The sequence below is a fragment of the Saccopteryx leptura genome, chromosome X (assembly GCF_036850995.1).
Source record: "Saccopteryx leptura isolate mSacLep1 chromosome X, mSacLep1_pri_phased_curated, whole genome shotgun sequence".
Lineage (NCBI taxonomy): Eukaryota > Metazoa > Chordata > Mammalia > Chiroptera > Emballonuridae > Saccopteryx > Saccopteryx leptura.
In genome coordinates, this window is record NC_089516.1 from 138,558,714 (window position 1) to 138,630,500 (window position 71,787).

At 49.4% G+C, this 71,787-nt stretch overlaps 2 pseudogenes; both read left to right on the forward strand.

The window, feature by feature from the left end:
* The first annotated feature begins 7,397 nt into the window (after positions 1 to 7,397).
* LOC136386503 (serine/threonine-protein phosphatase 2A regulatory subunit B'' subunit beta-like) lies at positions 7,398 to 14,468 on the forward strand (annotated as a pseudogene).
* Positions 14,469 to 25,447: 10,979 nt separating this feature from the next.
* On the forward strand, positions 25,448 to 30,121 carry LOC136385888 (putative GTP-binding protein 6; annotated as a pseudogene).
* The last annotated feature ends 41,666 nt before the right edge of the window (positions 30,122 to 71,787 follow it).

Here is a 71,787-nt window from a genome sequence, read left to right on the forward strand (position 1 = left end):
AGCAGAACAGCCCAGATTGAAGATAGGATTAGTGAAATAGAAGACAAACAACTTGAGGCACAACAGAGAGAAGAAAGAGACTCAAAAATAATAAAAAACGAGAAAGCCCTACAGGAATTGCCTGACTCCATCAGAAAGAATAACATAAGAATAATAGGTATATCAGAGGGAGAAGAGAAAGAAAATGGAATGGAGAATATACTCAAACAAATAATAGATGAGGACTTCCCAAGCCTGTGGAAAGAACTAAAGCCTCAAATTCAAGAAGCAAACAGAACACCGAGTTTTCTTAACCCCAACAAACCCACTCCAAGGCATATCATAATAAAGATGACACAAACGAATGACAAAGAAAAAATTCTCAAGGCAGCCAGGGAAAAGAAGAGTACAACATATAAAGGAAGGCCTATTAGATTATCATCAGATTTCTCAGCAGAAACTCTACAAGCTAGAAGAGAGTGGACCCCAATATTTAAAGCCCTGAAAGAGAGGAACTTTCAGCCATGAATACTATACACATCAAAGCTATCCTTCAAGTATGAAGGAGATATAAAAACATTCACAAATTCAGAAAAGATGAGAGAATTTATCAACAGAAAGCCCCCACTCCAGGAAATACTAAAGGGGTTTTCCAACCAGATTCAAAGAACAAAATAAAACAACACCACAAGTAACAGCTCCACCAAGAACACAATAAAACCAAACTTAAACTGTGACAACAAAGGAAAAAAAGGGGGGAGAGGATGGAGATTAACAGTAGCAAAGGACGATGAAGTGCAGAAATACTTATAAGATAGGGTACTACAATGAATATGGTAGGTACCCTTTTCATTACTTAATGGTAACCACCCTAGAAAAAACCACCACAAAAACACTTGACTTAAAAAGGTAGCAACAGAGGAAAGAAGTATGGAACACAAACAAACAAAAACAAATGATAGAAAAACAAAAGAGAAGAATCAAACTAGATACAAAACTAACAGAAAGCAATTTATAAAATGGCAGTAGGGAACCCACAAGTGTCAATAATTACACTAAATGTAAATGGATTAAACTTACCAATAAAAAGACACAGAGTAGCAGAATGGATTAAAAAAGAAAATCCAACTATATGCTGCCTACAAGAAACACATCTAAGCAACAAGGATAAAAACAAATTCAAAGTGAAAGGCTGGAAAACAATACTCCAAACAAACAACACCCAAAAAAAAGCAGGTGTAGCAATACTTATATCTGATAATGCTGACTACAAGACAGAAAAAGTACTCAGAGACTAAAATGGTCATTTCATAATGATTAAGGGGACACTGAATCAAGAAGACATAACAATCCTTAATATATATGCACCAAACCAAGGAGCACCAAAATATATAAGACAGCTACATATTGACCTTAAAACAAAAACTAACAAAAATACAATCATACTTGGAGACCTCAATACACCGCTGACGGCTCTAGATCGGTCATCCAAACAGAGAATCAATAAAGAGATAGTGGCCTTAAACGAAATACTACAACACCTGGATATGATAGACATCTACAGGACACTTCATCACAAAGCGACAGAGTATACATTTTTCTCTAGTGTACATGGAACATTCTCAAGAATTGACCATATGTTGGGCCACAAAGACAATATCAGCAAATTTAGAAAAATTGAAATTGTACCAAGCATATTTTCTGATCATAAAGCCTTGAAACTAGAATTCAACTGCAAAAAAGAGGGGGAAAAAACCAAAAAAATGTGGAAACTAAACAACATAATTCTAAAAAATGAATGGGTCAAAGAAGAAATAAGCGCAGAGATCAAAAGATATATACAGAAAAATGAAAATGAAAATACGACATATCAGAATCTCTGGGATGCAGCAAAAGCAGTAATAAGAGAAAAGTTCATATCACTTCAGGCCTATATGAACAAACAAGAGAGAGCCGAAGTAAACCACTTAACTTCACACCTTAAGGAACTAGAAAAAGAAGAAAAAAGACAACCCAAAACCAGCCGAAGAAAGGAGATAATAAAAATCAGAGCAGAAATAAATGAAATAGAGAACAGAAAAACTATAGAAAAAATCAATAAAACAAGGAGCTGGTTCTTTGAAAAGATCAACAAAATTGACAAACCCTTGGCAAGACTCACCAAGGAAAAAAGGCACAGGACTCAAATAAATAAAATCCAAAATGAAAGAGGAGAGATCACCACAGACATCATAAATATACAAAGAATTATTGTAGAATACTATGAAAAATTATATGCCACCAAATACAACAATCTAGAAGAAATGGATAAATTCCTAGAACAATACAACCTTCCTAGACTGAGTCATGAAGAAGCAGAAAGCCTAAACAGACCAATCAGCAGGGAGGAAATAGTAAAAACTATTAAAAACCTCCCCAAAAATAAAAGTCCAGGCCCAGACGGTTATACTAGTGAATTCTATCAAACATTCAAAGAAGACTTGGTTCCTATTCTACTCAAAGTCTTCAAAAAAATTGAAGAAGAAGCAATAATTCCAAACACATTTTATGAGGCCAACATAACCCTCATACCAAAACCTGGCAAGGATGGCACAAAGAAAGAAAACTACAGACCAATATCTCTAATGAATACAGATGCTAAAATTCTAAACAAAATACTGGCAAACCGAATACAACAACATATTAAAAAAATAATACATCATGATCAAGTGGGATTCATCCCAGAATCTCAAGGATGGTTCAACATACGCAAAACGGTTAACGTAATACACCATATCAACAAAACAAAAAACAAAAACCACATGATCTTATCAATAGATGCAGAAAAGGCTTTTGATAAAATACAACACAATTTTATGTTTAAGACTCTCAACAAAATGGGTATAGAAGGAAAATATCTCAACATGATAAAGGCCATATATGATAAACCATCAGCCAACATCATTTTAAACGGCATAAAACTGAGGACTTTCTACCTTAAATCAGGAACAAGACAGGGTTGTCCACTCTCTCCACTCTTATTTAACGTGGTGCTAGAAGTTCTGGCCAGAGAAATCAGACAAGACAAAGAAATAAAAGGCATCCATATCGGAAAAGAAGAAGTAAAGGTATCACTTTTTGCTGATGATATGATCCTATACATCGAAAACCCAAAGGACTCCACAAAAAGATTATTAGAAACAATAAACCAATACAGTAAGGTCGCAGGATACATAATTAACATACAGAAGTCCATAGCCTTTCTCTATGCCAACAATGAAATATTAGAAAACGAACTCAAAAAAATAATCCCCTTCACGATTGCAACAAAAAAAATAAAATACCTAGGAATAAACATAACAAAGAATGTAAAGGACCTATATAATGAAAATTACAAAGCATTGTTAAGGGAAATCGAAAAAGATACAATGAGATGGAAAAATATTCCTTGTTCTTGGATAGGAAGAATAAATATAATCAAAATGGCCATATTACCCAAAGCAATATACAAATTTAATGCAATTCCCATCAAAATCCCTATGAGATTTTTTAAAGAAATGGAACAAAAAATCATCAGATTTATATGGAACTATAAAAAACCCCGAATAGCCAAAACAATCCTAAGGAAAAAGAATGAAGCTGGGGGCATTACAATACCTGACTTTAAACTATATTATAGGGCCATGATAATCAAAACAGCATGGTATTGGCAGAAAAATAGACACTCAGACCAATGGAACAGAATATAAAGCCCAGAAATAAAACCACATATATATGGTCAAATAATCTTTGATAAAGGGGCCAACAACACACAATGGAGAAAAGAAAGCCTCTTCAACAAATGGTGTTGGGAAAACTGGAAAGCCACATGCAAAAGAATGAAACTCGACTACAGCCTGTCCCCGTGTACTAAAATTAATTCAAAATGGATCAAAGACCTAAATATAAGACCTGAAACAATAAAGTACACAGAAGAAGACATAGGTACTAAACTCATGGACCTGGGTTTTAAAGAACATTTTATGAACTTGACTCCAATGGCAAGAGAAGTGAAGGCAAAGATAAATGAATGGGACTATATCAGAATAAAAAGGTTTTGCTCAGCAAGAGAAACTGATATAAAAATAAACAGACAGCCAACTAAATGGTAAATGATATTTTCAAACAACAGCTCAGATAAGGGCCTAATATCCAAAATTTACAAAGAACTCATAAAACTCAACAACAAACAAACAAACAATCCAATAAAAAATGGGAAGAGGACATGAATAGACACTTCTCCCAGGAAGAGATACAAATGGCCAACAGATATATGAAAAGATGCTCAGCTTCATTAGTTATTAGGGAAATGCAAATCAAAACTACAATGAGATACCACCTCACCCCTGTTAGATTAGCTATTATCAACAAGACGGGTAATAGCAAATGTTGGAGAGGCTGTGGAGAAAAAGGAACCCTCATTCACTGTTGGTGGGACTGTAAAGTAGTACAACCATTATGGAGGAAAGTATGGTGGTTCCTCAAAAAACTGCAAATAGAACTACCTTATGACCCAGCAATCCCTCTACTGGGTATATACCCGAAAACCTCAGAAACATTGATACGTGAAGACACATGTAGCCCCATGTTCATTGCAGCACTGTTCACAGTGGCCAAGACATGGAAACAACCAAAAAGCCCTTCAATAGAAGACTGGATAAAGAAGATGTGGCACATATACACTATGGAATACTACTGAGCCATAAGAAATGATGACATCAGATCATTTACAGCAAAATGGTGGGATCTTGATAACATTATAAGGAGTGAAATAAGTAAATCAGAAAAAAACAAGAACTACATGATTCCATACATTGGTGGAACATAAAAATGAGACTAAGAGACATGAACAAGAGTGTGGTGGTTACCAGGGGTTGGGGGAGGGAGGACAGGGGGAGAGTTAGGGGGAGGGGGAGGGGCACAGAGAACTAGATAGAGGATGGCGAAGGTCAATCTGACTTTGGGCGAGGGGTATGCAACATAATCTAATGACAAAATAACCTAGACATGTTTTCTTTGAATATATGTACCCTGATTTATTAATGTCATCCCATTACCATTAATAAAGATTCATTTAAAAAAAATAGCACAGAGGGAGAGTGCTGGTCACATAGTTGGCAGGAGCTAATGAGCACCACTTTCCTGAATCCTCACAGCCACCTGAGTGGGAGTGGTTCTCCCATTTGACAGAGGAGGAGACTGAGTTTTCATTTCTTTGCTTGTAGATGTTGGAGCCAGAAGTCAGCTCTTGAGTTAATTCTGAGCCTGTAGGAAGCTTCTGTCAAGTGAAGCCTCATGAAGCCTCAAAGGAAGGACACAAGGGTAGAAGCAGACCAGTGCTCTGGACTGAAGAACAGATTTTAAAATGCCATCAGACAGGGAGGTGGTAGAAGTGGGGAGGGCACTCTTAAAGGGATCTGTTGTTGGTTGAGCACCTGGGAAGGGCCAGGCCACCTCCTCCCTCCTCCCCTCCTATCCTATCCTATCCTATCCTATCCCATTTCCTGCCCAATTTCCACCCCAACTCCACCTTGCTTGAGTGCTTGACAAGCTGGACCATTAGCTTATGTGCAGGTGTTCTTTAAAAAAAAACCAGTATGCAAAAATTGCAGGGACTACTTTGATGACTGTATGTGTCCAGGATACCGTGTGTGCACACTCTTCTGGACCATTTGGACCATCGGTTCTGGGTTTTGAATTAGGTTAGAATTGGTCTTTAGTTCAAATACCTGTGAAATGCAGATAACAATCTTCCCTGTCTCATTTGGCAAACGGGAACATTAAGTGAGGTGAGTCATGTGAGGGTCTTAAAATAGGAATGAACAGCATGTCTGGATTCTCAGTGAATGCTGTGGGCAGGAAAAATGTTCTCTGTTGCCTCTTTTTTTTGTCTTTATTTTTTCTGTTTTTTTTAATCTTTTATTTTTATTGAATCCAGAGAGAAGAAGGGGGGTAAGGAGCAGACAGAAGCACCAATCTGTTTCTGTATGTGCCCCAGCCAAGGACCAAACCAGACACCTCTGTGTTGCAAGACAATGCTCCAGCCAAGCGAGCCATCCAGCCAGGGTGATTGCTGGTGCGTTTTGCACACATTTGGATTTACACGGCCATGGGCATTTCTAGAAAAAAACAAACGAACTTTTCTGCTGCCATCTAATGGACGTCTTGAAAATAACAGCTAGGTAAATGTCACCAGAAAAATGTCTTCCTCTTGCATCACCGATGTGTCTTTTCCTATTTTTCACTTTGCATCTCGTTGCATGCTTATGTTTTAGGGAACTCCGTGTTTTATATTAGTCATGAGTAGTTATTCAAATACAGAGGAACAGTTTGGTCAAGGGGATGATATAGGATTCTAATAATTTTTTGTATTTGCTTTTCTCACAGTATTTATTCTATAATGCATCTTCTTTTCATGCCACTAAAAAGCCATCTTTATTAGAGAAACTTATCAAATGGATATGCATGTGTTACTGGACAATTTTTTTCTGTGTCATCATTTTTTCGAATCACGTGTCATCATCCCACTGTTTTATTTGTTGTACCTTCATAAAGGATTGCAAATTTCTATATCTAGCTGTGCAAATTTCTATGTTTTATTTTCTTTTTCAGGATTGTTCTGTGCATTGTTGGTGCTTATCAGCCTCCAGTCACTGCATTCACTGCCTGCCAGTAAGACCTTCTTCTCAGCTCAGGCTCTGGACAACCCAAAGTGTCTGCACACATTGCGGATGTCCCTGGTGTTATCATTACCCTGGTGGAGAATCGCTGATCTTGGGCGCCCAGATTATTTCTGGAACCTGAATGATAGGGCTTGTCCATCTGCCAATCATGTCCAGGGACAGAGCAGAGAACAGAGGCCCAGGGAGCAGAGTGCTGGGGTGAGCTGCCCTCTGGGACCCAGCTTGGGGGCCATGAGCTGCACCCCATGCCAGCACCACAGCCTGCTAAACTCCCCCACTCACAGCCCGGGCCACCCTGGGGGACTCAGGTGGGGGCCTTCCTCTCCACACCCCACAGGGACCCCACCTCCCCTAAAACCTCCAATTCAAACAGGCAGGAGGGGCTGTGGGTGACAACGTCGTGGCCTGTACTGTGTTACACAGGATAGACTTAACCATCTGTGCAGAAAACACAGGACAGGGCACCCCTTGCTCCCCTATCAGAGCTCTCCCCTGACAAAATGTGTAAGGCTGGAATCGTTCCTTTTCCCTGTGTCTGCATGCGTGCCTGTGGGCTTGTGTGCGAGCTTTCATTTTTAGGTGCTTACGTGAGTTTATATGTCATTGTGTGTGCATTTGTGTGCATTTCTGAGTATGTGCGTGCTTCCATCCTTGTGTGCGTGTACTTGTGTGCATTTGTGCATGCGTGCTTTCATATGTGTGTGTGTCTGTGCATGGATGCCTGAGATCCTGCAGAACTGTCATGACGATGCTGCCAAGTTCGTCCACCTTCTCATGAACTCCCAGTGCAACTACCTCCTGCAGGAGGACTTCGTCCCCTTCCTGCAGGTAAGCTCTGTCCGCCCCGCCCTCTGTCTGCCCCATGCACACCCTGTCCCCCACCCACACTACATGGCCCCGTTGCTATTGGTCGTGGAGTCTGTGCCACAGCGGACAGTGGCGGCGGTGAGCGTGGGCCTTCCTTCCTGAAGTGGGGTGTGGACACACGGCATGGTTTTGCAAAATCCACTCTGGTTTCTTGACACCATTTCCTGCGACAGTCCCTCAGTGGGGCAGACGTGGAAGACGTCCGAGTTAGCATTCTGGGCTGTGTGTGTCGTCACTCTGAGTGACTGTGGGGACCATGGCAGACCCGGCAGAAGGGACTCAGAGGGTCCTGTGACTGCAGCTCATGAAACAAGGACCTATTGGCAGGACGTCCGCGCTGTCCCATGTGTCCAGTAAACTGCGTGGGCCGGGAGCATGGTGTGATTCCTGTCCTTTCTGGGTGGGGGGATGACGTGGTTTTACACAGTCCCACGTCTGGCTTTGTACAAGCAGCGTGCAGCATGTGTGTGCAAACAGGACCCAGCTGAAGGTGCAGGGATGGGGCGGGAGGGAGTATGTGCAGCCCTTTGTGGCCACCGTGCGCAGAGCTGTCTTGTCCCGTCTGCATCTGCAGGACGTGGTAAACACCCACACTGGCCTGGTGTTCCTGAAGGAGGCATCGGAGTTCCATTCTCGCTACATCACCACCGTGAGTACTGGGCACCAGTGCCCGTCCCCCATAATGTGAGCGAGGACCCCTGTCCATGGGCCCTGTCCTTCCCAGGCCCTCTTCCCAGCTGTAGAAGAGCTGCCAGCGGTTCGCACGCAGCAGGCCTCGTGTGAGCCCTGAGTCAGGTGCACAGCTCAACCCTGGGCACCAAGCACAGCAAGTCCTGAGGGCCTGGCGGTCCTGCCGCGTGTCCAGCAGTCACACTAGCCCTGCCTGCCCTGGGGCGAGCACACGGCACAGGTCCAGCCTCCTGTGGGAGCCCAGCCCAGTCAGAGCACGGCCTGGGAGGATAGGCTTCCCACACAGCCCCTCCCATGGCACTCCCCACCCAGCCCCACCTGAGCTGTAGCAGATCAGCCTCTGTTGTGAGCTCTGGTGGGAGCATATATCCTGTGGAGCACACATGCAAGGAGCCCGTGTGCCGTGATTCCAGACTCCATGTGCTCCCCACCACTGTCATTGGGGCGTCACTGTCCTGAGAACGTGGAGCACAGAGCATAAGCAAGGCTTATGCTCCATCTGTTCTGTACTCACTGTACAGGGACAGGTGGAGGTCATCCTGGGTGAGGACATGCCCCTCCAGGACCGCTGCTGAGCCCTGAGCGCAAGTGTCCTCACCGTTGGATGGGACGTGTCCCAGTCTAGCCTTAAAGTCATGCTTTTCACCCGGTGCTCACGTGTGTTTGTGGACGTGCTGGGAGTACTCTTTTTTCCACCACATGTGGTTGTGAGGACTTGCAGCCTGTCAGGACAGCTGCCCATGGCCCCATCGCAGCTCAGGTATGTCATCTGGGGCATGGGCGCACCTGAGAGTGGCAGACGGCTGCCCCTTCAGCCACATGGACACCTCGGTGCTGCCCCGAGGCAGGACCTGGTCCCTGGCCCAGTTGTCTCTGCGTGTGGAGCAGGCGCCCTCTGCCAGAGACGTGGGGAACTGCTCCCGTGTTGTCTGCTGACCGCCGCCTCCTGCAGGTCATCCAAAAGATCTTCTAAGGTCAACAGGTCCTGGTCTGGGCGGATCACGTGAGCAGAGCTGCGGAGGAGCACCTTCCTGCAAGTGGGCAGCCAGTGGTGGGCACCGGGCCTGACACCACCCCCACATTGAGGGTGTGGACGGTGTGGATGGATGAGGACGTTGCGGCCCTGCATGTGGGGCCCAGCCCTGACCACATCTGCATTCTGGAGCTGTCCCGCTGACGGGGGCAGCCCTGAACCAGGTGCTGAGCCCCAAACCGCAAGCATGGCCCGTGCCGCCCAGCTGGCAGCTCGTAGTGCGACCTCGGAGAGACGCGGCTTCTCTTTCTGGCAGAACGTGGCACTCCTGGAAGAGGAGGCGGACATCAACCAGCTCACAGAGTACTCCTACGATCACTTCCATGTCATATACTGCAAGTTCTGGGAGCTGGACAGAGACCACGACCTGCTCATCGACCCGCAGGATCTGGTCGGGCACAACGACCTTGGTGCCCGCGGACAGGCAGACGGACGCACATATGGGTCATGCATGGAAGGGGTCCATGGAAGGGGTCCATGGGGGGGTACGCACAGGTGAGCCGTGCACACAGGGGACATGCACGGGGAGTGGGGCTCCTCTCCCATGAGCTGGCTGTGCCCCGTTTCACCACAGGTCTCCTCAGTTTGTCCCTGGGTGTCTGGGGACACTCCTGCTCATTGCATCATGCCTGGTATGCTATCCCTGCGTGGCCGGGTCCCACATGTGTCCCTTCTCTGGGTGCTGCCTCCAAAGCCCAGCAGGGTTCCTGCACTGGCAGCAGCAGGCCTCTCCCCTCCTGGAAAGGCTGAAGACGTTGGTCATAGGTGATGCCATCCTGTGCAGCCACAGATTAGTTTCCTCACTTGTTCCATGTGGTTTAGTTGACCTGGCTCCCGGGACCATCGTGACATGGGCACAGATGGGCCTAAGTCAACAGACAGTGGCCCTCTTGGTTCTGGAGGCTTGAAGTCAGAGTTCAGGGGAGTGAAGCATCGTCACTGAGGAGGGTATGGGGAGTTTGCAGACGATGCTGAACAAGACTGCAGATGGGGCTTCATGTTCACCATCCCCATCCCACAGAACAGATGTCTGAGATCCAGGGGACCCAGGGCCATGCTCTCTCCAGAAGCTCCAGGGAGGGTCCCCCCTGCCTATCCCAGCTCCTGGGGCTCCAGGCATCCCCAGGCTGGTGGCCATCTCCCTTCCATCTCTGCTTCCATTCTCACGTGGCTTCTCTGTGTCTGTGTGTCCTCCTCTGTCTCTTCAAAGGTCCCTGTCACTGGGTGCAGGGCCCCCCTGACCCAGGGTGACTCGTCCCAGATCTTTCACTAATTACATCTTTCAGGATCTTAGTTCACATGGGACCTTGTTCACAGGTGTTGAGGGTCAGGACATGAACATGGGCATGCATTTTTTTGCAAAATAGTCTCCAGCGTCTGGCACTGCCCACTCCCTTCCCACAGGAGTGGCCATCCTGCAGCAGGGTGAGCCATGAGGGGAGTGACTGTTTCCTGTTTTGTGAGCATAGTGCTTGCTACGGACTGAACTGTGCTCCTCAAAATTCTCGCGTTTAAGTCTTACCCACAGGACCTCAGAATGGGGCTGTATGTGGAGATGGGTCTTGACAGAGCAAGGTAGAATAAGGTCACTAGACTGGGCTTGATGCCACAGGATGGGGTCCTAAGAAGAGGTGAGGATACAGACACACACAGAGGGATGACTGTGTGAGGACCCAGGCAGGTCACGGCCATCTGCACACCCAGGAGAGAGGCCTCAGAAGGACCCATCCCTGTGACAATTGGATCTCAGACTTCAGCTCTCAGGACTGAGGGAGAAAAACATTTCTTATCCGACCCCCCATCTGGGTCCTTGCTATAAGAACCAGCAAGCATACCTGCTTCCCCTCTTGCTGGTTCCTCACCTTGTAGCTGAGATGCATTTGTGCTCTAGGCACAGCCGGCTGATGGTGTTGGGCAGCCGGGCCCCGAGGCTGTGGCTGCAACCTGTACCCTCTGTGCCTCTGCTCCATCATGGGACTCCAGGTCAGCATCTCAGCCCTGGTACTGGAGACTGGGGCATGTGGGAGGCACATCCTGGTCCACAGGGTTCCACCCTGACCTGCCTCCCAGCTCCCTGAGGGGTGGCCCCACACTCACAGCAGTCTCTCTTGAAGCCATATCCTCCAGGAAGATCAAGAGGATCTTCTCCAGGGCCATGATGCGGTACGTCTCCACAGGCTGTGTCCCAGGTGGGCCGAGGGTCTGTCCACACGTCCCATTGCCTGCTCCACACCCTGACACAGGACACAGCTGTCACTGAGGTGACAAGCACACACTTTTGTCACGAGGACTTAAAGGGGACACTTCTTTGTTTTGTGAGGTCCTTAGTAAGGGGCACCCCAGTGGCCCTTGCTGGGCCCTGGTGTCTGAGTGATGCTGCAGTTGGGACAGCTGAGGGCTGTGAGGTGCCATCAGACAGGCCCCAGCCACTGTCCTCCCCACCCGGGTCAGGGGGCCTCCTGTGTAGATGCAGGTCTCAGCCCCACCCCAGCAAGGACTGAGCAGCCCTGGAAAGAGGCAGGGTCCACTGACCCAGTGAGTGGATGGGGGTCCCAACTGAAGCTGCTCCTCCCCACACGGTGCTGTCTAACCCTACCCTGAACCCAGAGACAGAAAGGTGCAGAAGGATGGGAAGATCAGCTACGCTGACTTCGTCTGGTTTCCGATCTCTGAGGAGGACAAGACAACCCTGACCAGGTGGGTGTCTGCTGCCCCAGGCTCCTGGTCATGCGGGGGCAGCCCAGGTTGGGGCATCAATGAACGAGAAGGCCACCTGGTCCTTCCCCAGGGACGGCTCAGTACCAGGCGGGGTCCATCCAAGGAGGAGGGGGTCCTGGGGTCGGGGGCTGTTCTGAGGGACCAAAGCCGACCAACCCTGCTAGCCCACATTCACAGCATCGAGTACTGGGTCTGCTGCATGGACCTGGACAGAGACGGGGTGCTGTCTATGTTCGAGCTGGAGTACTTCTACGAGGAGCAGTGCCGCCGGCTGGAATGCATGGCCATCGAGGCCCTGCCCTTCAAGGACTGCCTGTGCCAGATGCTGGGCCTGGTGAAGCCCCAGAGCACAGGTGCCACCTGGGCTGCAGTGCCATGGGACTGTGGCCCCCATGGGGGGCGGGCATCCCTGTATGTGGAGTCTGTCAGAGAAGGCGGTGCCCTCTCTGTTGGTGACTAGGCTGAGCGGAGCATCAGGCTGGCAGGTACAGACCATGTCCTGAAGACAGCACCCAAGGCAGCACTGGACTCACCAGCACCCTTGTTTGCTGGACAGCCCCTGTGTCTGACCCAGCTCAGGGGCTCCCAGTCCTTCCTGTCCTGAGACCTGTCTTGTGAGGGGTCCTGTCCTAGTAGGTGACCACAGAGGATTAGGAAGCTGGGTGTTGCCAACGTCTGCCCATGCCCCTCGGTTTCCAAACTCAGGATGCATAGCTGGGACCCCTGCTGTGGGCAGTACTGTGAGTCACCTGCCGCTGGGCTCTCCCCAAATCCATCCATTAGCAGCTGGAGTCCGGGCCCTGAACTGGTTTCCCCAAGTCAGCTCAGGATGTCCTGACTGCCCTCCTCTGGAAAGCCTCCTTCACGGGTGGCTGACAGAGCACCATGTGGGACCCAGGAGTGCAGAGGTCAGAGACGGGGAGGTGGTATCTGAACTAGCACATCTCCGTGTGTGTGGCCTCCATGTGCTGAGTGCAGGACATTGCAGCTGTCATCCCAAGACCCTGCTTCCCCTGCCCTGGGATTCCTGCCCTGTCCCCATGTCCCTGCACCTCAGATGAGTGTGTGCTGTCCCTGGTGGATGCACGCACATCATCTGTTCTGCCTGCCCCTAGTCCAGGCTCTGTCCTCACCTGCGACGGCCTCCTGGGCCCTTTTCACGTTCCAAGCGCATGTCAGACACATAGTGCTGTGCCACGGTTCTTAGGGCACATCCCCCATGCAAGCACCCCTTGGCTGTGCTCCAGGTGACCGTCCCCCTGCATCCCCACAGGGAAGATTTTGCTGCAGGACCTCAAGCACTGCAGGCTGGCCCACGTCTTCTTCAACGCCTTCTTCAACATCGAGAAGTACCTGGACCACGAGCAGAAGGAGCAGGTGTTGCTGCTCAGGGTGAGTGTGGCCGGGAGCCCGGGACATGCTGGGTGCCAGGCACGTGCAGCCTGTGACATGTGTGTCCCGTCCAGGAGACCGAGACCGAAGGGCCCGAGCTGTCGGACTGGGAGAAGTACGCAGCTGAAGAGTATGAAATACTGGTAGCTGAGGAGGCTGCAGGGGAGCCCTGGGAGGATGGGTGAGTGGTGGGTAGGAGCGGGACAGGGACACAGGGACAGCAGGAGCCAGTCATAGCTATGGAGCTCCTGATACAGGGGCCGCAGCTATCTGTGTGGGAGGCCAGAGCTTGTGTGTGGCGTTCATACTGGTCTGAGTGTGAGCCTTCACCTTGGCACAGTGCCTGGGCCCCAGGGTGGGGATGGGCTCCCCTCTAAGTGGCCACCCATGGGCTTGGGCAACAGGTCCACTCACACTGCTGCTGGCACCGTGCTCCTGAGTAGTTTCCTCTAACCGCATGGACGTGCGCCATCCTGGTGCAGTTCCATCCCTGTTGTCCTGTGGGGGTGCTCGTCATGCAGCCTTAGGCTTCCCTGACTGCACGCGTGTCCCTCATGGGGTGCAGGATCTGTTCCAGTGTGTTTGTCGGGGTCGTTCTCTGCACACGGGTCTTGTTCGGATGCAGAGGCCCTGGGTGGTGAGCTGAGCTGTGGGTGACAGTGGGGACATTCAGCCAGCAGAGCCAGCCTCTCCCCAGTGGGAGGCTTTTCCTCGGAGACTGCAATGGTTTTCACAGCATTGTCCTGATGTGAGGGTCACCTTGTGGGTGTCCAGTAGGTCTCCATGACACGCGAAGGCTAGGCTTGTTTCCTGATCACTGGCCTGCTGTGCACGGTCTCACCATGGCCCCCACATGGCCTCACGAGCCCCCTTGTCCCCATCATGGAATCCCCCCATGTTTGCAGCGGTCTGTGCTCTCACCACAACTCTCCTGCAGGTTCGAGGCAGAGCTAAGCTCCATGGACCAGAAGCTGAGTGCCCTGCGTATGCCGCTGGCCCAGAGGCCCTTCTTTGAGACGCCATCCTTTGTGGGTGCGGTGGACCTGTATGACTACGAGTGCAAGGAGGATGAGCTGCAGCTCTCGTGATATCCTGCAGCCTGCAACAAAGCCATTTGCTGTATCGTGGTTGAGCTCTTGTACAGAGAACAAGGTGCGTTTGGGTGGAGCGAGGTGTTCTATTTATTCTCCATAGATACCGGTTGGGTGTGTCGTCAGCTGGCCTGGTGGGCAGAGGACACATGACCCAGGACACAGCCAGCTCCCCACATGTCAGACCTCCCTCGGCCCTCTGTCTGTCTTCCAAGCCGAGGTTGGGAGACGGACTGCGTCCTGGCCAATGGGCCACACCGGTGAGGACCCACCTCTGCCTGGGCCGACCTGCCTGGACTGGGGCTTTGGAGCCATGGGCACGTCCTGCAGCCTTGCGTCTCCCTTCTGCATGCACCCCGGGGACAGGGCTGCCCCACGTGGGTGCTCATGGGAACATTTCCTCTTAAGTGTACAAAATATGTAAAGTTAATTTTTACTTGCTGTGTAGAGCGATTTAAAAATGTCTTATGAAATCCCATTTGTATTTTCAAATAAATAAGTGTTCTCTGTAAGGACCAAGAGAAGATCAGAAAATAAGCAGGGCACTAATGGAACAGGGAACTTAAGGGTTACAGGCAGGTCCTGCTCCTGTTCTGTTAGGAATAACATGCCCAAGGTCGTTCAAGAAGCAGAGACAGATAGGGACTCTGGGAGGCTGAGAGAGAAGAAAAATAAGAGAGAAAAAGAGACAAACATTTGCATTCTATTGGTTAAAAGACCCTTATCAGAAGTTTAGGTTTGGAATTCGCCAATGAGCTAGACCCCAGCCCCTGTTGCTATGCTATGTGCAGCCCCCTTAGCAAATAGGTTACCGCCACATCTGCTTCTGTATTAGGCTTGCTTGCTTAGCTTATAAAAAGATTTAGCTGTGAGCGCTAGGTGCGATTCCCATCTGCAGCTCCTTGTGAGCACAGTGTCTCTGGACACCTCGGGAATTTGCCCCTGTGCAGGTAAAACTGGCCAATAAAGTTACATCTATACTCCTGAAAGTCTCCGATGTTTGTTCTTGTACCCGGTGGATGTTACATCTCTGGGGGCTCATCCGGGATTTCCCTTGGTGGAGTTTTTGGTCGGAGACCAGAGGGACATCTATAGCTGAGTAAGTACTCTTTGAGGATCCTCATTTGGTTTTGGTTTTGAGCTCCGGAGCATATAAACCTGAGGTAGTAGGTGGGACGCCGCTGGTAACCTACCCAGGGCTTTCAGAACGGAACACCATTTTCTGAAAGGAATTGTTAACTCTAGGAGTTAACTCTAGAAGTGACCGGTCACATTAGGAATTTCTGCGCCACGCTGCGCTGCGTTTTGTCTGTGTGCGAATACCTGAATTGAGTGTGAGATAATCTTTTACTCTAGCCTTTTTTTTTGCTTATTGGTTGGGGTATTTTGATAATTGTTTTGTTAATTCTTGAAGGTTTAGAAGCAGACAAAGCAGGATACAGAAGAATGGGACAACAAGAGTCTGTACCCGGTTCTCCACTTGAGTGCCTGCTAAACAACTTTTCTGATTTTCATAAAAGAGCCCAGGGGTACAGAGGGCCAACTCTGGACTGAGAGACCCTCGGACCTTGAGTCAGTTAGAATGGCCCGCCTTCAACGTAGGGTGGCCCACTGAGGGAACTTTTGATCTTCCTATTGTGTTTGCTGTCCGAGCTATTATCTACCAGGTGCCCCATCCAGACCAATATTTGTATATAAATGTGTAGGTTGATATTGCCACAGATAAGCTAGGGTATATCAGAAAGTACATAAAGAATGGCAAGAGAGAGAGAAGGGCAGTATGTGTTACTGCAAGTAACCAGAGGGCAGGGAAAGGCAATAAGAAGGAAAAGGAAAAGACCAATTCCCCAGTACGGTCCACTGTACCGTAATCTAGAATTTACCCTGTCTTGCCTGAACCGCTGGAGGATCCCTTAGACCCAGTAAATTTCCCTCCTCCCTATCGGTGGCAGGGAGAACCTGATTCCACGCAGCAGGATGTAAGTGGATTTTTGAGTCCACCACACACCCGAGGAGGGGCGATATATTCGCCTTCTCCTTCGGTAGGAGACGCCGCCATCTTGCCTTTGTCTCCTGCAAGAGGCGCCACCATTTTGCCTCCTTCTGCAGGAGGCGCTGCCATCTTGCCTTTGTCTCCTGCAGGAGGTGTCGAGGGGAGCGTGGCCATTTTACCGCTCCAGGAAGTGCCGCGGGCACCAGATGCTGGTCCACGAGCGCCCCCTCACTTCATCTATGTGCCTTTTTCCACCAGTGACTTGTACAATTGGAAGCGGGAAAATCCTCCTTTTTCTGAGAAACCGCAGGGACTAATATCCTTGCTTGAGACAGTTTTTAGGACCCACCAGCCAACGTGGGATGACTGCCAACAGGTCTTACAAACTCTTTTTACTACAGAAGAAAGAAATAGAATAATAAGAGAAGCAGCAAAGGCAGTTTTAGAGGACGGGGGAATGGATGGGGAAGTCAAGAATGTCCTTCCCAAACAGCCCCCGACCTGGGACCCGAATACCTCAGGGTGAAGGGAAGCACTCTTCCAGTATCGCCGGGCTCTGTTGCGGGGTTTAAAAGCAGCAGCCAGGAGACCCACTAATTTCAGTAAGGTAAGTGAGGTTATCCAGGGAAGGGAAGAATCCCCCGCTGCGTTTTTAGAGCGGCTAATGGAGGCCTACTTGGTTTATACCCCTATAAATCCAGAAGCTGAGGAGAGTCACAGGCTAGTACATATAGCTTTTGTGACACAAGCTACATCAGAAATTAGAAGAATTTGAAGGGAAAAATAGAAGTAAGCTAATTGAAATAGCTCAAAAAGTATATATAAATAGAAATGACTCAAAACTAGGGAGAGCAGCTGTCAAGATCCTCATTGCAGCTCATAAGTCAGAGAAGAAGGGAAAAGGAGAACAGCAAACAGGCAAAGAGAAAGGTCAACCATGGAAGCAAATAGGCAAGGACCAGTGTGCCTATTGCAAGGAGAAAGGACACTGGAGGAGAGATTGCCCAAAGTTATGGGTTAACATTCAGAAGTTAAAACAAGATCCAGAGGTCTTGCTCCAAACCTTGGACTGATGGGGCCAGGGCTCCATTTCCGTCGGCTCCCAGGAGCCCATGGTCACCCTAACAGTCGAAGGAAAACCAATAGACATCCTGGTTGACATGGGAGACACCTATTCAGTTTTAAAGAAGCCACAAGGACACATACAAAAAGAAACTACAAAAATAATAGGGGTAACGGAAAAAGCAGTAGCTTATCCATGGACCATTGCAAGAATCACAAATTTAGGTAGAGGCACTATTACTCACTCATTTCTAGTCATTCCAGATTGTCCTTATCCTCTCATGGGCCGAGATCTCTTGCAGAAACTTTAAGCCACAATAACCTTTAAGCAAGCGGACAGCAGTTCCCAGGAGGGAAAGGAAAAAGTCAGTCTCGAGATAACGATGCCCATATCTGAAGAATACTTGATGGCAGTCCTACAGGAAGGTAAGGACGAAGTCATCGGGGTCCCAGAGGAAATACGGAAAAAGGTGCCAGGGGTGTAGGCAGAAACCAACCCACCAGGCTTAGCCGCTCATCAGCCACCTGTCATAGTGCAGTTGCTGAGGACTGCTAGCCCCGTGCGGGTAAGGCAATATCCCATACCAGCACGAGCTAAGCAGGGCATAGCACAGCATCTGAAGCACTTACTAGCGGCGGGTATCCTCCGGGAATGCCAGTCAGCCTGGAACACACCTTTGCTCCCAGTCCAGAAGCCTGGGACCCAGGACTATCACCCAGTGCAAGATCTGCGAGAAGTAAACGCCCGGGTAGAGACTATTCACCCAACGGTGCCAAATCCCTACACTTTGCTAAGTTCATTACCCCCTACTTGTACATATTATTCAGTACTGGATTTGAAGGATGCTTTCTTTTGCATTCCATTGGCCCCCAAGAGCCAGGAAATATTTGCTTTTGAATGGAATAATCCGGAAAATGGACTAGTGGGACAGTATACATGGACCAGGCTTTCTCAAGGCTTTAAGAATTCTCCCACTATCTTTAATAAAGCTTTGTGTAAGGACTTGCAGGTGTTTTGAGCTGCCCACCCTTTAACTGTGTTGCTCCAATATGTGGATGACCTCCTCATCGCTGCAGCCGAAGAAAAGCAATGTAAGACAGCCACCTTAGACCTACTCCAGGATCTCCAGCAGATGGGGTATCGAGTCTCTGCCAAGAAGGCCCAGATTGTCACCCAAACTGTAAGTTACTTGGGATATAACTTACAAGGGAGACAAAGGACATTATCCAGTCAAAGGATTCAAACTGTTGCAGATCCCAGAACCCACTAACAAAAGGCAAGTGAGAGAATTTCTGGGAGCAGTAGGATATTGCAGATTCTGGATATTAGGATTTGCAGAGCTGGCCAGGCCCCTCCACGAATTGACGCGGGGCAAAGAAGAACAGTTTATTTGGACAGACAAGGAAAGGAAGGCTTTCCAGGCACTGAAGGAGGCCCTAGTAGCTGCCCCAGCATTGGCCCTACCAGATATGGCCAAACCTTTCCAGTTGTACATTGCTGAGAAGGGAGAGGTAGCCTTGGGAATCCTCAGCCAAGAGCTTGGGCCATGGAAGAGGCCTGTAGCATACCTATCCAGGAAGCTAGACCCCGTAGCGTCTGGCTGGCCAACCTGTTTAAGGGCACTGGCTGCTGCCTCAATCCTAGTTAAGGAGGCCAACATACTGACATTGGGTCAGGACATCTAGGTTATTGAAGAACACTATCTAGAACAAGTGCTGCATGCCCCACCGGATAGGTGGCTCTCCAATGCTTGATTGACACAGTACCAAGCACAGTTATTGAATCCCCCAGCAGTGCAGTTCTTGAAGAAGGCAATCTTAAATCCTGCCACCTTGCTACCGTTGCCAGACCCATCAGTGGTTCATGACTGCAGACAGATATTGGACACTGTCACAGGGGCCAGACCGGACCTCAGGGACCAGGCCTATGAGAAGGCAGACCTCACGTTGTTCACTGATGGAAGCAGTTATGTCCGAGATGGACAAAAATATGCAGGAGCAGCTGTAACTACCCAGGACAGTGTCTTATGGCAGAAAGCATTACCAAAAGGTACTTCTTCACAGTGAGCAGAGCTAATTGGACTTACACAGGCCCTTCAGATAGCTCAGGGCAAAGTGGCCAACATTTACACGGACAGCAGGTACACCTTTGCCACTGCTCACATTCATGGTGCCATTTACAAAGAACAAGGCTTGCTAACGGCAGGGGGAAAAGAAATTAAGAATAAAACTGAAATTTTAGCCCTACTCAATGCCATTTGGCTTCCCTCTAAAATAGCCATAATTCATTGCAAAGGACATCAAAAGGGGGACTCTCCAATTATTCAAGGAAACTGTTTTGCTGACATCGTTGCCAGAGAAGCTGCAAAAGAAGGAACTGCAGACATTCTACCGCTTTTGCCTCAACCCGTGCTGCCTCCCAACCCTAAGTATACTCCTAAGGAAAAGCAAGAGGGAAAGCAATTAGGGGGTAAAAGAAATAAGCAGGGGTGGATAGAACTACCTGACACTAGACTCTACCTACCCCAGGAAATTATAGAAGAAATTGCAAAGGAAATCCATGCAAGTTCCCACCTAGGGCAAAATAAAATAGAACAATTAATTAAGAAGTACTACAGGGGACCCCAGATTAGGGATATCGTGCAATCCATAGTTTCTAAATGTAAGGCTTGTGCTAAGGTCAATGCTATAAACAAAAAGCTCCCCCCTTTAGTTAGATATAGGTAAAAGTACCCAGGAGAGTTATAGGAAATAAATTTCACAGAAATGACTCCAGGAAAGGCAGGATATAAGTAATTACTGGTGTTAATAGATACTTTTACAGGATAGATGGAAGCCTTTCCCACCAAGGGTGAAACTGCTTCCACAGTTTGCAAAATCCTGCTAAGAGAAATCATCCCTAAATATGAAATTTCTATAGCCATGGGATCTGACAATGGACCAGCTTTCATCTCTAAGATTTCCCAGGAATTAGCTACGAGGCTAAGAATTAATTAGAAATTGCATTGTATTTACAGGCCTCAGAGTTCAGGACAAGTAGAACAAATGAATAGGACATTAATGGAAACTCTAATTAAATTAAAAGAGAAGACCGGCGAAAACTGGGTAGAGTTACTCCCTTTTGCCCTGTTCCGGGTTAGGTGTACACCTAACACTAATAGATGGACCCCCTATGAGCTTGTATTTGGACAACCCATTCCACTGGTACCTCAGCTCACCAGAGAGGAAATAGAAATGTCTAATCATACTTTCCTCAAGTCCCTACAGGCATTGCAGCAAATTCAGAGAGAAGTAAGGGAGCTGCGGGAACAGAGAGCTGCAGCATTGGAAGACAACGCTCAGAGGTTGTCGCCACCAGACCTTGGACAGTGGGTTTGGGTTCTCAACCACCGTCGAGGGAACCTAGAGACGCGGTGGCAAGAACCATTCCAGGTGTTGCTCAGTACCCCTTCTGCAGTCTGGATAGCAGAAAAGCCCTATTGGATCCATCTCTCCCATGTGAAATCAGCCCAACCACATGACAAAGGATCCCGGAAATGTGACTATTGCCTTAACCCTACTCGCCACCCTAGAGAACCCAAAAGTGATGAAGGCACCTGAAGGACTATGGTTTGTGTGTACTCAAGGCATCTTCAAGTGTATAGTCCCCACTCATCCTGAACTTTGTGTAAGTGCTTACATTATTCCACAGGTATATCTGTATGGGGGAAATCCTGAATTCCTTGTTGCTCCCCCAAGGCGGGAAAAACGAGCTCCACTTCTTATCCCTATCATAGCTACCATAGGAATTGTAGGGTCAGCAGCAATAGGGACAGCATCCCTCAATCAAGGGGAACTTACCCTCAGACAGCTATCCAAGACATTCTCCAAAGATATTGCGCTTCTCCAAAACCAGGTAATATACCTCGAGAAGCAAATAGACTCCCTAGCCGAGGTAGCCCTTCAGAATAGGAGAGGACTAGACCTCTTCCTCCTTGAGCAAGGAGGACTGTGTGCTACTCTAAGAGAAGAATGCTGTTTTTATGCTAACCACTCTGGAGTAATTAGAGAAAATTTCAAAATACTTGCAAACAGATTAAAAAATAGAAACTTAAAAAAAAATAACCCAGGATAGTATGCCTCTATATTCAGAACCTCCCATTGGCTAACCACTCTTATATCTACAATTGCCGGGCCATTACTGATACTTTTTTTTAGCTCTCACTATTGGGCCTGTAGTTATTAATAAACTCCTTACATTTATTAAGGAAAAAATCAAGACTGTAAAAGTAATGGTTCTGTCTCAACCTACCTACACCATCCTTCCTTCTGATGAAGAATCAAGGGTTTGATTTATGCCCTAATAGGAGTATGGAATGTAAGGACCAAGAGAAGATCAGAAAATAAGCAGGGCACTAATGGAACAGGGAACTTAAGGGTTACAGGCAGGTCCTGCTCCTGTTCTGTTAGGAATAACATGCCCAAGGTCGTTCAAGAAGGAGAGGCAGATAGGGACTCTGGGATGCTGAGAGAGAAGAAAAATAAAAGAGAGAAAAAGAGACAAACTTTTGCATTCTATTGGTTAGAAGACCCTTATCAGAAGTTTAGGTTTGGAATTCGCCAATGAGCTAGACCCCAGCCCCTGTTGCTATACTATGTGCAGCCCCCTTAGCAAATAGGTTACCGCCACATCTGCTTCTGTATTAGGCTTGCTTGCTTAGCTTATAAAAAGATTTAGCTGTGAGTGCTGGGTGCGATTCCCATCTGCAGCTCCTTGTGAGCACAGTGTCTCTGGAAACCTCGGGAACTTGCCCCTGCGCAGGTAAAACTGGCTAATAAAGTTACATCTATACTCCTGAAAGTCTCCGACGTTTGTTCTTGTACCCGGTGGATGTTACATTCTCAGCCTCAGGCTCTCCTCAGCCAGCCATGCCCCATGGCCTCACAGGCATGTGGACCTCTTTCCTTGTCCTTCCCCCCCGCCTCTTGGGGCTCTGTGCCCCCTTCCCACACTGGCGTAGACACTGCCTGTCAGGAGCAGAACAAATAACCTGGAGTCACCCACGCCTCAGCCTGGGTGGGTGTCACCCCTAGGACAAGCCTGCAGTGTGGCCACGAGGTGCCCATCGTATGGCATGCTGACACTCCACCTGCCCCAGCAGTTCTGTGAACCCACAGATACTGGCCCTAAACCTTTGCCAGTGGGTCCCCGGCCCCAGGAACAGACGGAGGCATGTGAGGTCTGCATAGTCCAAGCCCCACTGGGAAAGGTCCTCACAGGCCAGCTATTCAGGCCACAGGAGCCACAAGACCCGGCCATGTCCCCCTGAATGAGTCCTCAGGGCACCCTCCACAGTCCAGAGCCTATGGGCTCTGGTGTCTGGGGGTCACCTGTTTCCGTCCCACCCTGCAGAGCCCGGGCAGAAGCCATCCCCAGAGCTGCAGAGATGCCCTGTATTCTTTTCTACACCTCCTAAAATAGCCGGACCTTCCACTAAGACCAAGTTAGCGTGCTAAGTGAGGTCCCCAAGACTGTAAACCACATAATGAAGGACACAGGTGACCCTTAACTCATTACATCTTGCTCTAGGGTACAGACCTTTCCAACCCAGGGGCTTTTTTAAAAAATTGATTTTAGAGGGAGAGGAAGAGGCAGATAGGATGAAGCTGACAACCTCTGCATTTAAGGAGAATGCTCTAACCAATGAGCCATCCAGCCAGGCCACAGGCCCTGGGAGTTTGAATGCGCCACTCTCCCCTAGACAGTTTGAAATTGTCGGCAGAGGGAAGAAAGTGACTCAAGTTGGGACCTCGCGAGTTTTGCATGGACCCATTCACCCACGTGCCTGTGCCCCAGGAGCAGCAGGGGCAACGGCCACATGAGGGTCCTGACAACCAGGCCCGGCCGGGCGGCCCAGTGGGTACAGAGCCCAGCCGGTGCACAGAGGTCACAGGTTCAGTCCCGGGTCGCAGCGTGCAGGAGAAGCAATCACGTACAATGGGGGCTAGATGGACAGGTACAGCGCCCAGCCGGTCTCATCCACCGGAGGCTGGGGAGGGCGCTGGACATCGCCAGAGGAGGAAGCGCGCGTCCAGGTCTGTGGCCTGAGCCCGCCGGCGCTCTGGTGCGTCCTGCCAGGGATCCGGCGCGCAGAAAAGAACGCATGCGGAACGCGAGCACTACGGGCACAGCCTACCCCGCGCAAAGCACGTGACGCCACATGGCCAATGGGCGGTGCGCACAGAAGCCCGCCCCCCCCCGACCCCGCCCCATGGCGTTCGGCAGGACGTGGAATGTGGACCCTGCGGGCTGCCGTCCACCCGGGAGCCTGGCTTTCTCGCGTGGCCCGCAGCGCTCCGCTGTAAAGGCCGCCCCGTCGCCGCCGCCGTCGCCGTGTCCCCAGAGCTCTCTCCGCCTTCGGCCCCGGGACTCCGGGGGATCTGCAGGGGCGCGGGGACGGCGACCGGGGCCCACGTGCAGATGGCCTGAGAAGCCAAGGAGGAAGAGGAGGAGCTGCTGCGCCGGGAACCGCTGCTGCCGGCGGGGGCGCAGCGCGTGTGTCTGGTGCACCCCGAGGTCAAGTGCGAAGCCTCAGTCGACTCGAGGTGACCCGCGGGGCGGTGGCCGAAGCTCTAGGGCTGGAACTCTTGCGAGTGGGCGGGGCTTCGCGACTGAAACTTAGGAGTGGCGGAGCTTAGGCTAGCGGTGGGGCTCTGGGCTGGATCTCCAGCGAGAATGGGCGGGACTTCTGTGCTGGGGGTGGGGTTTCATGGCTGAAACTTCGTCGGGAGGGGCGGGGCTCCGGGGATGGAAGCCGACGAGAGTGGGCGGGGCTTCGTGGGCTAGATCTGTATGCTGAGACTCCTGAGGGCGGGGGTTATCTAGTGGGAGCAGGATCCGAGGGGCAGGGGCTGGGGGTCTTAAGTGAACCCCGTCCCCACTAGCCCCTGGACCTCTAGAAGCTTCCGTCACCAAGGACGCATCTCTCCCCAAAGCTGAGTGGCAGGTGGCGGAGGTGAAAGCGCTGGTCAACACGCTGGACAGCTGGTCGGTGGTGGAGACGATGGTGGTGCCGATCCAAGCGCCCGACAGGAAGCTTGTTTTCGGCAAAGGAACCTTGGAGCACCTGACAGCTGTGTCCTGTGCGCGTGTCCCTGCTCCTTCCTACTGAGAGGTCAGTTAGCACAGCGCCGCCCGTGGGACTGAGGGGACCAGCAGGTCAAGCACAGGCTGCTGCTTGTCACGACTGAGGGAGAACATGTCTGACGTCACAAAGGCTTCCACGTGATGGAGCCTCCTGGTGCATTGAGAGTGGGCTGCCCCCCAGCCCTGCCCTCCCTCCTGGCCCGCCTCTACACCCAATGGGAACCTTGCCCTACTGAGACCCCTGACAGTCACACCCCTCACTGTTTTGGGCTCACAGTTCACAGCAGCGAGTGGCAGGCGAGTCCTTGCTGCCTATTGGTGTCTCCATGAGTCTTACGTGCATTCATTCCCCGTGGGGTCAGTCACGTCACCTTCGTGGTTGTGGGACCCACATGCTTGAACTTGGACCCTGGGCTTCCTCTCAATCCCAGTCCACGCCCCAGCTGCCCCAAACACCTTGCTCAGAGAGTCCAGGGACACAGCCAAAGTGCAGGTCAGCCTCCCAGGAGGAACAGAGGACACAGTGTTTGGGACAGGTCCCCGCCTCGGCCAGTTTGGCAGTGGGTGTGCATGAGGGGAAGGCACTGCAGGACTTAAGGAAAACATACAAGATACAACATGGAGAAAAGATGGGTACAGGGGATTCCCAGCCTCTAGGACTGAGAGCCCAGATCTCTGCAGCCTCTTTGTGTTTATTCATGTCTTTGGTTATCAATCAAGTTAGCAGAGCCTGGAGCAAATTAGCGTAGAATGGGTTCAGATGCAGAGAACGGCAGTTGTCCAATAGCTTTCAGGTATGCAGGAAAAGGCTATAAGGATCAGTGCTTCCTTTAAACAATCTTATTGATGCTTGCTGGGGCGGCATTCTGACAGAAGACTTGTCTCAGGGCTGCAGTCTCCAGCCGTTTTCCTTCAGGTCCTCTCACCTGAGGACCAGTGATGGAGCCGGGCTCCCAGTGCAGTCGTTTCACACACTCTGCACTTCTAGAGAGAACTGGAGGCCACCTGGGGTGTGCAGGTGTTCAACTGGTTCATGGTGGTCCTGCACATTTTCCGCTGCAACGCCTAGGAGGCACAGCTGCAGGTGGCCCTGGATGAGCTCCCTGTGCTCAGGTATGGTAACAGCACCAGGTATCACAACAGACAACCCTCTTCTTGTTTTCACACGTCCAACTGTTACTCAGGGGTGGTAAGGATAGAACATGGCTGGCCGCACTCCTGGGTGGCACAGCGTGTCGGATGCCTCCTGGGGCTCGTCCCTCCATGAGGAACGTCACCCCGTGTGGGACTTCATTCGCTGACAGCATCACCCTGTGTGGGACCCGGTGTCCTGACTTAGTGAAGGCCCATACTGGAGAGGACCCCAGTGCACTGGTCCTGTCCATCTGCAGGCCCCACACAACGTCCTTCCCTCACCCTCACACATGATGTGGTGCCCCTGCTCTGTGCTCCCTGAACAGCCTCTGCATCTTCTCCCATCAACTGGTTGCCCTGTTTGCACAACAAGTCCTGCCTGAAAGACAGGATTTCCCACCTGGATGGATGTGGAGGGAGCTCTCGCTACATCATGGGGTCAGGTAAGTGTCCAAGGTCTCCTCACCAAGTGCTGGGAAGGGGGTAAGTCGTGGTAGCCACATTAAGGAAGGGGCAGCATCCCTTAACAGTCCTGATGGGGCATGGGCTGCGTGTGGGCCTCATCTGCGGTCACATCCCACAAGTTAGGGGTCTAGGTGGTCCTGGGAGCCTGTTACAGACCACAGTTCTTGCATTAAAGCATCAAAGATTCACTCTCCCTCCATCCTGGAGAGCAGATGTCCAAGGTCCAGGGGTCCCAGGGCTGTGCTTCCCCCAGAGGCTCCAGGAAGGGTTCTTCTGCTCTCCCAGCTCCTGAGGCCCCAGGCATCCCTGGGCTGGTGGCCACCTCCCTCCCATCTCTGTGTCCATCCCCACGTGGCTTCTGCTCTGTGTTTTTGTCTCCTCTGTCTTTTCTAAGGTCCCTGTCACTGGGTGCAGGGCCCCCCTGACCCAGAGTGACTCATCTCAGACCCTCTACCTCATCCCATCTACACAGACCCAGTTTTCCAATAAGGTACTACTCACAAATGCTGGGGGTCAGGATGTAACACAACTTAGAGGTGCCACTTGGCTCCCTGGGGACATCAGGGACTGTTCTTCTGAGGCTGTTACTTCCTGCAGAGTGAGGGGGGCCCAGTGGGGGAAGTTGGGGGCAATGCTGCCTTTTGCTGGACAGAGCTGTGTGTCAGACAAGGTGTTGTGTGATGTCCATGAGCACCCTGCCCACGTCCCCGTGGGGGCCTGTTATGCAGCGGTCACTCTAATTTCTCCTCTTTGTCTGCTTTCTGACCCGCCCCCTCGGGTGTTTCTAGGAGAGTGGTTCATGCAGCTGCAGCAGCGTCTCATGAGGGAGAAGGAGATAAAATTCAGAAGGCCCTAGAGCAGCTGCGGGTGAAGCGGCAGCTCCTGGGGTGGCAGTGCCAGCGGCAGGAATTCCCGGTGGTCTCTGTGGTGGGCTACAACAACAGTGGTGAGTGGGCGATGCATTAGACGTGGGGGCCCCTGCTGTGCTGGGCTGGTGTGTGAGCAAAGGCCACTCACAAAGACAATGGGGCTGGTGGTCACTGAGGCTGCCGGAGGGCAGGAGCAGACCGATTGTGAGCTGAGTGCCCTGGGCTTGTCAGGCCCACAGCAGTGGTCACATAGGGGTGTGTTTGCCGAGCTCCCCACAGCGGGGTGGACGCCCTCACTTACCGATGTGTTCGAATTTGGAGAACACTTCACGTTTTAAGTCTAGCAGACACCCTTGCAGATGACAGAAGCACATGGGTCGTGTGAAGTGGGCATCACGGTGCGTCGTTGGGTTCATTGGGCCACGTGCTAACTGAATCCTTAGGTACAGTCAGAACCTCGGGTGTCCTGGAGGGGCCCTGAGCCCTGCAGTCTCAGGCACCGTGGGTAAATGGGCAGCACCCCTGTTCTGTGCTCTGTTACTCAGCATCTGCCGAGCACCCGGAGGTCCAGCCCCTCCATGGGGTTCAGCCAGCTCCCCACCCTCAAGGAGTAGTGGTCTGTGTGTAAAAGAGGGTGACTTCTCTCAAAACCCAAGCTGAGGGTTCTTCCAGGTCTAAAGAGGCATAACATACACGTACAAACTGCTACCTCCCAGGACAAACCTCGCCACAAGGACTTGTGCCTGCTGTGTTGCCCCAGTGGAAATAGGGGACATGGGGGGGCCCTTCCTGCAGCGAGTATCCTTGTACCATCCAGGGAAAACCATGCTCATCAAGGCTTTGATGAGAGACGCTGCTGGCCAGCCATGGGAACAGCTGTTCACGACACTGGATGTCATGGCCCACGCAGGGTCATTGCCATCCGGCATGACAATCATCTACATGGACACCATTGGCTTTCTGTCCCAGCTGCCCCACAGCCTGATAGAGTCCTCCACCATGCTGAAGGATGTGGCCCACTCGGTGAGCATGCACTGATCAGGGCTGGGCCCTCAAACACGTGAAAACAGTGGACATCAGGTCTCCTCCTACAGGACATGGCCAGGGGCCTCCCACAGGATGGGACACAGCCAGGGAGGACAAGACATTCTTGCTGTCATCCCGGGATACATAGGGTCATGAGAATGACAGTGAAATTTGAACAACTCTGGGGTGTGTTTATGAGAACGTCCCACTGCAGCCCTGGGCTGTGACAGTGATTTTGGATGCACAGCACGAGTGGTTGAGGCCACATCTCAAATGCCTTTGCCAGTTTTCTGAAAATAGAAAACTTTTCTGAAATAAAACATTTTTAAACTTAAGTCCAGCTCTCCCCCCAAAGATCCCACAAGTGAGTACTGCACACACATATAAATGGTACCTTTTCCAGTGGAAACTCACAGGTGGCTTTTACCAAGTTTTGCATAATGAAGCAACCTGTAAAGTGCAGTGAGGCAAAAGGCACTGTTTAAAATATGAAAGGAAGGCAAATTCTAGGATTTCTGAGAAGGATGGAGCAGCCCCAAGCTTCGCATGCAACACTGCTCTGGTGGGGTGGGAGGCAGGACCCGCTGTGGAGTCTTGGGAACCTTGCCCTCTGTCCCACCCAGGCCTGGGGACTGTGGGGCAGCGCAGTCTCCGTGTGGGGCTGAGAGGGGCCCCACATCCTGACCATGTGTTCCGTCCAGTCCTCAGGATCTGATCGTGTATGTGAGAGACCTGAGCCACCCCAAGACCGAGCTGCAGAAGGCCAGTGTGTTCTCCGCCCTGTGTGTCCTGTGCCTGCCCACCCAGCTGCTGGACTCCGTGCTGGAGGTCCACAATAACGTGGACCTGGTGCCAGGGTGAGCCTGCCCACACAGCCTGGGTGCCTGCGGGTGACGCAGCCTGGGTGACCAGCTCTGCACCCCACACCTCCTAGTGTTGAAACACCACTGTTCACCTGTGCAGCACTTCAGGCCGTGTCCTGTCTTGGGCACTGAAGGAGACGCAGTGGGGGCCCCGTGGGCGGGGGACCATGGCTGAGCGACTCTGAGGTCTGGCACAGGTACCGGTGTTGGAACCGCGTGTCTTAGCCGTGTCAGTCCTCCTGGGGCTGGGGCTGGAGGAGTTGAAGGCCCAGCTGGAAGACGCTGTTTTGAGGGAAACAGGGAGGGCGGGTCCTGACCCTGCGGGTGAGGCTGGCAGGTCTGCAGCTGAGGTGCATGGGCTGTGAGGTGCGGGTGGTGCAGGCGGGCCCTTGGTCCCCACTGGACGCCCCCACAGCTCTGGTCTGAGCGGCCAGCAGTGACCCCTCTGGGCCAACTCGCAGTGTGGGGCCCTGCGTGTGGCCAGGTCGCCCTGGTAAGCAGTTCTGTGTGCCCGCAGTTCTGCCCGACCCATCTCCCTAAGCCTCCCCTCCCCCCAGCTGGCTGCACGAGGAGGCCATGGTGCAGGACGTCCACGTGGTCACCAAGGCCGGTGTGGCCAACATCGAGGTCATCATCAGCAACTCTGCCTACGGCAAATTTCGGAAGCTCTTTCCAGAATGAACAGGCGCATTGCCTGGGCCCTCCCTTCAGTTGGAGAGAGAGGCAGGTCCGCAGGCAGGGAGTCCGTGGGGAACGGGGAGGGTGGTGGGCGCTGCCGGTCGCTGTGTCACGTGGGCTGGCTCTCCTCCCGTAGGTTGCAGCTGCGAGACGGGAGAGCCCAGTCCTCGTGGTTGTGACCGCCTCGTGCAAACAAAAGCAAACGTCCCGCATCATTTCAAGAAGCAGGAAGTTGCATCTTGGTGCAAACCCGCCACCAGAGGGCTGCAGACGCAGGCGCCTCAAGACAGACCTGGGCACACAGCCCATAGGGGCCTCCCGTGGTTAAAGACTGATGTACTTTTTTTTTGGGGGGGGGGGTTGGAGAACAGCGCAGGATCTACCACAGGGCCAAGCGGAGGAGTCTTTCCCTCCCTCACACAGAAAGCAGTGAAGGGTTTTCCTGCAGACTTGCACCCACCGGGACTGGGGCGTTGGTGAATTTGTCCCAGACCCACAGCGTGCGGGGAAATGAAGCTCTGCCCCGTCCTGAGCATGGAGAAGGGTGTGCGCGATCTGTCCTCACACCATGGAGCGCTGGTTGTTCTGTGTTACTCTGTGAGGCTCAGGCCGCCAGACAGGTCCATCACGCCCCCCCTCCACCCTCAAACCTGTTCCTTCCCAAACCTTCCCACCCTGGCCCCCTGGCCCGGCAGTGCTGGGAAACTGGGTTTGGGAAGGTGTAAACCCTGTCCTCTTGGGTGTCCACGTCTCCACCCTCAGAACCTGAGTCCACCTGAATGGGCAGGTTGACTTTGCAGATAGGATCCGAGTAAGACCCTGAGACAGGTGAGTCTATGTTTCCCTGGTTTCCCCTCGTGCCATCACCCGGATCCTAACCAGGTGGAAGAAGCAAGGCCAGGGTCAGGTCAGAGATGTGCAGGCAAAGCCAGAAGCTGAGTCAGGGAAAGGTCAGGACGTCACTGGGCTGGTCTTGCAGGTGCAGGAAAGGGCCACCAACCAAGCAACGGGGTGCTTCCCAAGCTAGAGCAACAGGCCTCCGAGTGTCCCCTGCAACATTGGGGAACCAGCCCCATGACACTTCCCCTTCCCATGGCCTCTGGGGGAAACCTGCCCTGCCACACCCTGACTTCAGCCCCAGGAGACCCCTGCAGCCTCCCGAGCCCCAGACTGAGAATAGTGACATGGTCGTATGTTACAGTGACCTCAGGACAGCTGCACACAGGGCATCCTGGATACAGGATGGACAGCACAGGAGCTCCTGAGGCTGCTCATGGGTGACATGGCCCTACCCTGCTATCCCTGTGGGTTGGGCTCCGAGTGTAGAGCAAACCTGTGCTCCTGGCTGCCCCGTCTGGTCCACAGGGTGGAGGTGCTGCAGGATGCTCGTGAGGCTCCATGGGGACAAGACAGCCCCTGCTGCAGGACACACACCCAGGACAGCCCCATGAGCCGGAGTTGCAGAGCATCTGCTCTCTGTCTCCGTTCAGCTCAGCCCTGGGGATCAGCCCCCACGGTTCTTTGAGCTGGTGGGGTTTTGAGGAGACCCTGGGGGTGGACTCCTCCTGGGGTGCCCTCTAAGCCCTGAGGTCCTGCAGCCGGTGGCCACCTGGGGGCAGCACTGTCCCTTTGCAATCTGCCTCACGTCCTCTCCTGGCTGCTGCCCTCACCCGCCAGTCCAGTTCCAGGCTTCATCTGCTGCAAGCAGGCTACTTCCTCCCTGGCTCAGGGAAACGGGGCCCTGGTGGGGGTTCTGGTCTCAGGCTGGCTCTCCTCTTGGTACCCCCATGGACGGCACCCCTGTCCTTGCTCCTGGAGTAATGAGGAGAGAGCTCACCCCAGGGCTGCCTCAGGCACACCCTGACTCACTTCCTGGTCCTGACAGCATTGCAGGGGCTCAGCTCAGTGGGGCCACAAGGAGGAGGACGAGGTTGGGGTCTTGGGGCCCCAGAGAGGAAGTGTTGGGCTTCATATGGGGGAGAAAAGGTGCAAGACCATTCTGCACCGCTGACAGCCTTGTCCCCTCCCGGTTACAGGGTCCACTGGGCCCACAGGAGCCCTGAACCTGAGAACAACCACAAGTGGGAGTGAGGGAGGGAAAAAGGCAGGAATGGAGGCTGTTGTGTCGTTGGGGGAAGGCGGTCTGGGCTGGGCAGACCAGGGGATGCCCACCATGTGTCTGACGAGGGAGTGTTTTGAGAGGGAAAGTCCAGGTCAGCATGTGCCTGGTGGCTCCACATTTATTGAGCGGCTTCATAGCGGCAGTCTCTACCTGCGACCTGGAAGTCAGTTCGCCCGGAACATCCTGCTGGAAGAACACATCCCTTTAACAAAAAATCTGGAGAAGTCATCTTTACAATTACATGCAGACCTTCGGTTAATGGCCCCTGGGAAGCTGAAGGTAATGTGAACCTCAGAACTCTTTATAAAGCAAAGGTAAATAGGAAAAGGCACAATTTTATGTTTAAAATTAGTTCCCTGGGACCTGGACACAGTTCACATTTCTGAAGCTCCTTCATGTGTATTCTCAACGCCTGGGTTGTCTGACCACAAAAATCTGTGTCAAAGCTGAGTTTCATGTATTTGTTGTTCTCTGGGAGGAAGTCACTGCTGTGGATGGTTCCCGGCTCAGGCACGGAGGGAGATGTGGGTGTTAAGGGGGTGACAGTCGCTACGTCAGAGACACTGTGAGTTGTCCCAGCATGCAGCCCTGACACCCGGTCTGCTGTGCTCAACCAGGCAGAGCCATGGCCTGAGGTCCCAGCATGTGGTTCCCAGCTCAGGGTCTCAGGGCCTTGGTGACACAATGGTGTCCTGGCCCCCGAAGCTTGAGCAGGTCTGTCTTGTGGGAAATGGTTGAGTTGACCCCAAAGAGAATCCAGTCCAGCAGGGGCTGAGAAGAGTTTGTGCTGAGACACCGTAACATCTGGTACCCCTGTCTTTAGGATGAATGTTCCCTAACAGGAGCTGCACAAGGATTCTGACATCCCTTCCAGGACAGAAGTGACGTGAAACCGTGGCTGGGGTCCACCCTTTGTCCGTCAACAGGAGCCCCTGGCTCGGGAAAGCCACATGCACAAAGGAAGTACTTCTGTGACCGTCAAGGTCCTGGGACCGGGGCTGTGGGCCTAGGGCTGTGGGCCTGGGGAAGCAGCAGCACCCAGGCTATGGGACCCTGCATGCCTGCGGTCACCAGATCATTGAGTGCACAGGAAACAGGGACATAGAGTGCAGGTGGTCGGCTCTGATGTGGTGATTCCTGCCCTGGTCCTCACCAGGTACCCAGACACTCACGGCACTGTCAGTCCAGGAAACCCTGCCCGCACGCAGCAGGGACAGGGGAGCTGGGCACTGAGTCCTCCCCCAGGTCAGCAGCCCTGAGCCCAGCGGGGCTTATCAGGGTCCCAGTCCCCTAGGTCAGCAGTTCTGAGCCCAGGAGGTTCACACCCTGCTGCCCGTGGGTTACACGGGTCCCACTGCCCCCTCCCTTGGGGTTCCTAGGGTCCGGGTCCAGGCAGATCCTGAGTGACAGGAGAGGGGGCCCTGTGGGGACCATGCTGTGCCTGCTGGCTTGACTTCCTGTGCGGCCTCAGTCCAGACAGACCTCGGGGACCTCAGTCCCTCACCTCAGAGGATCTCACTCACTTCTGCGGACCTCACTCAGCTCCTCCAGCCTCTGTCCCTCCAGCAGAGTTTCCAGTTGGGCCTCCGCTCTGGTCTCCCTTCTCAGACTTGGGCACTTCCGAAAACACTCCTGTGGACCTCCATTGGACGCTGGGAATACCTGCTCCTGGGAGAGGGAGGAGGAGGGGCCCCCACCCGGAACAGCCCTACTGAGCTCCAGGCTGGCAGCAGCAGCTGCAACCCCTAAGTCCAGAGCAGGACCCCACTGTGGAGACAGCACTGCCCAGCATGAAGGGGGACCCACGGCCCTCACAGCCTCCAGTGTGTGGGGAACAGACCCTCTTGGGGGTGTCAGGATGCCCGGCTGTGACCATGAGACCCATGGTCACAGGACAGGGGACGGGGAAGGCGGCTGTCCTGCGTGTGACCACAGGGTCAGTGGTCAGAGAACGAGGTGATCTAAAGGCCCAACCCCACTCTGACTGTGGTTCCTACTTGTGGTCCCTCTGGGCCCCAGGCCAGAGCAAACACGCCTTCATCCCAGCCCTCTGGTGTCTTCGTGCCCGTGGCCTGGGTCTGTGATCTCTGAGCAGCGGTTCTGCAAGTGCCCATGTTCTTTCCTGAAGTGTCCTGCCCTCCTAGCCCTGAGTGGCCCTTGTCCCAGACCCCATCAGGGTGTGCTGCCTGAGTGTGGGAACTAATTTCCTGGGCAGGTCTCATCCTGCAGACTTCCTCAGCCCCATCGCTGACCAGGACACAGCAGCAGTCCCTCCGTGCTTCTCTCTCTGGCTCAGTGGCCTGTCCAGTCACAATGGACCTTGAGCCCCCATGTCCCTCCCTGGCGAGAGGAAAGGACCCAGCAGTGAATGAGATGGGAGGGACATTTGGGGCGGCTCTTTGCAGGTTTTGTGGGTACAGTCCTCACACCTCAGTTCTAGGCACTCCTCTGAGCTGCAGGCTGTAGGTGCCCCAGGGCAGCTGTGGTCTCGGGGACATACTGCTGCCCACTCGCTCCCCATGGCCTCCTTTCCTTCTCTGCCCATTCAGCTCAGGCCCATTGGCCCCTCCCCCAGGACAGCCCAGTGCCCCAGAGGGACATAGTTGTTGGGCACCATTAACGTCTCCCCTCTGTGACGTCTTATCCACCTTGGACCTTCTGGGACCCACTCCCTTCCCTGTCCTTTGTCAGCCTGGGCAGAGGGCTGTGCTCTGACAGAGTCTGCAGGACGGGAAGCTCAGGGTTAGAAAGGTGGGGGGTTCCGTGGTTACCTCTGCGGAGACTTCTGGACTGAGGGCAGCCCGCTTTGTGCAGGACATTTGTGACTGCGGAGCTGAAGACAGAATCAGCCCCCCCCCCAGACACACAAGGCTTCCCTGTAACTCGGGGTTTTCGGCTGTTGGGGGACCCTCAGCGTTCCTGCGGGCGGTTGGTAGCACTTGGGTTGTGCCCATCCTGGGCGGGCTGAGGCCAAGGGGCCGGGGCACATAGCAAGGCCAGGTGCTCCAGTCAGCTGCACGGTGTCCCCAGCATTGGCCGCAGTAACCCCTCCCCCATATGGGGGCTGAGGGCGAGACAGCCCCGGATCTCCGGGTGCCCTGTGCACCAGGTCAGGGGCTGCTGAGACCCGCCCACTGCGCCCCCACCCCACCCCGGCCAGGTTGTCACCCCTTCTGTCTCGTCAGTCACTCACCTCTGGCTCTCAGGACCTAGAGGAGCCGTGCAGGGGAGAATGAGTCCAAGTGTAGTCTGCCCTCCCCCCCAAAAAAGGAGGTAGAACCTCTTCCTGGGGGGGGCGGGTTCTGATTCCCTCCCACGGCCCTCACATCCCCGGGCCCCCTGGGGCTCCGTCCTCTCCTCCCCCCACCCCACCCACACTGTGAACATCTTCCCCGCCGCCTGCTTGGATGCCTCTGCGTGAGGTCCCCGAGCCTGCAGCCACGTTTTCAGGGTTTGGGGGTTCAGGAACAGGACCAGCTTTGCGAAGGAGACGCTTACAGGGTTAGGGGTGGAGAGAGCTACCTCGTCCAGGAGAGCCCGCTGTCTCAGATTTCGGGATGCTGAGCGTCTCTTCCGGGGCTCACCAATGCCATCTTTTCCTGGATTTCTCGGGGGAGGGGGTGCTGTTTCTCCGTGCCGCCTCCCCCCCCCCCCTACCCGCTCCCAGCTGCTCCCGGGGGCACCTGTTCGCGCCCCTGCCGCCTGAATAGCGCTTGCGGCAGGAACCTCCACGCTGGGCAAGGAGCTCCCCTTGGCCTCCTGGCCTTGCCCCGGCCTGCTGGCCACGCGGGACCTCAGGCACACACGTCACCTTTGTCCCTGGGACCTTCGTCTGAGACAGCAGCGAGGGGCGTCCCAGTGCAGGTGTGAGAGGGTGACCGACCCACCAGTGACGGTTTCCCTGGGGGCTGCTCTTGGCTCTGCGTGTTTCCAGGGTCCAGCAATGGGGTCAGCAGGAGACCTATGGTTCCTCTGGGGTATTTGTGGTTCATTAATTTGGCCCCAGCTGTCTACTGACAATGTCTAAGCCCCTACCACCACCCCACCATCCATGGGCTGTGAGGCTGCAGACAGCTTGACCCTTTGTGGGGGGGAAGCTGTGTTCAGGTGTCTGTGGTGTTAGGGGGTCGGCACTGTTTCTGCAGCAGGTTTTGTCTTCGTTTCCACCATGCCCTCCCCCAAAGGGTTCTACCTACCCTCACCACCTGGTCTTGGCAGGGACCCAGATCCCCTCACTCATGGTGGCTGCACCCAAACCTCCCCACCACGGACCACACATCCCCAGGCAGTCTGTCCCCACGATCCACGTTCAGTCCAGAGGAAAAGATGACCTGTTTGCTGAATCTAAGTATTTCTGTCGACTTTGTCTCAGGAAAATCTAAACAAGACGGGAGCAGGGATGAGTACAATGACCCTTGGTGAGGACATAGGGCCATCACTTCACCTGCGTCCACTTCCACCCCACACCCAGGTGAGGTCATTGAACTTGTCCCAAAGAGCACTTGTGTCCTCAGAGTGTGGACACCTAAAGTTGACACTTGAAAAAAGAGTAAACACACTACACACCCAAGGTTGTCAGAACAAGTCATGTATCCAAGTCCCGTCACCCCATGTGTGTCCCTGTCACCCCACGATGTCCTGGGCACCATAAGTGTGCCCTGGGTACTTGTCCACCACTTAGTGCCCCGTATGGAACCTCTCTGCCCCGTCACTGGCTCCCAGGTGTATTCTCTAAGGTCGCTTGTCTAACAAGCACACCAGCTCTGTGCTCACCGCTCAGGTCTTTTGTGCATGCAGAAACTCGGGGACACTTTATTTTGTTAATGGGTCTAAATCTGCTTCAGTCTTTGTCACAGACAGAGACCATCAAGGGTAGAGACAGTCTCCTCCCACTGAGCTGCGGGCTCAAGAACCCCAGCCTGGGTTTTCCATTTTTGGCAAAAGAATAGTGGAAACCAATAAGTTTTGAAATGACCTTGGGTAAAATAAGAGGATTAAAAAAAAGTTGAACGGGCTAAAAACAACTCTTATGATCAGGTGGTGGCGCAGTGGGGAGAGTGTAACCTGGCCGCCGAGGACCCAGGTTCAAAACCCAAGGTCGCCGGCTTGAGCATGAGCTCATCTGGTTTGAGCAAGGCTCACTAGATTGAGCCCAAGGTCGCTGGCTTGAGCAGGGGGCTACTCGGTCTGCTGTAGCCCCCTGTGGTCAAGGCACATCAGAAAGCAATCAATGAACAACCAAGGTGCTGCATCGAAGAATTGATGCTTCTCATCTCTCTCCCTTGTCTGTCCCTATCTCTTTCACACACAAAAAAAACAGTTCTTAGACACAGCAGAGGGTGGGGGACTGCAGGAGGGAAGGAGGTGAGGGAGAGGATGGGAGAGGGAGATGGTGATGGAGACTGGACATGGGGTGCCCCCACCTCCCCCGCCTCAAATGTAGGAAGTACCGTCATCAGAGGAGGATGGACAAATCTGAAATGTCATCCACTGATGACTTCGCGGATCCACAGTGTTTTACATGTTCTTCGTGTGTCAGCGTGTTGCTACGGAGGAGAATGTTAACATTCTGGGAGTTATGCTAAGGACATGTTGAGTGGGTCAGGTCTGGAGTGACCCTCTCTCCTGTATGGTTGAATGTGAAACTTCCCCAAAGGGAGGAAGGAGAAGATGTAAGGGCTTTGAGGAGGCTCGGTTTTCCCCTGTCTGTGGAATAAGAAGTCCTGATCCTCGGTCACTTCCCTGTGTGCGTAGTGAGTGCGTAAAGTGAGATGGGAGAGGAAGCAACAATGAAATCGAGGCTGTCTTTGAATACCCACCTGTTCTTTCACTTTGGGTGTGGTGTCTGTCAGTGGCTATGCGTTATATTTCTATCCAACTATCAGAACCCAAACAAAGTTAGTGATGTGGTCCAGAGTGTGTCACATGAGTGGAGTGGGTTGGGGGTGAGTGGGGAATCAGTGCAGCCAGCCTGTGAGGACCAGAAAAAGGTGCCCAGAGTAGTTCTGGGCTACACGTATCAGGTTCTAAAATAAAAGAGTCATTCTGATTGGACCACTTTTAGTGAGTCCATCAGCTGGACCGCATACCATATCTGAGAGCACACTAATTCTGGTTCCAGTTCACGTGAGCACAGCGAGGTCCAACCTCACAGGCTTTTAGGTGGCAGAGCCAAGTCTGAAGCCAAGGTTTTGTTTTTTTGTTTTGTTTTTTTGTTTGTTTGTTTGTTTGTTTTACAGAGAGAGGGATAGACAGGGACAGACAGACAGGAACGGAGAGATGAGAAACATCAATCATTAGTTTTTTGTTGCGCATTGCAACACCTTAGTTGTTCATTGATTGTTTTCCCATATGTGCCTTGACCGTGGGCCTTCAGCAGACCAAGTAACCCCTTGCTCAAGCCAGCGACCTTGGGTCCAAGCTGGTGAGCTTTTTTTTTTTTTTGCTCAAACCAGATGAGCCCGCGCTTAAGCTGGCGACCTCGGGGTCTCGAACCTGGGTACTCGGCATCCCAGTCCGACGCTCTATCCACTGTGCCACCACCTGGTCAGGCGAAGCCAAGGTTTTGTACAAGGCATGTTGTAAGCTATGAAAGTGACCACTTTTACAGGTGACAAAACAAAGTTCCTGATAGGTTTGTTCCCTGGATCCACGTGTCTGACATCTGGTGTACGAGTTGCACAGAGTCCTGGGCTGAGAGGTGCAGAAAGACTCCCTCAGGGAAGATGGCTGGCCACACTCCAAGGAGGCAGAGCCAGTGTGACAGGACTCTCCACGCTGTCTGAGTGGAACCCTGCACACATTTGGGTGCACGCCAGCAGGAAACACTCTAAATCTGCTTCAGTCTCCTCCCACTGAGCTGTGGGCTCAAGAACCCCAACATGGGTTCCCCATTTTTGGCAAAAGAATAGTGGAAACCAATAGGTTTTGAAATGGCCTTGGGTAAAATATCTAAGAGAATTTTAAAAAGTTGAAACTGCTAAAAAAGAGCCCTTATGACCAGGCGGTGGCACAGTGGGGAGAGTGTGACCTGGCCACCGAGGACCCAGGTTCAAAACCCAAGGTCGCTGGCTTGAGCATGAGCTCATCTGGTTTGAGCAAGGCTCACCATATTGAGCCCAAGGTTGCTGGCTTGAGCAAGGGGTCACTCGTCTACTGTAGTCCCCCACCCCTGTGGTCAAGGCACACATGAGAAAGAAATCAATGAACAACTAAGGTGCTGTAACAAAGAATTGATGCTTCTCATCTCTCTCACTTGTCTGTCCCTATCTCTCTCTTTCACAAAATCAGCTAGTGTGCACCATGGGAACAGTACCCATATACCGAGCATCTGCCATTGTCATGTTGCAGGGACACAGTGAATATCCAAGGCGCCTCCCATCACCTCCAGCTCTGGATGTCTGTGTCTCCATAATGTTAGGAACTAAAGGGCGTAGGAGAAAGCTCACCACTCTCCCAGGTGGGACTCCTCTCCACCGAGACAAAATCCAAAGCTCACCTCACCCCCTCCTAGGTGGGGCCCCTCACCAGTCAGAAGACCCAACACTGCTGTACCACAACTCCTGTGGTAGGACCCCCTTCTAACATCACAGGGACCAGAGGCAATGTGATCAAACCCAGACCATCTACTCTCTCAGTTGTGACCCTTCCACCCCATCAAATGACACAGAGCATGTGTGATGGGATGGCCTATGCTCTCAGGGAAAGACCTTTCCTTGCACTGACGTGGATCAAAAATGACATGATGCCCTCCTTACTCTCTCAGGGAGGGACCTCTCCTCACACTCACAGGTTCCAGAGCTGATGTGACAGGCCCCCCCATTCTCTCTGGTGGGCCTGTTTCCTATTCTCACAGGGAACAGAACCAATGTGACAGGACTTCTTTGTTAGGTGAGACCCCTTCCACAACGCCTGGACCCAGAGCTACAGGCACGACCCCTTACCTTCACAAGGCACAGCCTTCTTCCTTTGAGAGGACCCCATTACTTCACTGTGTTGTGTTCTTTGAAATATGAAATCACCTTGAGCATATGTTGGGTATCACTTGTTCTTCTGATTAAGTTCCTTTAATTATTACCACAGCTGTTGGAATTTATAAGGTAATAGGAAAATCTGTTTTTTATCCCCCACTATATCAATGAGCTGGCCATGTAAAGAGAAAGGATGAGAAGCTAACTTCAGGAAAGTGCTGCAGCAGAGACGTGGACCTCTGCCAGCTGGGGTTACTGTCATTTTTGTTCACTGTCAACCGTTTGGGTTAATTTTTGTAGGCTTTGGTGAAATTCTGTAGTGCTCCCTCATTTAGCGGCATGAAAACACATCTGAGAAGCTAGCTGCTTGGACTCAGAGTCATGAGGTTTCTGTATTGAGTCCCGGCTGTGTTTACATTGTGAGGATCTGGTTCAGCTCCTGCGTCTGTCGTGTGGAAACTTGGGTCTGTTGTCCGGCTCCATGTCTGGAATCTGGCTGTAGGGTCTTGGTTACAGATGTGGATTCAGTCTCTGGGGTCTGTGGTTGAATCTATATTGAGTTGTGTGGCACCTGGGGTGTGGGGTCCCTCTGTGTGTGTCTCCATGTCTTGGTTTCCACACACAGCTCTAGCCATAAGATGTAATGTGTGGCATCTGGTGTCCAAGATCTTGTGTCAGTCTCTGGTGCCTGGCATTTGGGTTCCAGGGTCTGACTTGGGTCTGGAGAACAGTGTTTGGTTTGGGGCCTGGAGTCCAGGGTCCTACTTTTGGTTTTGGGGCTGTTGTTTAGGTGGAGGAATGTAGGATCTATGTCTGGGGTCCCGAGTCTGTCTATGGCCAGCATCTGGTGTCTGTCAAGTAATGGTTGTTGTGTTTACAAAGACAGATAGCTGGCTATTTGTGGAGAAAGAGAGGTAAGAAAATAGCACATTATAGTTTATAAATCTAGGAAAGCCTGTTTTAGGAAGAAGCTTCAGCATTCCATTTAGCTTAATCAGCATGAAAGCTCAAGTATTTCTAGGCTTGATGGCCCATTTCAGGAACCCACTATGTCCTCAGAAGTTCATTGTCCCCTGTGTTCCAGTCAGGCAGGGGTGAGTAAAGAAGGCCCAGGTCATCACGCACTGGAACGTGTCCCAGTTCTTAGCCATGGATATAGATAAGCCACATTGGCATATTGAGAGCTAACTTACAAAATTAATAGGGTGGAGTCCTGGCCAGGTAGCTCAGTGGGTTAGAGTGTCCTCCCAATATGTCAAGGTTGTGGGTTTGATCTCTGGTCAGGACACGTGTCAGAAGCTTCCATTGAATGCTTAAATAAGTGGAACATCAAATCAATGTTTCTCTCTCTCAGCCTCTGTCTGTTTCCCCCCACTCCCCTTCCTCTTGCTCTCTCAAATCAATAAATAACCTGACTTGTGATGGTGCAGTGAATAAAGTATCAAGCTGGAAATGCTGAGGTTGCTGGTTAGAAACCCCAATCTCTGCTGGCCAAGGCACATAGGAGAAGCACCTACCAGTCAATGCTTCCCACTCCTCCCCACCTCTCTCTGTCTTCTCTCTCTAAAATTAATAAATGAAAACTTTTAAATTAATTTTTAAAAATATATAAGTTTGAGAGTCCCATCTTTACAGGGACCCCAGTAAGGCCATATGAACTATTGCTACAGCTTGAGGATCTCAAACTAGATGCCAGGAAGGGGTTTAGGGAAAACATCCCAGCAGCCTGTGGGTCTGGCCCCTCTGTGCCATAGCTGCTCTGCTTCTGGAGAAGGCCAAGAGCAAGTCATAATAATGGTGGAGGTTATGGGCACTGAGTCCTTCTGCCTTTTTATTCTGGATACCTCCCCTTATCAGGTGGCCTCAGGGTCCCTTCTCAGCCTGTGGTCTCCAAGGAATGAAGAGGTTGTGAGGGTGCAAGGACTGGGAGGGTGTCCTTGGCTAATCCTGGGCTTCCGGGTGCTTGGCCATATCAGTTTATTATTGGCCTGGATGTCAGCTGGGAACAGCAAGGACAGAGTGCAGGAGGGCCGTCCTGAACTCCAAGGCCTCACATGCCATGTGGTGGTGGCTACAGAGAGGAGGGGATTAATATAAATGTTGTATGAGGCATGGACCAAGACAGGACAGAGGGATAGAGAGTGCTGGTCACACGTTTAGCAGGAGCTAACATGTACCACTTTCCTGAATCCACACTGCCACCGGAGAGGGAGCCGTTCTCCTCATTTGATGAATGAGGAGACTGAGTTTTAATTTTTTGCCTGAAATCACACAGCTTACAGGTGGTGGAGCCAGAAGTCAGCTCTAGAGTTTATTCCGAGCTCATGGGAAGCTCCTGTCAATTGAGGTCTTAGAGGAAGGACACATGGGTAGAAGCAGAGTAATGCTCTGGACAGAAGAACAGATTGTAAAGACAGGGAGGGGATAGAAGTGGGCAGGGCACTCTTAAAGGGATCTGTTGATTGAGCACCTGGGAAGGGCCAGACTAACTCCTCCCTCTCCACCTATCCTATCTCGTTTCCTGCCCAAGTTCCACCTCAAACACCACCTCGGGTGAGAGCATGGCAAGTGGATCATCAGGTTATGAGCAGTTTTTCTTAAAAACATAAATAAAAATTGCCTGACCGGTGGTGGCGCAGTGGATAAAGCGTCGACCTGGAAATGCTGAGATCGCCGGTTCAAAACCCTGGGCCTGCCCGGTCAAGACACATATGGGAGTTGATGCTTCCAGCTCTTCCCCACCTTCTTTCTCTGTCTCTCTCTCCTCTCTCTCTCCCCCCCCTCTCTCTCCCCCTTTCTCTCTCCTCTCTAAAATGAATAAATAAAATAAAAAAATAAAAAAACATAAATAAAAATTAAAGTACAGTGGTACCTTGAGATATGAACAGACCAACGTACTTTTTTTAAAATACGAGCTGCAGCTCTATCTGTATTTTTGTTCGAGATCTGAGCGAAATTCTGAGATACGAGTTGTGATTCGGGAAGCTGCTGCTAGTTGGCGTGTTGGCACATGGGTCCAGTATCGGCAGTTTGATATAACTGACTTATGAGCTTGGTATCTCCAGGTACCACTGTACAATATTCAACACAAGGCTGCAAGGAGTACTTGGATTGCTCGATTTGTCCAGGATACTGTGAGTTCACACTCTTCTAGCCCATGTTGGACCATTGGTTCTGGAATTTGAACTATGTTAGAATCAGTCTTTAGTTCAGATATCTGTGAAATGGAGATAACAATCGTCCCTGTTTCATTCAGCAAATGGGAGCAATAGGTAAGATGAGGCATGTGAGGGTCTGAAAATAGGAATTATTACCAGGTCTAGATTCTCATTTAATGCAGTAGGCAGGGCTGTTGCTTAAATTTTATTTCTTTTTACTCTTTAACTGAAACCAGAGAGGGGAAGGGGGCGAGAGGGAGACAGAAGCATCAATCTGTTCCTGTATGTGCCCCAGCCAAGGACTGAACCAGCGACCTCTGCATCTCAGCACGATGCTCCAACCAACTGAGCCGTCCAGCCAAGGCGTTTGCTTTTCTGTTTTGCACATATTTGGATCAATATCACAATGGACCCGTCTAGGAAAAAAGCCCACAACTATGTTTTTGCTGCCATCTCGTGTGCATCTTGAGAATAACAGCTAGGTAAAAGTCACCAGAAAGTTTTGTCCTCTGCTGCAATATGGTGCGCAATTTGAAGTGAAAAGCTGAGTGCATGTAACCAGACACTGTCAATCTACTTCTGCATCACCGCACTGACGTGTCTTTTCCCATCTTTCAATTTGAATCTCTTTATATGGTTATATTTTAGAAATGGCGCGGGGCGGGGTTCGGATGGCGTGGGGCGGTGATGGGGAGGGACCAATGGCGCAGGGTGTGGACCACGAGGGGAGGGCCGGCGCGAGGCGGGTCGGACAGCACGGGCTGGAAGGACAGTGGCAGAGGAGTCAGGTCAGTAGGGGCAGGCGAGGCGCTTGGATGGCATGGGGCGGGGAAGGCGTGAGGCCTGAGACAGCGAGGGGGTGATAAGGCGAGGGGCAGGGCTGGCGGCGCTGGGCGGGGTCTTTGGCAGGGGGCTGGGGGAAGGGGAGACTGAGCAGGGGCATATTGCGAGGGGCGGGGTCAGCATCCCTCTCGGACAGCTAGGATCAGGGTAGGGGGGACGGGGAGGGGCGGGGCTGACAGCGTTTGGTTGACGGGGCGTGGTGGGGATGGCGAGGGTAGGACACCTCCCTGTGGTTGGGTCAGTCCCTGGAAAGGAGCTGCAGCCTCGCCTTAGACAGGAGCTTCCTCCTCAGAGAGGGTACAAAACCCTGGAGAGGGTCTCCCTCCTTGGATTTGGTGACCTTCCGAGGGGGCCCTCCCTGTGTAGAGTGGCTCTCATTCCATGGAGGGGCGCCATCTCCCTGGAGATGTTTCATCAGCAGAGGGAGCCCCCCCCCCAGATCTCCCTAGTCAAGTTAAGCAGCGACCAGACCTGTAGAATATTTATGAGTTTATTCTAGCCAAACTGTGGACAATTGCTGGTAAACTCTCAGCAGATTGAAAAAGTGATCTGGAAAATGGTGTTTTGCCCGTATTTTGTACATCAGAAGCAAAGCGGAAGACAAGGGGGTTACATGAAATTGGTGATAGATTAGGGAGGCTGAGAACACAAAGCAGGGTAATAGTTGAAAGTAAAAATGTATATACTGAAATTTCTTTTACATGGGCAGGAATATGATAGCTAACAATGACTGTGATAATAACAACAATGGGACCTGACCAGGTGGTGGCGTAGTGGATAGAGCGTCGGACTGGGATGCGGAAGGACCCAGGTTCGAGACCCCGAGGTCGCCAGCTTGAGCACGGACTCATCTGGCTTGAGCAAAGAGCTCACCAGCTTAGACCCAAGGTCACTGGCTCCAGCAGGGGGTTACTCAGTCTGCTGAAGGCCCGTGGTCAAGGTACATGTGAGACAGCAATCAATGAACAACTAAGAAGTCACAACGCGCAACGAGAAACTGATGATTTATGCTTCTCATCTCTCTCCATTCCTGTCTGTCTGTCCCTGTCTATCTCTGCCTCTGTAAAAAAAAAAAAAAAAAAAAAAAAAATTACAACAATGGGGGTGGTTGGCTTCTGCTCTGCTGATATGCTTGCTCTGAGGAGTGCAGTAAAAAATTACCCTTACATTTCAAAGGCATGCTATTGTTAGATAGGATAGGCACTGGAGCAGGAAAAGGGGAACAAAGGGGGTTTTATCTCACCCACTGAAGGAGGGGGTCAGAGATAACACGGTCTGCCAGAATAAAATCACCAAATATCCAAACGGCCCTGAAATACTGTATGATGGTCAGAGTATCAGCAAAAAGGAAACTTGAAAGTTAGAGTTAAAAAGTATATGATCTCGGCCCTGGCAGGTTGGCTCAGTGGTAGAGCGTCGGCCTGGCGTGCGGGGGACCCGGGTTCGATTCCCGGCCAGGGGACATAGGAGAAGCGCCCATTTGCTTCTCCACACCCCCTTCCTCTCTGTCTCTCTCTTCCCCTCCCGCAGCCAAGGCTCCATTGGAGCAAAGATGGCCCGGGTGCTGGGGATGGCTCCTTGGCCTCTGCCCCAGGCGCTAGAGTGGCTCTGGTCGCGGCAGAGTGACACCCCGGAGGGGCAGAGCATCGCCCCCTGGTGGGCAGAGCATCACCCCTGGTGGGCGTGCAGGGTGGATCCCGGTGGGGCGCATGCGGGAGTCTGTCTGACAGTCTCTCCCCATTTCCAGCTTCAGAAAAATACAAAAAACAAACAAACAAAAGTATATGATCTCTAAGACCCCAACAGGTTGCGGTGCTCAGCCTAGCTGATTTGTCCACCTGTGTCTTGTACCAAGTGCTCAGCTTTGCTTAATAAACTGCTTGCTTTGCCTGAACACTTGCACTCTGTTTCTCGCCTGAATTCTTTCTCACCAGAGAAGCCCCCTTGGACCTGAGTTTTCTCTGGTGCCATTATCAGGTACATTACTGTAGATCCAAAAGACAAGAGACAGGCTCGATTAAAGTAAGCCTTTGACCTTTGTTAGAGAAAAATACCTCTGTTGGACATGACTAAGCACCATGAACTGCTTTTAGGTAGAAAGTTTCAATTTCACATCATCCTGTGTGGTTATTGATAGATACGTGAATTCCAAACTGCCCTCTTGCTGTTCCGCTTATCTGTCAGACCTCACCTTTACTGGACTATCGCCCCTGAGACAAAAGAATTCCAAAAAGTTGACAACCCACCCCATGTAGGGGCTCCGGACATACCAGGACTTTTGGTTCAACACCCACATGCTCGAAGCCCCCCAAGGAGGAGCATTCGGACATACCAGGACTTTTGCCTCAGTATCCCCTCAGGCTCTCCCAAACACTATATAACTGGCCCCTAGTCTGTAACCGGTGCTCTTCTCCCCCAGGAGAAGTGCCTGGCAGGGTTCCTTTCTTCCTTTCAATAAAGCCTGTTACTCTGGTCTTTCGGACTCCCGTGGATTCTAACAGTTATTTTAGGTCTGAGTTTGTAAGGCCACCATGTAAGCCTCCCCTGAGCTTGTCAGGTTCAGCATGTGGCCCCTTTTTTTTGTCCACACCCTCCTCAGAGAGAGGCTGTTTTCCTAGAAAAGTGCTCCCCTGTACCAGTAGAGCCCTAGCTCTATGTTGATCAGGCTTCCCCGATTCAACTTCCCCGTGCAGTGGGACACTCCTGCTTAGCAGCAGGGCTGGCAGCCTCTTTGAGACTACTCTTGAGGGGGCAATGAGGACTCTGTTTATTGGTACTGAGACCAATTGCCAACCGGAGGAAAGACACGACCAACAGACTGTTATAAAGTACTGCACCCCAGATTCTGAAAGGCACTGTACCTCATTTCATCGAGTTCATGTAGAGACACCCAGTCCAGATGAATTTTGAGGAGTTTTATTAGAGGAGATTTATTAATATGCCGGCCACATATGGCCTACAGGGAGCATCAGGCCCAAATCGTGCAGTGCCAAAAATAGATCAGGGGCTGCTTATATACCCTTGATCACACATGGGTGGGGGAGAGCATGACATCATGGCATAGGCTGGCAACATTTGTTTAGGGCAGGGGTCCCCAAACTACAGCCTGCGGGCCGCATGCGGTCCCCTGAGGCCATTTATCTGGCCCCCACCGCACTTCCGGAAGGGGCACCTCTTTCATTGGTGGTCAGTGAGAGGAGCATAGTTCCCATTGAAATACTGGTCAGTTTGTTGATTTAAATTTACTTGTTCTTTATTTAAAATGTTGTATTTGTTCCCATTCTGTTTTTTTTTTTTTTTTTACTTTAAAATAAGATATGTGCAGTGTGCATAGGGATTTGTTCATAGTTTCCTTTTATAGTCCGGCCCTCCAACGGTCTGAGGGACAGTGAACTGGCCCCCTGTGTAAAAAGTTTGGGGACCCCTGCCTTACTCCAACCACAAACCTGAAGCTGGTTGGTCTACATATTGCAAATATATGAAAAAACTAAGGACTTTTAATCAGGCTTTGGGAAAAGGAAAACTAGGATAAAAAGAAAGCCAACTTGGCTCTGGCCAGTTGGCTCAGCGGTAGAGCGTCGGCTTGGCATGCAGGGGACCCGGGTTTGATTCCCGGCCAGGGTACATAGGAGAAGCACCCATTTGCTTCTCCACCCCCCCTCCTTCCTCTCTGTCTCTCTCTTCCCCTCCCGCAGCCGAGGCTCCATTGGAGCAAAGATGGCCCGGGCACTGGGGATGGCTCCTTGGCCTCTGCCCCAGGTGCCAGAGTGGCTCTGGTCACAGCAGAGCAACACCCCAGAGGGGCAGAGCGTTGCCCCTGGTGGGCAGTGGGCGTGCCGGATGGATCCTGGTCGGGCGCATGCGGGAGTCTGTCTGACTGTCTCTCCCCATTTCCAGCTTCAGAAAAATACAAAAAAAAAAAAAAAAAAGAAAGCCAACTTAATTGTCATTAAAGGTTAAAGAATTTTATATCACGAGTTCTGACTAGAAAGGAATTGTATGGTTTTGATAATAAAAGGTATAAGGTATGGAAATACTTTTGAAAGTGTAAGAATCCATGGGAGTCCGAAAAACCAGAGTAACAGGCTTTATTGAAAGGAACCCTGCCCATTGTTCACAGTGGCCAGGACATGAAAACAACCAAAAAGCCCGTCAATAGATGACTGGATAAAGAAGATGTGGCACATATACACTATGGAATACTACTCAGCCATAAGAAATGATGACATCGGAACATTTACAGCAAAATGGTGGGATCTTGATAACATGATACGAAGCGAAATAAGTAAATCAGAAAAAAACAGGAACTGCATTATTCCATACGTAGGTGGGACATAAAAGTGAAGCTAAGAGACATTGATAAGAGTGTGGTGGTTACGGGGGGAGGGGGAAAGGGAGAGGGAAAGGGGGAGGGGGAGGGGGAGGGGCACAAAGAAAACTAGATAGAAGGTGACAGAGGACAATCTGACTTTGGATGATGGGTATGCAACATAATTGAATGACAAGATAACCTGGACTTGTTATCTTTGAATATATGTATCCTGATTTATTGATGTCGCCCCATTAAAAAAATAAAATTATTAAAAAAAAAAAAAAGAAAGGAACCCTGCCGGGCACTTCTCCCAGGGGAGAAGAGCCCGGTTACAGACTAGGGGCGAGTTATATAGTGTTTGGGAGAGCCTGAGGGGATACTGAGGCAAAAGTCCTGGTATGTCCCGAATGCTCCTCCTTGGGGGGCTTCGAGCATATGGGTGTTGAATCAAAACTCCTGGTGTGCCTGGAGCCCCTCCTTGGGGCGGCTTATCAGCTTTTTGGAATTCCTCTGTCTCAGGGTCAATAGTCCAGTAAGGGTGAGGTCTGACAGATAAGCGGAACATCAAGAGGGCAGTTTGGAATTTACATATCTATCATTTCTCAACTCTGTGGTTACATATAATAGAAAGGCAGTTATTAATTTTATAATATATGGTAAGGGGTGATGAGGAGAAAGAGGAGAAAAAATTGGAAAATTATTGCTTTTTCTGGAGAGAATTCAAGAAGAGAACCTTGCTAAGCCAAGTCCCTCATCCAGTTAAGGAGGTCGTCAATTTCCATGCTGTTAGGTCTGAACCAGGCGATGTCTCTGAAAACATGAGTGAGGAAGTAAAAAAATTTTGCGAGGTAATAATTGTTGGTTGCTTGCTGTGTCAAGTGGACAGAATGACATGGTGATGCATGGTCTCCTGGATGAGCCTCATGAGACGTGCTGGTCTGGTTCCTCTCAAATGAGAGGACATGTGGAGGTTTTAAGATACAGGAAACCTGTTGGTGTAAGTTTTTTTTAGAAGGATTGAATATGTGTGGTGTTGGTCAGTGTAAAGCCAGAAGCCAGGGCCAGAGCCACTATCACAGCAGCCTCCTGGGTTGTGCAGGTTCGCATTGGATTCGGACAGTCGGTAAAGAAACAGTGGAGTCAAAAACTGGTGGGCCAGTCTTTAATTCTAGCTTGCACCCAGTGGGCAAGTAAAAACACACACTGGGCTCCAAAACCCAGTCACATCCAGTGCTCACAAAGCTACTGATTTATCCGAGTTTCTTAGAATCAAAGGTTTCTAGCTCACCAGACTTATTCACCTCTGTTCCCCATCTCCTTCCTTATCCCAGATACAAACTCTACACAAACTGGCATCTCACTCAGCACTCCGCCATCTTGGCTGCTTCTCCTGGCCTCCTCCACATGGCCTTTCTCTGCTCTCCTCTGCTCTCTCTTCTAATGATCCCAGGAACCAAGAGCACAAGCTCCCATTCTAGCCCTATTTTATAGTGTAGATTCAAAACCTTTAATCCAATATACAAAACAGGGAAGTCTCTAATACAAAGTCACTTCTCTGAGGCATGATTGGATTGTACCACCCCACATCAAAAAGGGTGGGAAAGGCTTAATCCCAAAACCAAGCCCCAGGCTACAAGGATCCTGCCTGCCTTTAGCCCACCGCCAACACATTAATATCACCTGGGCGACGGCCTCCTCATGTCATCTTTAACAAAGTGAGCATAATACATTTTATCTGCCCAACAGGCAGATAAAATATATTATGCTCACTTTGTTAAAGACGGCGTTGCCCATGAGGAAGCCGTTGCCCAGGTGATATTAATGTGTGTCTCTGTGGGCAGGTAGAATGCTTGTAGCCTGGGGCTTGGTTTGGGGATTAAGCCTTTCCCACCCATTTTGATGTGGGGTGGTACAATCCAATCATGCCTCAGAAAAGTGTCTTTGTATTAGAGACTTCCCTATTTTGTATATTGGATTAAGAGTTTGGATTTCTACACTATAAAATGGGGACGAAGCGGGAGCTTGCGCTCTTGGTTCCTGAGATTAACATGAGAGAGCAGAGAGAGCAGAGGAGAGCAGAGAAAGGCCACGTGGAGTAGGCCAGGAGAAGCAGCCAAGATGGCAGAGTGCTGAGAGAGAAGCCAGTTTGGGCAGAGTTTGTGCAGGGAGAAGGAAGGAGATGGGGAACAGAGATGAATAGGTCTGGTGAGCTAGAAACTTTTGATTCTAGGAAACTCGGATAAGTCAGTGGCTTTGTGAGCACTGAATGTGAGTGGGTTTTGGAGCCCAGTGTGTGTTTTTACTTGCCCGCCGGGTGCAAGCTAGGATTAAAGACTATGGCCCACCAGTTTTTGGCTCCGTTGTTTCTTTACCGACTGTCCGAATCCAATGCGAACCTGCATGGGCCAGAAGGCTGCTGTGATAGTGGCCCTGGCCTTGGCTTCTGGCTTTACATGTGGTAAAGAGGAAGAGGGATTGGAGAACATTCAGAAGGGAACTTCTTGGGCTGGGGAGTGGCTTCTTCCTGCTGTCATTCGTACCTATTTGATATTTCCCTCATGAAGTTTTCCTTGGGGTACTCAGGAATAGGAGTGTAGGAGCATTTGATTGTATGTAATCCTAGAGATTTCTCTCATCCTGGCCTGTAGGAACTTAATAAAGAAAGAGGCAGGTATTTGGAGATTAGCAATGAAGAGATAAGGAGGGTTGTTGTTGGGCAGATAAAATGTATTATGCTCACTTTGTAAAAAATGGCGCTGCCCACGTGAGGCTGTCGCCCAGGTTATATTAATGTGTGTTGAGAATCCTTGTAGCCTGGGGCTTGGTTTTGGGATTAAGCCTTTCCCACCCTTTTTGATGTGGGGTGGTACAATCCAATCATGCCTCAGAGAAGTGACTTTGTATTAGAGACTTCCCTATTTTGTATATTGGATTAGAGGTTGTGAAGCTACACTATAAAATTAGGTTAGAACGAGAGCTTATGCTCTTGGTTCCTGGGATGATTAGAGGAGAGAGCAGAAAGAGGCCATGTGGCCAGGAGAAGCAGCCAAGATGGCGGAGTGCTGAGTGAGAGGCCAGTTTGTGCAGTTTGATGCTGGAGAAGGAAGGAGATGGGGAACTGAGGAGAATAAGGCTGGTGAGCTAGAAACCTTTGATTCTAGGAAACTCAGATAAGTTAGTGGCTTTGTGAGCACTGAATGTGAGTGGGTTTTGGAGCCCAGTGTGTGTTTTTACTTGCCTGCTGGGTGCAAGCTAGAATGAAAGAAAATGGCCTATCAGTTTTTGGCTCCATTGTTTCTTTACCGACTGTCCAAATCCAATGCGAACCTGCATAGGCCGGGCTGCTGTGATTCTGGCCCTGGACCTGCCTTCTGGCTTTACAGTTGTATGGGGGTGTGTGTGTGAAAGTTCTTCCATGGTCAAGTTAGAGATATTTTTTCCTGGCAGCCCTGGAGACAGCAGTAAGCTTGAGCTAAAAGAAATGTTTCATGTCTGTTTGTAGGCTGTTCTTCAGCCAAGGAGACCCAGTAGTCTTGTCCTCTTACTATGTGAAGGGTAAAAAGACTGAAAAACATTAAGAGGTGAGTGCTATTTATTCTCCTAGTTCTTCAAGGATAGGGGAGAGCTTTAGTGTTAGGGGACCTGTAGAGGTTGAAAGATAGAATTTAGGAGGTTTCCTGACATAGGGTTTTATATTTTTCTGTTTCACGAGGGCAGGTTTCAGGGTTGGTGTGTAGGGTTAGGTAAATTTTTCCAATTTTCTGATTCACGAAGGTCTGCATGCAGTTCTGTAAGAAACTAATGAACAAACGTAAGAGGCAGGGTCTAAAAGTTAGAAAAATAAATAGGAGAGTGAGTGGACCAATGAAAGGCAATTATCAAGATACCCAGGTTGTGCAAAACCACTGACTCCATGTTTATGAATTCGCTGGGCTTCAGAGAGAGAGAGAGAGAGAGAAGGAATAAGACAGGGCAGTGTGGCTAGTCCGCCTATCCCTAAATCTACTTTTATAGTGATTTTTAAAGCAACAAGAAGAGAAATTACCTGTATAGCTCATTTGGTCCTTAGATCGATGGATAGTGTATTAGGAACTGGAAGAGGCTCATGGGGTGGGATTAGGTTGATATTTGGGGTGAGAGACATTAGGATACAGGTTTCTGTACAATTAGTAGGGATACACATATAATTGTTGGTCCCACACAAGTAGAAAGTGCCTGATTTGGTGAGGCAGGCTGAGAGGTGAATAGAGAATAGAAGGACAAGGGGTCGGTTTTGTTTCTCTGTTTCTGAGCTCCAGATGGTCAGGGTGGAGGAAAGAGTCATTCTAATAAGTGAGGAGAGTAGAGGATTGTTAGCTAGGGTGACTAATTAAACATTCTTTGAAAACCAGTTTTCTGACTGTACAAATTCTTTTTTCTCGGTACAAATCTCCTACAACCTGCACAAACTTTCTACAACTTACATAAACCTTCAACTTTCATGCACTTTCTTATCCAGAAATAACTGGCCTTCATAACAACTTGCTTTTTCTTTTTCTTTCAAACGTATTTCCATACCTTATATCTTCTATTATCAAAACCATACAATTGCTTTCTAGTCAGAACTCTTGATTTAAAAATCTTTAACCTTTAGTGACAATTAAGTTGACTTCCTTTTTATCCTATTTTCCATTTTCCCAAAGCCTGACTAGAAGAGTCCTTAGTTTTTTCATATATTTGCCATACGTAGACCAACCAGCTTCAGGTTTGTGATTGGAGTAAGGCATGCCATTTTTCTATTTTAGCGGCAGTGGAAGATGTCAGGATCAGTGTGTGGACCTGTCCATATGAAAGTCAGTCCTTGGGTGATGTAATGCTGGAAGTGCCTCTTGCACAGTCTTTGAACAGTATGCTGAGTAACCTGTAAATTCTGCAAGTACTTAGGGAAAGGGTGTTTGTAGGGAGCTGATCAACAACTGCTGGCTGACAAGGTCACAGCAGGAGAAGACCCACAACTGCTGGCTGACAAGGTCACAGCAGGAGAAGAACCACAACTGCTGGCTGACAAGGTCACAGCAGAAGAAGATCAAAAACTGCTGATTGACAAAGTCACAGCAGAGAAGACCAACGGCTGCTGGTTGACAGAGTCACCGCAGTGAAGACCAATGGCTGCAGGTTGACAAAGTCACCACAAAGGAAAGGCACAATGATACTTCTCCTTTTGACTTTTTGAATTAATCTGGCCTTATATACCCCTTTTTCTGGGTGTGTGCTATTATTTGTGGCACAGGGATAATAGTACCGTGCTTTCCCTGTAGATTCATAGTAATTTCTTTGGAAATGAGACAGAGAGTGTGAGTTCCACAGAGAAGCCTGTAAGCCCCTTGAACTGGGCTCATAGACATAAGAGGCTGGCTATGATATCCCTCGTAAAAGATTAAGTTTGTAGGAAAATTTCTTCTTAATCATGTTAGAAAGAATAGATTGTGACTTGTGAATGGGTAGAAGGCAGTGGCTGTGCACAGAGCACCTTTCAGCCTTCACTTAATTCATCATTTTTCCTCCCTAGCCTTTTCATGTGATAGAGTAGAAAAACTTTCCTTTCTTCTGCTTACCTGACCTGCAGATGGTGGAACACTCTAAGAAGAATATAGTTAGAACTTAACTAGTGTGTGAATATAGTAAATAAATAAAATTTGACTAGACAATAGAATCTTAGGAAAGGAGTAATGGAATGGCCCGTTGCATGGCTTGGAATGGGAATGCAGTCAGCAAGAAAAGAATGTTTTGCTAAGAGACTTGTTTTATGACTGAAGGAAGTTGCTGGGCTTTCTCAGTGATACACTCGCATGAGGTTTGTATACTCACCAAAATTCTTTCTTCAGATAATGAGAGGTATGGGGGGGCATCCATAGAAGCAATAGCAATTAATGTCTTCTGAAATTATGTTGCTACTAAGCTATCTTGCAAGTGCACTCTATATATCTTTAAGTAAAAGTTACTCTTAATGTTATGTCAATTTCTTAATGGGCAAGCCTTTTGTTATGTTGTGAGAAAAGTCAGGACACTGCATAAACTCAAGGCCATTTGCCTGAGCAAGCGGTGGTCCTCTGCTAATCCTTAATGATTTTGTCTGTTAATCTCTCTCTGCCCCTTGACTCACAACAACAGTAAAGTTGAGTTATTAGTTAGTACTAATTGTTTAAAAGCTTTTACCAATGTTGTTATCACTATTCAAGTTATTTTTTAATTGTACTTTGAATGATTTGCCACCTGATTTGTAGTTTATAGATATAAATTAACTGTTATCTGGAAACATGTAAACATAGTGAAACAGAAGCAATGATTAATACCATGTAATTGTAACTTGGTGCGTGTGTATAAAAAAGGAGCTGTACTAGCATTTGGCAGAGATGCCTGGCAGTAAATGCTAACTAGAGAATAAAGAGTAAGAAAAGAATTCGGCTCTCTCACTCGTTTTCTCCGATGCTGTCTTTTCCTGTGGGACCCCTGGACAACCCCCCTGGGGCTGGACCCCAGCAGGTGTTACATTTCTACACTTTGCAGTTAGAGTTTAAGTCCTAGTGACTTCTGCTTCTAGCTGGAATTAGCAGCAGGTCCCAGCCTATAACAGGCATGGGGCATTGAGACAAGAGGAACAAAGGAGATACTAAACATTAAATAAAGCAATAAAATCAGACTGTCAATACCCACAGTAGAGATCTTTGAGGGAAAAATAAAACTTAAATATTCAAGTGAGGAATAGTAGATGCTGCATTAGTGTCTGGGTAAAGGAAAACAGAAAGTAAGAGTCAGGGTGTAGAGCAGGGGTCCCCAAACTTTACACAGGGGGCCAGTTCACTGTCCCTCAGACTGTTGGAGGGCCGGACTATAAAAAAACTATGAACAAATTCCTATGCACACTGCACATATCTTATTTTAAAGTAAAAAAACAGAACGGGAACAAATACAATATTTAAAATAAAGAACAAGTAAATTTAAATCAACAAACTGACCAATATTTCAATGGGAACTATGCTCCTCTCACTGACCACCAATGAAAGAGGTGCCCTTCCAGAAGTGCGGCGGGGGCCGGATAAATGGCCTCAGGGGGACGCATGTGGCCCACGGGGCCATAGTTTGGGGACCCCTGGTGTAGAGGAATGGTAAAGAAGGCATTCTTGAGGTCTAGGACCAGGAAGTGAGTGGTGTTTGAGAAAATGTGTGACAGTAATTTATAGAGATTAGGGACTACTGGATGGAGGGGAATTACTGACTCATTGATTAGGTGTAAGGCTTGTACGAGGTGATAAGCTCCTGTTTTCGAACAGGAAAGATGGGGGTATTGCAGGGAGAGTCCATGGGAATGAGTAAAGCTGGTTTAAGAAGTGGGTTTACTCTTATTGGTTTAAGGCCTTAGAAACAGACACTGTTACACATTAAACAAAGATTTCACATATTATGAATTAAGGAATTTAAATGAGCACGCTTTACTTGTTTCAATTAAAATTATTCTAGAGATATTTTCTGCCAAAAAAAGAGACAAGATAGATTACTTACTCACATAGCTTAATATACAATTCTGCTTTTTTTAAGTTTTTCGAGATGGCAGGGAGTTGCCAGCAAAGAGGGGAGGAAGAGAGAAAGCAGCTGGATGGACAGTGTGAGCATCTGGATGGAAAGAAGGAGGGTCAGAATCTGCAGGAGGAGGAGGTTCAAGTATTGGTGTGGTGCCACGTGGTCAGAGGAGTCAAAAGGATTTAGAGTTTTGAGGAGAGAGGAGAGGGCGAGGAGGAAAGAGGCACAGTCACAGTTTGTAAGGAAGGAGGAGGGGTCAGAGAGGAGACAGACAGAACTGCAGTTTGTAAGGAGGGAAGAGAGGTCAGAGATGAGACAGGCACTGCAGCCAGAGCCTCAGCTTCTAAGGAGGGGGGGGATGCAGAATACAGTGGAGAAGGGAGAGGTCCCCAACCAGCAGGGGAGGAGAAAGAGAGAGACTGGTGAATGAGAAAACAGGATTTAGTGAAGGGAAGGGCTTTCTGGAGGGAAGAGACTCCAGCAAAAATGATTTGCTGAGAGACTAGAGAGGGGTCCCCAGAGAGGGGTGCCCCAGGGGTCAGGCAGGAGAAGGAGAGAGTTGGAGAGTCTGCAGAGAAGGAAAGATTAGGAGCAGAGGTTTTAGGTGAGGTTTCTTTGGCCAAAAACGACCTGCGTGTAGAACAGAAGGCACAGAAATTAAGGACAGGAGAGAAGGGAGAAGAAAACCTGCACGTAAGGAATTTCTGATGCCCTCCCCATCCGGTGGAAGAAATTGTCAAGATGTCTTAGGATATTGTAATTGAATGTCCCATTTTCAGGCCAATGGAAGTCATTGTCTAGTCTGTACTGAGGCCATGCCGTGTTAGAGAAGAAGATTAATTTCTTCGGTTTGAGGTCTGAGAGACTGAGTTTGGTGAGGATTTTTATGAGACATCCTAGAGGGGTCTGGTCAGAAGGCTTAGACTCTGAAGAGCCCATGGTGGAGACAGGTGAGCAAGAGGGGACGTCCCCACCTTTTGTCACTGTCCCAAAAGGAGAGAGTCTCCGTGTGGGGGAGTTGTCCCTGATAGAGGTCGTCACCACCAGTCAGGGAGCTCCGAGGATGAAAAATCCGAGAGAGTGGAGAGGTTTGGCTAGGCGCCTAGTCTTCCATGCAGTCCACTGAGACTGAAAGTCAAACCCCTCAAAATGCGAGGCATGTCAGAGAAAACCATCCGACCAGAAAGGGGTGTTTTTAGAGAGAAATTTAGAGGCCAACCGGGGAAGGGGGAGGAGAAGGGAGAAACTCCTTACCTTTCTGGTCCAGCAGGGGTTCAGGACAGGGTTAGACTGCTGACCAATCAACCCACAATTACACATCCAAAGAGAATCTGGGAGTAAGCCCAGGATGAGCTGCCACTGCCCATTGCTTCCCTGGTAGTACGTTTGGACGGCAAAGAGGGATCGTCCAGGCAGTTAATACCCTGTCTTGGGTTTCAGCAACAAATGTAAGAATCCATGGGAGTCCGAAAGACCAGAGTAACAGGCTTTATTGAAAGGAAGAAAGAAACCCTGCCGGGCACTTCTCCCTGGGGAGAAGAGCACTGGTTACAGACTAGGGGCAAGTTATATAGTGCCGGGGTCCAGCCCCGGGGGGGATCCAGGGGTCCCACAGGAGGAGACGGCGTCGGCGAAATCGAGTGAGAGAGCCGAATTCTTTTCTTTCTCTTTATTCTCCGGTTAGCATTTACTGCCAGGCATCTCTAATCAAATGCTAGTATAGCTCCCTTTTTATACATGCACACCGAGTTACAATCACATGGTGTTAATTATTACTTTTGTTTCACTATGTTTTCATGTTTCCGGATAACAGTTCATTTACATCTATGAGTCACAAGTCAGGTAGCAAATCATTCAAAATACAAAATAACTTGAATAACGATAACAACATCAGTAAAAGCTTTTAGAGTATTAGTTCTAAAAGGCTTGCCTCTATAGAAATTAACATAACATCAAGAATAGCTTTCATCCAAAGATATGCAGAGTGCACTTGCAAGATAGCCCAGCAGCAACACAAGACATTCCATGGATTTCCCTACATTTTTAAATCTCATGAGAACATCTCATTGAGAAAGCCTAGCAATTGCCTTTAGTCAAAAGACAATTCTCTTAGTAAAACATTCTTTTCTTGCTGACTATGCTCTCATTCTAGGCCACACAATGGGCCATTCTACTATACCTACCTAAGATACTATTGTCTAATCAAATATTACTTATTTATTATATTTAAACACTAGTTAAGTTCTACCTCTATTCTTCTCAGAATATACCACTATTTGCAGATCAAAGAAGCAGGAAGAAAGGAATGTTTCTCTACTTTATCACATGAAAAGGCTAGGGAGGAAAAAATGTTAAGTGAAGGCCTAAGGGTGCTCTGTGCACAGCCACTGCTTCCTACCCATTCACAAGTCACAATCTCTTCTTTTTAACATGATTAAGAAGGAATTCTTCTACAAACTTAACCCTTTACGAGGGATATCATAGCCAGCCTCTTATGTCTATGAGCCCAGTTCAAGGGGCTTGCAGGCTTTTCTGTGGAACTCACACCCTCTGTCTCATTTCCAAAGAAATCACTATGAATCTACAGGGAAAGCACGGTACTATTATCCCTGTGCCATAATTAATAGCACACACCCAGAAAAAAGGGGGGATATAAGGCCAGATTAATTTAAAAAGTTAAAGGGGGAAGTATCGTGCGTGCCTTTCCTTGCGGTGACTTTGTCAACCCGCAGCTGTTGGTCTTTACTGCGGTGACTCTATCTTCTTTTGCTGTGACTTTGTCAACCAGCAGTTGTGGATCTTCTTCTGCTGTGACCTAGTTAGCCAGCATTAGTGGATCGGCTCCCGACAATATAGTGTTTGGGAGAGCCTGAGGGGATACTGAGGCAAAAGTCCTGGTATGTCCAGAATGAGGATCCTCAGGGGGCTTTGAGCATGTGGGTGTTGAATTAAAAGGCCTGGTGTGTCCGGAGTTCCTCCTTGGGGCAGCTCCTTAGCTTTTTGGAATTCCTCTGTCTCAGAGTCAATAGTCCAGTAAGGGTGAGGTCTGACAGATAAGGGGAACATCAAGAGGGCACTTTGGAATTTACATATCTATCAGAAAGAAAAAGCAAAAGCAAGATGTTATGAAGGCCAGTTATTTCTGGATAAGAAAGTGCATGAAAGCTGAAAGTTTATGTAAGTTGTAGAAGGTTTGTGCAGGTTGTAGGAGATTTGTACCGAGAAAAAAGAATTAGTACAGTCAGGAAACTGGTTTTCAAAGAATGTTTAATCAGTCACCCTAGCTAATAATCCTCTACTGTCCCCACTTATTGGGATGACTCTTTCCTCCACCCTGACCATCTGGAGCTCAAAAACAGAGAAACAGCCCTGGTCGGTTGGCTCATTGGTAGAGTGTCAACCTGGTGTGCAGGAGTTCCAGGTTTGATTCCCAGCCAGGGCACACAGGAGAGGTGCCCATCTGCTTCTCCACCTCTCCTTCTCTCCTTCCTCTCTGTCTCTCTCTTCCCCTCCTGCAGCCAAGGCTCCATTGGAGCAAAGTTTCACCGCACACTGAGGATGGCTCTGTGGCCTCTGCCTCAGGCGCTAGAATGGCTCTGATTGTGGCAGAGTGACCCCCCAAGATAGACAGAGCATCGCCCCCTGGTGGGCATTCCGGGTGGATCCAGGTCGGGCGCATGCGGGAGTCTGTCTGACTGCCTTCCTGTTTCCAACTTCGGAAAAAAATAAAATAAAATAAAGTTCATTAAAAAAAAAGAAACAGAAACAAAACTGACCCCTTGTTCTTCTACTCTCTATTCACCTCTCAGCCTACCTCACCCAATAAGGGGCTTTCTACTCATATAGGACCAACACCTATATGTGTCTCCCTTCTAATTGAACAGAAATCTGTATCCTAATCTATCTCACCCCAAATATCAACCTAATCCCACCCCATGGGCCTCTTTAAATTTCTAATACACGACCCGTCAATCTAAGGACCAAACAAGCTAAACAGGTAATTTCTCTTCTTGTTGCTTTAAGAATCTCTACAAAAGTAGGACAGGTGAACTGGCTACTTCCTTGTCTTATTCCTATTCGCTCTCTCTCTCTCTCTCTCTCTCTCTCTCTCTCTCCTCTGAAGCCCAGCGAATTTGTAAACATGGAATCAGTGGTTTCACACAAACTGGGTGTCTTGGCTATTGCCTTTCATTAGTCCACTGTAAGGCCAGAAGCCAAGGACAGGGCCACCATCACAGAAGCCTGGCCCATACAGGTTCGCATTGGATTCGGACAGTCGGTAAAGAAACAATGGAGCCAAAAACTGATAGGCCATTTTCTTTCATTCTAGCTTGCACCCAGCAGGCAAGTAAAAACACACACTGGGCTCCAAAACCCACTCACATTCAGTGCTCACAAAGCCACTAACTTATCTGAGTTTCCTAGAATCAAAGGTTTCTAGCTCACCAGCCTTATTCTCCTCAGTTCCCCATCTCCTTCTTTCTCCAGCATCAAACTGCACAAACTGGCCTCTCACTCAGCACTCCGCCATCTTGGCTGCTTCTCCTGGCCACATGGCCTCTTTCTGCTCTCTCCTCTAATCATCCCAGGAACCAAGAGCATAAGCTCTCGTTCTAACCTAATTTTATAGTGTAGCTTCACAACCTCTAATCCAATATATAAAATAGGGAAGTCTCTAATACAAAGTTACTTCTCTGAGGCATGATTGGATTGTACCACCCCACATCAAAAAGGGTGTGAAAGGCTTAATCCCAAAACCAAGCCCCAGGTTACAACGATCTCCAACACACATTAATATCACCTAGGCGATGGCCTCCATCTTTAACAAAGTGAGCATAATACATTTTATCTGCCCAACAATCCACCCCTATGCTCACTTTACTACCCACAATCTATACCACCGGCATCCCTGTGCAAGGAAATTAGAACATTACACAAATTACAACACCACAAATCATACAGTTTCAACAACCACAAAGGTACACTTCACCAGTCTCTGAGCACTTTGCCCAAAGCACAAAATGTCCTCGGCCTATGGGAAAAGTTTCCCGGGGCAGGGGAGTGCTTCCAGCAAAGCCACCCCCACCCCCATCAGGGTATTTCACATTGTCCCAAATCCGTAGTCTGTAAGTCCATTCAACCACGGAGTCAGTGCCCACTCCGGTCGTAGTCCAGGAAATCAGTCCACGCACATGGGGCGTCAGCCACCCCCCTCATTCCTGCCATCCTTGCAGGTCTTACACTGTCCCAAAGAGGGGCACATGGCAATGGCAGTCAGCATTTCCGTCTCTGCTCCGGAGAACATGTCCAGCCCTATGTCCCAAAATCGCAGAGCTACCGGGGCCACAGTAGGTGCTCCTTCCAGCTGGGTTTCCATCTTCTGGAGACTGCAGATCACAACTCCAGCCCAATTCTCCTCATCCTCCAAAGAGGAACTGAAAACACCAGCTCGCACTGCTGGGCTCGACTCCCGGGCCACTGACGCCCTCTGCTCCGCAGACCCTGCAGCTCCAGACCTGTTCTCAGCCTCAGCTTCAGCCCCCTGCCGCTGCTGGCTCTCCAAAACATCCAGGGCAATCTGCAACTCATGAACCTGTGATTCCTCCTCCAGTAGCTGCTCCATTTCCAGGTGAATCTCGCAAACCTGGTCGGCCTCCTCCTCCAGCACTTCCTCCAGCTCCAGGGTCAGGATCGGTTTCTCCCGCGTTTGCTCCAGCTCCTTCCACTGCTCAGCTTGGAGGTCCCAGGCAGCCTCTTCCACAGAGCTCTCAGTTTCCTCACTCATGGCTGCAAAAGTCAGCCAGCCTACGGTCCCCAAAAGGACAGCCATGGGGAACCATAACAGCAGCCAGTCCTCTACTCCACTGCACAAAGGCTCCTTGCCGATCTGTATTGAATCCTGTCACAGAGTACGCCAAATGTAAAGCCAGTATCCACGGCCAGGGCCACCATCACAGCCGCCCAGCCCATGCAGGTTCGCATTGGATTCGGACAGTCGGTAAAGAAACAGCGGAGCCAAAAACTGATGGGCCATAGTCTTTAATCCTAGCTTGCACCCGGCGGGCAAGTAAAAATACACACTGGGCTCCAAAACCCAGTCACATTCAGTGCTCACAAAGCCACTGACTTATCTGAGTTTCCTAGAATCAAAGGTTTCTAGCTCACCAGGCTTATTCTCCTCAGTTCCCCATCTCCTTCCTTCTCCAGCGTCAAACTGCACAAACTGGCCTCTCACTCAGCACTCCGCCATCTTGGCTGCTTCTCCTGGCCACATGGCCTCTTTCTGCTCTCTGCTCTCTCCTCTAATCATCCCAGGAACCAAGAGCATAAGCTCTCGTTCTAACCTAATTTTATAGTGTAGCTTCACAACCTCTAATCCAATATATAAAATAGGGAAGTCTCTAATACAAAGTTACTTCTCTGAGGCATGATTGGATTGTACCACCCCACATCAAAAAGGGTGGGAAAGGCTTAATCCCAAAACCAAGCCCCAGGCTACAAGGATTCTCAACACACATTAATATCACCTGGGCGACGGCCTCCATCTTTAACAAAGTGAGCATAATACATTTTATCTGCCCAACATCCACTCACTCTCCTATTTATTTTTCTACTAGTTTCTTACAGAACCACATGCAGACCTTCGCCAATCAGAAAATTGGAAAAATCTACCTAACCCTACATACCAATCCTGAAACCTGCCCTCGTGAAACAGAAAAATCTGAAACCCTATATCAGCACACCTCCTAAGTCCTATCTTTCAACCCTTACAAGTCCCTTAACTCTAAAGCTCTTCCATATCCCTGAAGAACTAGGAGAATGAATAATATTCACCTCTTAATGCTTCTCAGTCTTTTTACCCTTCACATAGTAAAAGGACAAGATCACTGGGTCTTCTTGGCCAAAGAAGAGCCTACAAACAGACATGAAACATTTCTTTTAGCTAAAGCTAACTGCTCTCTCTAGGGCTGCCAGGAAAAAATATCTCTAACTTTACCATGGAAGAACTTTCACCCCCTGCTATCCAAATACTTGACTCTTTCTTTATTAAGTTCCTACAGGCCCGGATGAGAGAAATCTCTAGAATTCATTCCTATTTTGCAATACCCCAAGGAGAACTTCATGAGGAAAATATTAAATAGGTAGGGATGACAGCAGGAAGAAGCCACCCCTCAGCCCAAGAAGTTCCTTCCTGAGTGTTCTCCAAACCAACTTCCTTTTAATATTCAGTCCTTCTAAAAACTTAGACCAATAGGTTCCCTGTCTCTACAAATCTCCACATGTCCTCCCATTCGAGAGGAACCAGACCAGCATGTCTCATGAGGCTCATCCAGCAGACCATGTATCACACCATGTCACTCTGTCCACTTGGCACTTGCAGCAAGCAACTAACAATTATTACCTCGCAAAACTTTTTTACTTCCTCACTCAGGTTTTCAGAGACATCGCCTGGTTCAGACCTTACAGCATGGAAATTGACAACCGCCTTAACTGGATGAGGGACTTGGCTTGGCAGGATTCCATTCTTGAGTATTATCCAGAAGAAGCAATAATTTTACATTTTTTTTCTCCCCTTTCTTCTCATCACCCCTGTTGGTCAAATAAGTTTGTAAATATGATATATATGTTTTCTCGCTTGTGACTTATATTGGGTGTGGGGGACAGGCTATGAGCAGGCCAGGTCATTGTAGCCTAAGGTTTGGTTTTGGGACTGGGCTTTTCCCCACACCCTTGACTGATTGTATGATCTGGGTGGTGCACTCTCATGAGGAATCCAATTATGCCTTGGATAAGTGACTTTGTATCGGAGACTTCCTTGTTTGTATATTGGATTAAGGGATTTTTGTTTTCTACACTATAAAGTGGGACAGACCAGGAGCTTGGACACACAGTTCCTGCTATCACAATTGCAGGGGCTTCCCTGATCCCTTGCCCTTCATGGGAAGAGCTGGTTTTCTGCTTTTCCCTTGTCTTCTTTTGTGGTTTGCCTGTCTTGGTGAGACACCAATAAATAGGATGGCCCCCCATCCTCTGACTCCGCCATTTCTTTATCGTCTGCCCGAATCCAATGGGAACCTGCATGTGAATGGCCATGATGGTGGCTCCTGGCCTTACAACCCCTCACCATATATTATAAAATTAATAACTGCCTTTCTTTTATATGTAACCACAGTTGAGAAATGATAGATATGTGTATTCCAAACTGCCCTCTTGATGTTCCGCTTATCTGTCAGACCTCACCCTTACTGGACTATTGACCCTGAGACAGAGGAACTCCAAAAAGCTGACAAGCCACTCCAAGGAGGGGCTCTGTGTTAGATTCAAGGAGTACTGACATGCTGGGGCTGCCAAGAGTGTACAAGGTCCCTGTGACACTGAGAACAAAGAGTTCAGCAACATCCTGCATTGAGTCAGAGACCCTTATCAGAAGTTTATGTTTGAAATTCTCTAGAGTAATACCCCCCCCCCGTAACTGCGCACGACCTCCCTAGCCAATGACTAACAGCCACATCAGCTTCTGTATGATACTTGCTCATCCTAGATAGCCACCCTATAAAAAGGAGCCATTTTAGAAGCTCGGGGCTGCAGTCCCTGTGCAGGTTTGGGGGGCTGCAGTCCCTGCGCAGTTTGTTGGCTGCGCAGGTTTGGTTGGCTGCAGTGCTCCAGTCTCTTCGGAGGCGTGGGTTGCCTGCAGTCCCTGTGCAGGTTTGGGGGGCTGCAGTGTTCCCCTGTGTGGGTTACCTGCTGTCCCTGCACAGGTTTGGGGGGCTGCAGTGCTCCCTTGCATGGGTTGCCTGCAGTCCCTGTGCAGGTCTGCAATAAAACCTATAAAATTTACTTTGTGTCTGCTGTGGCCTGTCTCCGGGATGTAACAGATGGAGGCCTCAGCGAGATGGGCCGTGTAAGACCCCTCCTCATGGAGTGGGCTGCAGCAGACGTTGGTAGCTGGCCAGCCTCCGGCAGTTGCCGTTTGGAAACTGAATTTGGCTGATTTGAAACATTTGGAGTCTTGAGACTGTTTGGTAAGAAAGCTTCCTCTTTGAATATTTGGAAACAGAGCTCTGGTTAGAAAAGGGTGTAGTGGAGCAGGCAGGACGCCACCTGATTTCTCCCCACCTGGTCAGTCTGGGAACGCAGGACGCTGCCTTCTCCCTTTGGTTTTGGTTTAGAAGTTTTGTTTGTTTTGTGTGCATATTTGGTTTGTTTTTCTGCTACTAGAATGGCCAACTTAAGAGCAGACTGGCCAAACCAAGGATTGCTAGACCCCTAGAAAACATAGAGAGTCTAGCGTACTATCACCAGCACCCACCTGCAGGCAGGTGGCACAGTCAGTATGCAGCCAGTACGGCAGCAGAGGTAGAGAAAGAAAAGGCTGCAGCTGGCTGCAGGAGAAGCGGCAGGCTCCCCTCACAGTTTCAGGCACTTGCCCCTCCCCCTTGGACACCAGCTCAAGGGCTGAGCCACTGCTTAGTCAGGCAAAAGATAACAGTGCAGTAAGCTAGAGTTTATCTGTTGTTGTATTCCCAATTTTGCTCTCTTAGTCAAGCCCCTCAGTGAGATCTTCTGAGCATGGCTTTTAAGGTCTATAATGACCAAGGAAGTAACAGAAAAGGCAAATAAGGCCCAAAAGAAGTCAGGAAATACCAACTTTTGGCTCCAGCGCCCTAAGGGGCTTTATCAAGGTCCTGCTACAGAGTGGAAAGAAAGGTCATTGAACTGAAGCCTGCCAGGCTTCCCAGTCCCACCGGTTGACACACCTGTGCTGTGGAAAGAGGGACATGAGAAGGTAAGCTGCCCCCTTGTTCCATGGAGGGAGGGTTCAGTCTCTTCTATCCCTGCTCCAGCTACCTGTGACCTGACCTTGCCCAGCATGCTGGGAATTGCCACTGAAGGCCTAAGGACATGTTCAGGAGCCTAAGGTATTTCTTCCAAGTAGCAGATAAGCTAATCTCATTTCTTGTAAACACAAGGGCCATCTACTATGCCTTGCTTGAATATTTAAGTTTTATTTATCCCTCAAAGATCTCTACTGTGGGTATTGACAGTCTGGTTTTATTGCTTTATGTTTAGTATCTCCTTTATTTCTCTTATCTCAATGCCCCATTCCTATTATAGGCTGGGACCTGCTGCTAATTCCAGCTAGAAGCAGTAGTCACTAGGACTTAAACTCTAACTGCAAAGTGTAGAAATGTAACACCCTTTCCCTAAGTACTTACAGGTTTTATAGGTTACTCAGCAAACTGTTCAAAGACTGTCCAAGAGGCACTTCTAGCAGTACACCACCCAAGGACTGACTCCCACCTAGACGGGTCCAGACACCATGAACCTGACCACTCCCACTACAGCCAAGGTAGAAGGCATACCCGCCTGGGTCCACCGCAGCCGGCTGAAGCTTGCAGTCCCAGCAGAGACACCTTTGTGGACAGCGAAGACTGACCCTGCCAACCCGTGTAAGCTGACCCTGAGAAGGACAGCATGACCTGCTTCAGCCACAAACCAGAAGTTAACTGGTCCACGCATGGAGACTTTGGGGAGGGAGGGAATCTAAGGTAAAGGAAAGCCAAGTAAGTCATCTTAAGGTTTGATGCATGTACTGCCATGAGTCATACAGAAAGAAGGTGTAAGTCCTTTGGCTGAGAGAGAAGCTATAAGGTAAATGAAAGTTATGTATGTGCTCATAGCTACCACTATAGAATAATCTGTGAATATTGGTCATGTGTCCAATAGGCTACTTAGGAAAAGGACACCTCCAAAAAGCAATCTTTAAAAGAGGATTACTTAGTACTAACTTAGTCTTTGCTGAAGGTTAAGGTTTTTAGGAATTAAGAATTCTGATAAATTAGAAAGGAATTGTATGGTTTTGATAATGGAAGGTATAAGGTGTAGAGGTACTTTTGAAAAGAAAATGAAAAGCAAGTTGTTATGAAGGCCAGTTATTCCTGGATAAGAAAGTGCATAAAAGTTGAAGGTTTATGTAAGTTGTAGAAGGTTTGTGTAAGTTGCAGAAGGTTTGTGTAAGTTGAAGGTTTGTGTAAGTTGCAGAAGGTTTGTGCAAGTTGTAAGAAGTTAGTACAAAGAAGAAAAATGCAAGGCAGAAAGAAATTAGTCCGTAAAGCTTGTAGTACTAAGGGCACACTATCAGCATGCCAGCACATACTAGGGAGGACCCCTGACCTAATTAGCTTATAGCTACAGCTAAAGTAGAAAATTCTCATAAGTCCCAGCCTTATACCATTCTCCCCACTGATGAAGAATCAAGGATTTGATTTATGCCCAAAAGAGATGGGGGAATGTTAGATTCATGGAGTACTGACATGCTGGGGCTGCCAAGAGTGTACAAGGTCCCTGTGACACTGAGAACAAAGAGTTCAGCAACATCCTGCATTGAGTCAGAGATCCTTATCAGAAGTTTATGTTTGAAATTCTCCACTGAGTAATACCCCCCCTGTAACTGCGCACGACCTCCCTAGCCAATGACTAACAGCCACATCAGCTTCTGTATGATACTTGCTCATCCTAGATAGCCACCCTATAAAAAGGAGCCATTTTAGAAGCTCGGGGCTGCAGTCCCTGTGCAGGTTTGGGGGGGCTGCAGTCCCTGCACAGTTTGTTGGCTGCGCAGGTTTGGTTGGCTGCAGTGCTCCAGTCTCTTCGGAGGCGTGGGTTGCCTGCAGTCCCTGTGCAGGTTTGGGGGGCTGCAGTGTTCCCCTGTGTGGGTTACCTGCAGTCCCTGCGCAGGTTTGGGGGGTTGCAGTGCTCCTTTGCATGGGTTGCCTGCAGTCCCTGTGCAGGTCTGCAATAAAAGCTATAAAATTTACTTTGTGTCTGCTGTGGCCTGTCTCCGGGATGTAACACTCTGGACATACCAGGAATTTTTATTCAACACCCACTGGCTCAAAGCCCCCGAGGAGGAGCATTCTGGACATACCAGGACTTTTGCCTCAGTATCACCTCAGGCTCTATATAACTCGCCCTAGTCTGTAACCCAGTGCACTTCTCCTGGAGGAGTGTCCCAACATGTCTTTCTCCTCTAATAAAGCCTGCACATCTGGTGATGGAGTGCCGTCTCATTCTTACACTCATGTCCCTCTTTCCACAGCAAAAACGTGTCCCCCAGTGAGGCTGAGAAGCCTCGCAGGCTTCAGTTCAATGAACTTTCTTTCCACTCTTGACGCAAGGCACTGATGGAATCCTATGAAACCCCTTCTGGAGCCTTTAGAGCGTATGCCAAAAGCTGTTTTTTCTGACCCTTTTGGGCCTTATTTGTCTTTTCTGTTACTATCTTGGTCATTGTAGACCTTAAAAGCCATGCTCAAAAGATCTCACTGAGGAGCTTGAGAGTCCTTATCTGTTTATATATATTAAGTTTTGAAGAAAGACAAAAGCAACATTATTAGCTGGATCAATTCAAGAAAATAGGTTGGGTATCTTTTTTAGAATTCCAGAGTTTCTTTGCTGCTAAATGATTCAGTACATTAGCATTCAAAAGAAATTTTAACAAAAGCATGATTAAATAAGACATTGTTAACAGTTCCTAACATTTAAACTAAGATTCCAATATTACAGAACTATAAAACAGCAAATAAAAGAATTAACAAAAGGCCTTTTAAACAACACATACATTTTAACATGAAAAATACTTTTATACAATAAGGGATTCTTGGTAGAAACTACCCAGCTGGCAATGAGATATTAACTTTCTTTTGACTCAGAGTAATTTTAATCATGAGGGGTGGGGTGGATGCCTGAGGGAGAAGCAGACTCCAAGAACTAAGAGCTTGCTGCTTTTACCCTTATTTCTGCAGTTTGTCCTGTATCCAAGCCTCTTAGCAAGGCAATGGGGCTTCTCCTAAGCAGGACTTGAACCAATTTGCCACCTGTAAACTAACTGCCTTGCTTTGAGCAGCTAAATGCAATTTTCACAAATTACTTTCCCAATAGTGAGTTGCTTTAGCCTATATGAGGTTCCTAATTCCCACAATTCCCTGAACATTTCCTTTTACAGTTTTTACCATTAAGTTTAATGCTGTGGGTCTTCCTTATGAACTCCATGTTTTCTACGTAACTGAGAGACTTGGAGGAGATTCCACCACCCCCTCAGCCCACGAAAGTGTTGGAATTTTTCTCTAATGTTTATACCAGTGGGGGCAACAAGCCATGATTCCCAATACACGGAGAACTTATTTTTTATTTTATTTCCTATAATTTTATTACTTATGATTCTATCACTCCTTCTGGAGCTGCAATTTAAGAAACTGCCAATTAATTAGCATGGCGCACACCTATGGTTTGTTTATGTCTAAATTCTTTTTCTCTTCTTTAAGATTTTTAAAAATTTTTTTCAATTTTTTTATTTTATTTAATTTTTTTTCTTTTTCATTTTTCTGAAGCTGGAAACAGGGAGAGACAGTCAGACAGACTCCCGCATGCGCCTGACAGGGATCCACCCGGCACGCCCACCAGGGGCAACACTCTGCCCACCAGGGGGCGATGCTCTGCCCATCCTGGGTGTCGTCATGTTGAGACCAGAGCCACTCTAGCGCCTGAGGCAGAGGCCACAGAGCCATCCCCAGCGCCCGGGCCATCTTTGCTCCAATGGAGCCTTGGCTGCGGGAGGGGAAGAGAGAGACAGAGAGGAAAGCGTGGCAGAGGGGTGGAGAAGCAAATGGGCGCTTCTCCTGTGTGCCCTGGCCGGGAATAGAACCCGGGTCCTCCGCACGCTAGGCCGATGCTCTACCGCTGAGCCAACCGGCCAGGGCTTATTTTTTATTTTATTTTTTATTTTTTTTGTATTTTTATGAAGCTGGAAACGGGGATAGACAGTCAGACAGACTCCTGCATGCGCCCAACCAGGATCCACCCGGCACGCCCACCAGGGGCGAAGCTCTGCCCACCAGGGGGCGATGCTCTGCCCCTCTGGGGCATCGCTCTGTCGCCACCAGAGCCACTCTAGCGCCTGGGGCAGAGGCTAAGGAGCCATCCCCAGCGCCTGGGCCATCTTTGCTCCAATGGAGCCTCAGCTGCGGGAGGGGAAAAGAGAGACAGAGAGGAAGGAGAGGGGGAGGGGTGGAGAAGCAGATGGGCGCTTCTCCTGTGTGCCCTGGCCGGGAATCGAACCCGGGTCCCCTGCACGCCAGGCCGATGCACTACCACTGAGCCAACCAGCCAGGGCCTTTAAGATTTTTTTAAAACAAAGTCCCAGTTTTTAATACTATTCCTACCCTCTAATTTTCAAACAGGCAAAACTTCCTTTGGTCCTCTGGTGGACATTTGAAATTAATATCTATTCTATATTTTAGTTATTTTATTCTTACTTCATTGCTCTTTCTCCTCTGCACCACACACAGCAAGCTGAATCCTAACCTAGCCATGCATCTGGAGGTGGCGGTGGGGCTCGCCTTTTGGTGCTTGGCCTTCTGCTTGGTGTTTGCCTTCTGCTTGGGTGCACTGTGGTGGCAAGGGTAGGAGTATAGCTGGAGGGGAGGAGGCATGTCCATGTTCACCTCTCCGTGGCCGCACGCCCACTCCATCGTTCCGCACACCATGCATCCCTGCTCGACTTCTCTCTTCTCTTTCACCTAAATTGTTTACTTGCCAGCCTTTTCTCCTAGAGGCTGGAGAAATGCTTTCCTGTTCGTATTCCCTATTGCAATACGTACATTGATTTCTTTCTAAGTTCTAATTTTTTCTTTCAGATCTCTTTTCTGTCTTAGATATAAGTCTGGCCAGACTAGGAAGATGTGTATTGCCCTTTCTGTATTGAGCAAGCTTTTAGCCATTGTGGCAGATCTAATGTTAAATTTAGCCATTGATCAGTGTATGGAAACTGATCAGGGTAGCCTGCATCCTCAGTTACTATATTCCAGACTTCTTCTACTGGCCGGAGATTAAAACTCCCAATTGCCGGCCATCTTATTCCTAAAATAGGCCATTCTGATTCACAGAGATAGCATAGCTTTTTCTTATACCATTTAATTCTGTATTTATGGCTGTCTCCATAAGCTTCTTGAAAGTACTTTAAAAGACAACCTAAAGGGGTCTTCTGTGAACTGGCCCCTCCTCCCATATTTTTTTCCCTCCTTCCATATTTAATAGCCAAAGTTACTAACTACAAAATTAAAACTACTTCAGAAAAATCCAGAAATTAGTGCACCAATAAAAACAAAAGGATAAGACAGATAATTAACTAGCACCCAGAATAAAAGTGTTTGGCTATTGAGATATTACTACACAAGACAAGGGGAGAAACCTAGCAGGGTGCCCTGAAGCTAGTTTGAGAACAAAGAGAATAATAGTTTGCTACTTAAGACTGCTTTTAGTCAGAAGCTTCCAGTTTTAACACAAAAGACCAAAGCCAGGCTTTAAAACACACATTTAGACATTAAACAAAGGACTTATATACAAACGCACTTACACACACACACACACACACACACACACACACACACTAGTTTGGTTTCAAAGATGAGGAAGGGCTTCCCCTCATGGCCTCTCAGATGTATGCAGGCTGCATCCCTGCAAGGACTTTAGACTTTAAACCAAGTATTTTAAACAAAAGGAAGGAGAACAAAGAAGAATGCGATCTTTTTTTTTATAAAGGAAAGTTTATTTTACTTTTTTTATTTTTTAAAAGATTTTATTTATTCATTATAGAGAGGGGAGAGAGAGAGAGAAGGGGTGAGGAGCAGAAAGCATCAACTCCCATATGTGCCTTGACCAGGCAAGCCAGGGTTTTGAACTGGCACCTCAGCGTTTCCAGGTTGACACTTTATCCATGCGCCACCACAGGCAGGCAAGAATGCGATACTGATAAATACAAAGGTGTCCCTGTAAAGTCCTGAGATGGGACTGATTAGCTCAGCATCGACTCAGTCCCTGCTCAGGCTTCCTCCCGAGAATATCACCAAGTGTGGAGACAAGTTTTTCAAATCAATAAAGTAGCTGGTTTCACCTACACACAGAAGTTTCAAATCAGTAAAATAAAAGATCGGGCCCTGGCCGGTTGGCTCAGCGGTAGAGCATCGGCCTGGCGTGCGGGGGACCCGGGTTCGATTCCCGGCCAGGGCACATAGGAGAAGTGCCCATTTGCTTCTCCACCCCCACCCCCTCCTTCCTCTCTGTCTCTCTCTTCCCCTCT